The 72,089-nt window shown below is 42.6% G+C and overlaps 2 protein-coding genes across 3 annotated transcripts; both read left to right on the top strand.

Annotated features, from left to right (window-relative positions):
- The first annotated feature begins 28,044 nt into the window (after positions 1-28,044).
- Positions 28,045-58,267, top strand: Lipa (lipase A, lysosomal acid type). Of its 2 annotated transcripts, none has more exons than XM_013116857.3 (10): positions 28,045-28,190; positions 30,463-30,709; positions 31,936-32,053; positions 42,126-42,324; positions 43,539-43,648; positions 44,740-44,876; positions 50,004-50,150; positions 51,059-51,130; positions 55,512-55,583; positions 56,403-58,267. In XM_013116857.3, exons 2-10 carry the CDS (start codon positions 30,605-30,607, stop codon positions 56,634-56,636), a joined length of 1,194 nt encoding a protein of 397 aa, XP_012972311.1. In that variant the 5' UTR covers positions 28,045-28,190; positions 30,463-30,604; the 3' UTR covers positions 56,637-58,267. The 2 variants fall into 2 exon arrangements, with proteins under 2 accessions (XP_012972311.1, XP_005063732.1); XM_005063675.4 differs by having other exon boundaries at positions 28,049-28,190; positions 30,504-30,709.
- Positions 58,268-66,923: 8,656 nt separating this feature from the next.
- Positions 66,924-68,639, top strand: Ch25h (cholesterol 25-hydroxylase). The gene has a single exon (XM_005063206.4). The coding sequence runs from the start codon at positions 67,364-67,366 to the stop codon at positions 68,216-68,218; it is 855 nt and encodes a 284-aa protein (XP_005063263.1). The 5' UTR covers positions 66,924-67,363; the 3' UTR covers positions 68,219-68,639.
- Positions 68,640-72,089: the final 3,450 nt, after the last annotated feature.

Raw genomic sequence — 72,089 nt, forward strand, 5'->3', positions numbered from 1 at the left:
GTTCTTATTTATTTAAATTAGAAACAATTTTATTTCGCACATCAATCTCAGTTCAGGCTCCCTCCCAAGACCCTACCAGAACCCCCATCCCATCTCCTTTCTGCCCCCCACCCCAGGGAGGGTGAGGCCTTCCATGGGGGATCATCAAAGTCTGAAGCTAAATTCTTAAACTTATAAGGAGGGCGCAGTGAGAACATTAAACTAAATGGCTCTTGAGTGAAAAAGAAAAATGTATTCAAACTGCCCAAGCTATCTGGAATGGGGTGGGGTGGTGTGAGTTGGGGCATCAGGAGAATCAGTTGCAGGAAAACAAAACAAAAACAATGGTTATAAGGATAAACAGGTAACTGGGGGATGTGGGGGAAGGAAGCCTGGGAACTGGAATAGTCTGGAAATTTGGAGTAGTAAGGGAGGGGACTAGAAGATCCCCGTGGTCTTGGTGTCCAGCATAGGTATATCAGTGGGGAACCAGATGCCTCATCAGCCAGAGGCAAAGGTGACGCTGCAACGATAAACGGCACACTTGTTGAGGGCATAGGTAACTGTTTATTGTAGAAATTACTCACGAGAGAAAACAGGCAACCCAGATGAGTCCAGTAGTTTTTTGCCACTGAACTGGAAGCCGAAAAGGGGGTGAGTGCAGTTCTGCTGCAGTCTTTTATCCCCACCTCTGTACATGCCTCTAGTCATGCCCAAAAGTGGGCCTGGCTAGTGGCGTAGTTCCGTGGTCCTGTCTCTAGTCATGCCCAAAGTGGGTGTGGTTAGCGGCATGGTTCTGCCCTTTAATTACCACATCCGTATGCATCTTTAGAGCACCACGTGGCTAATGGCAGAGTCCTAAGTTTCCCCCTACAGTTCCCCTTTTAGTCTAAAAAAGATATTAAACTTAAAACAAAACTAACTTGTGTCAACGAACAAAATGTCTCAAACATCTATTCCATCTAAACCTAAACTTATCTGAAAGAAACACCCAAGTCTGAACACCTCCTTCCAATCCCAACTCTAAAATAATTGAAAACTAACACTAACAGATGTAAACTATCCTATAATATCAATAGTAGGGAGAGGGGGCATGGAATTCTCAAAACTACTTCTTGCTGAGATGGGACCATGACAATCTCATGGGGACCTATGAGAAGAAAATGTTAGTGTAATAAAATCTTAAGTAGATTAGACAGCCTCTGTTTGGCAGGAGATGCTTGATTGGAGTTCCTGACTGGAGTTCTAGTGTTGATTGAAGCTCTTGTCTGAAGCTCTGGCCAGATTGTAGAAGGTGCACTGTATCAGTTCCTTGGTCTGGAGTTGTGTCGAGTGATGTAGTTTCAAGCCGGTTTCAGGATGGTGCTTGTCAGGTGGAGTCGATGACATGGGGCAGTTCAGATGCCTCCAGTCAAATCAAGTGAAGTAGATGAAGTGGAGCCCCATTCTCTTTCCAAAGCAGTTGAAGATTGCTGTCAGAAAAATCCTTGTTCTCTGGAAAACTCAAACATTAATGTTAACAAAGAAATTTTTTAAACTTTTATATGTATGCATACTGGGAAAGGTGACAATAGGGAAGATGGTAAACATGAAGGAGATTATCTTTTCAGAAAAAGAAATCCACAGATGACAGTCCCTAATTTTATTTTCTTCTGTCTTATATCAATGACTCTTTGTTATAATACAGAAACTCTGAATTTTATTTAAACAATACTCTTGAATTTAGAGTAGGAGAGCCAATCCAACCCCAAAGCCAGCTTCAGTTAAATGAATAAACTCTAATCTAGCCATCAGCAGTTTTTGTTCCCCATCTCCCTGTCAGCCTCTAGCCCCCAGTGGTTCTCACCCTTCCTGATGTCTGGACCTCTTACTACAGTTCCTTATGTTGTGGTGATGCCCCAACCACAAAATTATTTCTTTGCTACTTCATAACTGTAATTTTGCTACTGTTATGAATCTTAGTGTAAATAACTGATACGCAGATTATCTGATGTGAACCCCCAACCCCGGCATGGGGGTCTCAACAGGTTGAGAACCACTGGTCTAGTCTGAACTGAGGCCAGCACGTCATCTTGGACATAGGCAGTGGGCCTTCCTGATGGGGCATGTTCTTCTGTATATATGTTTCTCTTATTGGTTGATGAATAAAACACTGGCCAATAGAGGCAGGAAGATAGGTGGGATTAAGAGACCAGGAAAATTCTGGGAAAGGTAGGCAGAGAGAGACCTTGAAGAGACAAGAAACACCATGTAGCTGAGGAAGGAGTAACAGGTCCAGGCAGTTACCAAGACCACATGAAAATACTTTATTTTAATAATTAAGACAGAGTTAGCCATAAGAAGCCCTAGCTATTGACCAACAGTTTAACAATTAACATAAGTCTTTGTGTCTTACTTGGGGCTGAAAAGAGGGCTGTGGGACATGGAGAGACATGCCCTTTTGGGGTCCTTTGGGTTTTTCTTCAAAATTAACAAAAAAGTCATTGGTTCATCAGGGCTCTTGACTAAGTAATAAATTAATCCATAGATGGACTTATAACTTGATAGAATTATTTCAAATGTGAGAAACTAAGGGCATTCTTAGAGGAAATGGGTCACTGGAGATGAATCCTTGTTCCTGGCCCCTTCTGTTCCTTTTCTCTCTTTTCCAAAGACTGCCAGGTGAGCAGTTTCCCCCTGCCATGCCCTTCCCCTGTGACATTTCTGTCTTGCCACAAGCTTAAATGCAATGGTACCAGGCAACAATGGATCAGAATATCTGCAACCATGAGTCAAATAAATCTTTTCTCCATTCAGTTGTTTTTCTCACCTGAATGAGAATAGGTTGGCAGTTCAGAATTTCTTCCCAGAGAGTAAATTCTCCTCAAAACAAATCCATGAATATGAGTGGTATGGATATAGATATATCCCTTCCATGAACTGGCCTTGTGAACACATCCTGGACTGTCTCATTCAGTGTTTCTGAGCTACAGTTCCTTTACCTCTTTTGAACTCTTTGACAACCTTTTAAAAGTTGCTCTCTAACCATGAGTTAAGAACTACTTTTCCTCTCACATCTATTATGTTTAATCTCTGATGTGTGTGGTTGACACCTCTTCTTTAGATGACCAGGAGTAGACTGTAAAGGAATAGGGAGCCTTGCCTAAGACTGTGCTGTAAGTAGAGAATCTTTGTTTCTCATAGTCTGTTTCTAGAACCAGGAGTAAGTGACTGAGTGAGGGTCTAGGGGTATGTCTAACATTTGACATGGCATTGTCATCTACAGAGCTCATGCTCCAGTGCTACACTATAAAGTTACAATAAAAGAAGCCAAAAAAACTTGATACATTTAAGGATACAGATTTGCAGAGTGATAACAAATGCTGAGCCCAAACTTACACTGTTTCAAGAAGAAGCACCTGCATAAATGTACCTGAAGTGCCCTGGGCAGCAGGGCACAACCAGGCTAGGTCCATGGGAACCTGGAATGGTAGAAAAAGAGATACAAAGAACTGGCAGCAAGACAGATTTTCTGATCAAGCTGCATTTATTGAGGGTCTTGTACAGGCTTATATAGAGGAATGTGTCATTGGCCATGGGGCAGAGGTTGTTATGCTGAGGAGTGTGGGGGGCTGTTAGGAGTGGGGAGTATTTGATATTCTAAAGAGCAGGAGATCTCACCAGGGAGTGTAGGTGTTAGGGAAGCATTGTTAAGTGATGGGTTATCTCTATGGTGCCAGGCCATCTGTGGGAAGGTCCCCGAGTTTTGGGAAGTGCCCAACGCTGAAGGGGGCTGGAGTGATGGCTTCACTATTAAGAGTACTGCCTGCTCTTCCAGAAGATACAGCTTCAATCCCTAACCCCTACATGGCAGCTCACAACTGTCTGTAACTCCAGTCGCTAGGGATCTGACATCCTTTTCTGGCCACTGAGGGAAGCAGGAATGTACATGACACAAAGAAATGTGCTGAGATAAAGCACTTATCACATAAAATTTTTAAAAATGTATTGAAAGTGCCTTTCCTACCTTCTAACTATGGAGTAATTTAAGGCTTTCCAGGACCTATAGGTTTAAAAAATCCTTTATAGCTTAATCTACTTGAGTGCAACATTCTGCATAAAATAAAATGATGGAATCAAAAGCTCATACTCTGATCTCAGTGCCTCACATATAAAATCATAATGTAATCTCTACACACTTCAGAGAACTATGTATGAAGCAACCGATAGACCTAACATAAAATCAAGGCAAGCCCTGGAGCTGAAATGGGAAGCAAGAGAAACATTTGGGGAAACTCTAGATGTCATGAGTTCCAGAAATAATTCCCACAGAGTGACAGCCAGAATCCACAGAAATGAAACTAGATTGATAACTTTCTAATTGCCAACTTTCTTCAGTACTTCTCGGTATGAGTCACACTTTGGAAAGAGAAACAGAACTGAAAGGGATTCTTTGTTTTCTGTGTTTTTAGGGTCTGCCTAAACAGTCTTTGTGAGGCTCTTGCTTCGTTCCCCATGTCAGCTGCATTTAAGTCTACCAAGTTAGGCAGTAAGGGTAAGGAAATGAGATGAGCAAGGACAGGCTGGTGTCTAGACCAGAACCTGGGGTGGCTCCTATTCCTGCAAAGCTGAAACTCTATTGTGAAGTTAAGCCCATTGCCTGGAGCAGAGTGTAGAAATGTTGAAGAACCCAGAAGACAGAGAGGCAGTCATAGGTCTGGTGCATCAGAGAATTGAGCCCAATGTGTTAGCAACTGCAAAAATATCTGTACTTTGCTACTAAGCATAAATATAAACATGGCTGCTTCTTTTTCACTCTCCAAATGGGATGCAAAAGTGTCTGCTAATTCAACATGACTGAGAAGGAAATTCTGGGGAACCATTCAGACTAGCCAGATAGACACTTTACAAACCTCTGCCTCGGTCCTCCCATGGGAGCCTTTGGCAGTGCCTTCCGAAGTAGTATGTCTTCATTGTAAAACAAACATTGAGGAACACAATACATTCTTTATGTCTGGAATGGGAGAAGAAATAATGCCAGCATTACCTGTCGCACCTGCTGTGCGGCCTGCATCCGAGAATGTAGCGAGGTGGTCGGGATAGATGACACAGAGACCGGTCGGTTGCTTTAAGAAAACTTTATGCTTCCCAAGTCAGCTTAGGAGGAGACCCCAGTCCGCTTAGGAGACAGAAGTCTCAGGAGAAGTCCCTCTAAGAAAAAGGAGCTTCCCTTTTTTTAAGGACTTCTGCCATTCATCTACATACCATTCTTTCCCCCTGGCTGGTGGTCTAATCTCCGGCCCCAGAATTGGGGAGACACCACAGGGAAACAGGAAGAGGCATCTAGCCGTAGGGGGTGTGAAAGGCATGGTATTTCAGTGAGCAAGCCCTATCTGAGCCCTAAAGCACTGAATTGTTTTCAGTAAACATTACATAGATGCCTGCTCCCAGGCCGAAGGGGAAGTGGGTTTCTGCTCAAGGTCTGGTGTCCCCACAATTCACCCCTTTTTATTTTTAAATGAGGCACTCCTGTCTTAGGTCAAGTAGGGTCACCCTCCCTGGCCCGTCTTTGGGGGACCTTGAACCCCTGTTAGGTGGGAGTGGGTCTTCCCCACAGGTTGCCCGTCTTTGAAGTAGCCCCACCCTTAAAATCATTTGTAATAAGGCTTTATGGCTATCGGGATTGCCATGGGCTAAGGCACTTTGAACTCAGCATGAAGCCAGAATGCCTACTGCCACTGTTACCATTCCTAGGACCCCCCCACTGACATAGCGCCTCTCTGTCACCTGCCCATCCCCCGATCTGGGCCTTAGCATTCTACCACCAGCCTTTCTTTGCTACAAGGGTGATTTATAGTTACAATTTGACGGTCAAAACAGTGATAAAGTTTACAATCATTTTAAGATCTACTTAGGAAAGCATTAGAGAGTGCACTTGCACAGATACATTAGGTACAATCATTGATGTTACACATGTAGCATTATAAAAAATATGAACAAGAGGCTTGTTGCACTATTTACAGAGTACCAATTTGTTCCTGTGGTGATGTAGTCTGTCGATTTAATGTCAGCAGTATCAGCCGAACATGCAACCCGAGTCAAAGTCTTTTTGTCGCACCAGGACAAACCACATTTCTCCAGAAAAACACACTGATTCCAAAAACAGGAACTACCAAGTCTGATATTTCAAGTGACCATGTCCTGTTCAAATACTGAAAAGAGGCTTTTGCCACTCATCACAGTCCATACCAATGTCCAAATGTTTTAAATGGGTCTTTTTTCCCCCAAAGGGAAAAGCTGGCAAAATGAATTTTGTTATTTTAAGGTGTATCAAAGGCTAGCTGCTAATCTTCCAGTTTTGTTGGCTTTGGGATGAAAACTCATGGGTCCAGGAGGTTGATGTAGCAAGCCTGATGAGACACTGGAAATCTCGAACTGACTGTTTTATTTCTTTTTCGGACTGTGGATTTGATGACATCAAGGGTCAGGAACACTGATTTAGGAGATCTCGAACTGGCTTGAGCAGGCTCCCACGGTCTCAGGTCCAGTTTTCTCTGCTCCATGCATCTCACCAGATGTTGTGACCGCTACTGAAGCTTTATTCTTTTCCTGTAAGAAAACACAAACATGCCCTCGACCCCATATTAGGGTCTTCTCTACTGTCTAGTGTATGGATGTTTCCATTAGGCCTGAGTAATAGTTATTTAACTTTCATTATGTCAGAATCTGTCTGAAGCAGATTCCTCACTGGCATTTATATTTTATAAATATTTAAATGAGGAGTGGATTATTTAATGAATCATGTGGAGACTGGGGACATTACTCCCTTTTATTTTTAAATTTTGTTTGAACTGTTGAAGTTGGACCATAACAGTAGAAGGATTTGTCTACCCTCCTTAGTCAACTATCTAGGTGAATTGGGATCACTATTTAAAGTATTAGTAGATGTCCTTTAAAAGGGACATAACCATTAAGTACCTTTGAGAATCATTTAAGGATTGTAAACTATACTATGTCCCAAATAGTCCTTTTTTTTTTTTTCTAACCTGTAGCTCTCACTAGCTGACAAGGCCTCATTTGCATCTGAGCTGACAAGGCCTAATTTCCATCTACACAGACGCCTTTGGGGGTGGGGGCCTGCCAAAGGGGCAGGACAGTTCCCTGAAAAAACCTCTCTTTCTCTCTCTCTCTCTCTCTCTCTCTCTCTCTCTCTCTCTCTCTCTATCTCTATCTCTCTCTGACTGGCTCTGAGGGCTTAACTTGAATTTTTTGTTAAAATATTAACTGACTGACTGGATGTTTCTTTTGGCTATATCTAAATCGATTTAGGTAGTTTTTAACTGGTTGAAGGGATTTAAGTATCCCTTTAATCATATCCAAGGCAATTAGAACAGTTGCTTTTGTCAACATTCACGCATTTACATTTCACACTTCATACATACTGACGTGGCCACGTCCATACACACAGACCATGCATACATATCTCTCCTTGCCTAGGTTATGATTAGTTTGTTGAACTGAAACGTCTTTAACAGAACAACTCCAGTCAATCTTTTAATTAAAACTAAAGGTTGAAAAAGTCCTGTATGTCCTTCGTCATTTCTTCATTAGAGAAGTTTTGAGCTACACTCAGGGGCTACAGCCATACCCACCCCTTGTAATTCTGTAGATGCAAAGTGGAAAGGCCAGGCTTTTGCCAAAAGTTTTTAGAGATGACTCACAAAATTGACCTTAAATTTGTATCAATAACCTACCCAATATATGTAACCAAACATTTTTATTTTATATACCTTTGTCTTTTTCTTTACTGAATACTAACATCTCACTTATTAACTTTACCAATTTTTTTTTACCCATCTTTAATCTATCCTCCCATTGAGGATGATCCTCCAATCCACCCTCCAACTGAGGGCAACTTCTTATCTTAGGTTCCCTTTTTTTCCTGACCTTTGTTAGGTGAGGGCGTAGACATTTAATCCAATCCACCCTTTAACTGAGGGTGATCTCTTAGGTTCCCTTTTTTTTTCCTGACCTTTGTCAGGCAAGGGCCTAAACATTTAATCCAATCCACCCTTCAACTGAGGGTGATCTCTTAGGTTCCCTTTCTTTCCTGACCTTTGTCAGGCAAGGTCCTAAACAGTTAATTTGGTACCCCTAGCTTGGTACCCCCTTTTTAATACATCCTTACTTATAGCCTTACTTGTTGGCCAGTCTTTTAAATCTGTCAGTTTTTCTTTACTTTCCTGACCTCAGTGGATCAGGTGAAAGACTGGAGATTTTTTATTTTATTTCTTATTTTACCCTCCTTTTTTTTTTAAACTGAGTTTCTCTCTATCCTTTTGGAGGCTGTCCTGGAACTCGCTCTATATACAAGGATGGCCTCCATCCTACCTACCTTTGTCTCTCGAGTGTTGGGATTAAAGGCATATGCCACCAACACCCGACTCTAAAGATCATAGCGAACATCCTTCCAATCTGGGACATTTAAGTCTCCCCCAGTAATGAACCATGGACTCGCACGTTCAATCCATTTTAAAAAGCCTTCCAAGGTTTTAGGCTTTACTGTAGTCCCATGTCCTTCAAGTAACTTTTTAACTTGATACTGTAATTCAAGCTTCCCAGAACTATTCCCCATGGTTTCTTTTCTTTTCTTTTTTTTTTTTTCCAATCTTTCCCTGGCCAGAAAAAGAGAAGAACCCGCTCACTTACCTCGCTTTCATGATCTCGGTGGGACCTCCAATTGTCGCACCTGCTGTGCGGCCTGCATCCGAGAATGTAGCGAGGTGGTCGGGATAGATGACACAGAGACCAGTCGGTTGCTTTAAGAAAACTTTATGCTTCCCAAGTCAGCTTAGGAGGAGACCCCAGTCCGCTTAGGAGAGAGAAGTCTCAGGAGAAGTCCCTCTAAGAAAAAGGAGCTTCCCTTTTTTAAGGACTTTTGCCATCCATTTACATACCATTCTTTCCCCCTGGCTGGTGGTCTAATCTCCGGCCCCAGAATCGGGGAGACACCACAGGGAAACAGGAAGAGGCATCTAGCCGTAGGGGGTGTGAAAGGCATGGTATTTCAGTGAGCAAGCCCTATCTGAGCCCTAAAGCACTGAATTGTTTTCAGTAAACATTACATAGATGCCTGCTCCCAGGCCGAAGGGGAAGTGGGTTTCTGCTCAAGGTCTGGTGTCCCCACAATTACCCTCTAATAATAGCAGCAGCTGTCAACTAATTAAATCCTTTTGTATCTATTTGTATTCTAACAGGAAGAAAACTCCATGAAAGTCCATCCCAACAACGGCCATCTCCTTCTCCTCCAAGCCTGCTGCTCATCCTTTTGTTTCTTATCAAGGCTCAAAAAACAAACTCTACCAGATTTCAGTAGCAATAAACAGGATCATTTGTTGGATCCAAGGGTCAAGATCTAGAATGCTAAGGGACATACTTCAGTCAAAACATTTTTCAAAACAAATAAATGAATACCCTTTATATAGAATCAAGATACTACTGTTGGGTAAAGCCTTCCCACCAGCCTGGTTCCAGAGCTGCATCAGTCCCAAATGAACACACAGGCGGCTATATTAATTATGAAGCTGTTGGCCATTTGCCTGGTTTCTTACTGGCTATCTCTGACTTAAATATTTACTCCATAATTGTTAATCTAAGTATTTCTCTTACCAGAGAAAGTGTTCCGGACTTCTTACCCCTATGGCAGCTACATCGTGGCTCCCCGTGTTTCTCCTTCTGAGAGTCCTCCTCGACTCTTAGTCCCATCTATCTTGCTTCCCTATTGGCCAACATTGCTTTATTCAACAACCAATAGGAGAAAGATTTCAGAATGACATCTCCCATCAACACTACAAAAATGTATTTTGGGTTTTTCAGGCATTTATTGCAGAGGTCTCTCTTTTTAATTGGTGTATTACTTTTTAAAGTCTGAAAAGGCCAGAGATGTGAGCATCTCCATTCTTAGGAGTGCCTAAGCAAAGGTTCCCTGGACTTGGGTACCACTGACAAAGCCAGCAGCTGGGTCTCTCCATCTAGGTCATCCAAACCCTGTAGCTACCTCAAATGATTGACAATGATGATATCCACATATGTTTCCCATTTTCTTCTAATCATTAAAAACTAAGTTTCTGCAAGCTATTTAAAATTAAAATAATTTAAAAAGTTTAAAAAAATTAAAGTAATAAAAAAGAAAAAACTAAGTTTCTTATGTTCTTTAGCACAAGCAATTGAGAGCAACAAGCATGCAGACATTTTTAAAGAAAAATGTAAGACCAAAGACAACCCTTTATTCTAGAACCTCTTATTTTTAAATTAAATTATATCTCACAGAAAAAATACTGAACTATTTCAAACAATAGCAATGCAAACAAACACAACAGATCCTTATGTGGGTGTCTGTGCTTTTCCTAAGGGTCCCTATCACACAGTCTCCAACAGTTACAGTCCTCATGTCTCAAGAATCACAGGAATGTGAACCATGCCTATTATGATGTTCTGGACCCTGTTAAATGCCAAATAATAAATGTTTTCTCTGGCTTTGTAAGCAATTAGTGAAGTGACCAGTCCCCTGTTTTAGCAGCCATGACAGGCTAACATGTGCTTGTATGACTTTGCCTCTCCTTTCGTGGTCACTAGGAGGTCAGATGCCCTCCTTGTGGCAAGGAACCAATGAAAGTTAGCTGTCGGGGCTGTGCTTTACAGCTCTGGGTGTGCTTTACGGACAAGAGCACAACAGTGACGTGCAGAGCATAGCAACTGCCCTGGGAAGGCCTATGGGCCATAACAACCAGTTGACCAATCAACACAGGGCAGGTTGTCCAAGCCTGGAAGCGCACCAATCCTGAGACTCTTTCATCCCCTAGACACTCCCCTTACGATGCCCTTTAAGATCCTTACCTCATGGTTTCTCAGGGTCTTTCTCCAGCCATCTGCCATGGTGAATGGATGAAGGGCCCGAGTAATGGGTCAGCTCGTTAAACAACTACAATAAAAGGCTCTTTTATTGGGCACAATACTAGTCCACTCTGCTATTGTAGCATAAGAGAGTACTTGATTCAATAAATCTTTATTTATGGAAGCAAAGGACAAGCTACATCTAGCCTCTGGGTGGTAGTTTGTCAGCCCTTGTTCTACGACTATGCATCCTTCAGGCTCAGAGTATCTTAAAGGAGCCAGGTTCTATCTTCTTTCTGTTCATCTTTTCAGCTACTTCTTTACCCTCTTGGAAACGTTTGTTTTGTCAGAGTCTTCGTTGATATTTCAGGGAAGCATCAGTTGATTCAGACTCATGGCCTCCCGAGCTGTTGCTGTCCTGACTCCTTTATTTACACTGCTTGCTTTGATCTACACAGGGAGTTAAAACCTTAAGTCACTCCCAAGTATCCTCCTCACACAAGATTATACAAGGCCACAAATGCCTTATGGTGCCTTCCTCATCTCTGAACCCCTCCACCAGCAATCCCAGATCCCCAGTCCCTTTATCTTCCCCCTTCCTTTACCAACGTTTTGAATCCAGAAAATATTTTCTTAAAAAAAAAAGGAAAAAACATTCCCTGTTCCTTCCCAACCTCCACAAAGAGAAGCATTCCTTTATCAGTTGTCACTTTAAAACACCAACCCAGAAACATACTCTCTCTCTCTCTCTCTCTCTCTCTCTCTCTCTCTCTCTCTCTCTCTCTCTCTCTCTCTCTCTCTCTCTCTCTGCATTACACACTAATGTGTTAATAGAATTACGGAGTTGAGAGATTGTGGGAGGTATAAAAAATAAAGTTTCTTCAGTTTCTGGCTCATTCCTTCAGAAATAAACAACCTGGGGCGGAAAGAAACACATTTGTTTGTGAAAATCTGCTGCTTGAGCCGAGTTCTGGGTAGGAAGGCCACACATGTGTGGCTCAGGACCTGGAGTCCATACCGCGCCCCCTCGTGGGAGGCCCAGGGAAACAAAGGCCGGGTTCACCCAAATCTCCTAAGAGCAATGACCATCTCTAGGTTTCTGCACTGTGAGCCTTGCTGATGGGTAAAAGAGCAGTAGCCGCAGATGGTCTGGACTCGCTTTTCGGCAGTCGGTGGGTGTGTGGTCAGTGGGTACTGCTCAGGGTCACTGGGTACTGCTGCCTGCAGACAGTATGCTCTGCGCCCCCTCTAGTGGCTTTGCGGGAACAGCAGCCAGCATAGTAAGAGCTACACATTCAAAATGCCTTGTTTTACTTTGTGTTTCCTAAAATATTTGAGGCACTAGTTAGGTGCCTGACATATCTGAATCCTCTAGGGGACACTCCACTGCTTCCTAGAGCGAGCCCCATCTTCTGGGGCCCCTACATCACTAAGGTAAGGGTGGGAGCTTGCATTCATTTAAGCAACCTAGCTGTGAAAGGTTCAGGCATTACGCTGGCCTGCCCTGTTACCTGGCAGGATGCACTTAGGCAGCACTCTGGCCAGCCCAGAGTTCTGTGAGAACCATGCATGTGCAAAGGACCCCTTTAAAGGACAGACCCCTCCCCGCTTACTCTCTCGTTTACTCTCGTCTTCCTCTCCATCTCATCTTCTCTCTTACTCTCATATCTCTCTCTCTCCTTCTCTTCCTCTCTCCCTCTCTCTCTCATATCTTATCTCTCTCTCAGCTCTGCATGGCCTGGTTTTCTCACCCCTTCCTCTTCATCTCATCCTATCTATCTATCTATCTATCTATCTATCTATCTATCTATCTATTTATCTGTCTTATCCCTCTCTCAGCTCTGCACGGGTTGGTTACCTCTCACCCCCCCCCCTTTCCTTCCCTGTCCACCAATAAAACTCTACATGGGATCATTGAGTCACAGTTTGTGTCTCATTACTGGGTAAACCTAGACATTTTAACAACATTGGTTCCCTGACCGGGAATCGAACCCCGGGCCAAGGCGGTGAGAGCACCGAATCCTAACCATTAGACTAAAAAAGCTTTTTATAACAGAGAGACAGGCCAGCTGCCGACACCAGCCCGTTTCCTCCAGGAAGTCTGGTGAACATTGAAGAAACTCCGTCCACAAAAGTGGCAACATTGGCCACTAAGCAACCCTGCCCTTCACCTCAACTGCTTCAAAGGACTCTTCAGGCCATGAACAAGAGGACACTGGGATCGACTTTCTCCACGTTGCTTGGGTCAAAGGTAGGAAAGTCTTCCTAAAAAGTCCCCAATCCACAGTTCTCACTGTCAGCAAAAGGTAAGTGTCTTTGGAACCTCTGACTTCAACAACTGTGGAGGATCTTGGGGTGGCTGTCCATGCAGTCAGCTACTAACTCTCTCATTATCCAATCTCAGGTAAAATCTTATCCTTCTCAAGAATTCTGATGCTTTTGATGGCTGGTAGTTTGCAACCTTAAAATAACCGACAAGGCAAAGCTCTGTCATAAAACAGATTTCAGGAACAGACATTCTAAGGTTATCTATATAAGATGATAATATAATAAAGTAAGTTGAGACATTAAAAAAAATAAAGTATGTTCCAGGTTTCTCTCTCATTATACTACTTTTCATAGTCTTAACATTAATCAATAAAGTTCTGATAAGCTACTAATCTAACTCCAGCAAAGTGATAAACAACTATACGACTATATAATCATAACTATAAGCTCGAAATTAAGGTGCTTTTCATTGTGCTAAAAATATCTGTCAGTTTCAAAAATGTTAATGCTTTCAGCCAAATCTTTTCTAATACAAATATGCTGCTGATATGTCTAATACTTACCTTTTCACAAGCTCAAAGGATTCTTGTAAGTTCCAGGAAGTCAAATTGGACCCATCCAAACAGGTCAGATTCACTCCAGATATTATTTGACCTCTTCCTGGTCCCCTCCCTTATCTTGGGACCCCTCGGGAACCTCTCCCTTATCTTACAATCTTCCCCTCAAATACCAGGACCTAAGAAAAAATTTTAAACCTAACTTTGTCCTCTACTCTGCTAACATCTTGCCAGATCTACAGAGATGCCAGCGTTCCAGACAGCCAGGACTACAACGGAACAACCTGTTACTCCAGATGTGGCAACACCCCAGCTTTCTCAGGTTCTCCCAAAGATGGCTGATGCCCCCAGGTCAGCAGGAAGCAGTCTTAAGATCTCAACGTCCTTAATCCCTAACCTGCCACGTCTAACACCCCCATCTCTTTTTAATCATAAATAAAGGTGGGAATGAAAGGTTCAGGCATTACGCTGGCCTGCCCTGTTACCTGGCAGGATGCACTCAGGCAACACTCTGGCCAGCCTAGAGTTCTGTGAGAACCATGCAAGTGCAAAGAACCCCTTTAAAGGACATACCCCTGCCCGCTTAGGCTCTCTTTTACTCTCGTCTTCCTCTCCATCTCATCTTCTCTCTTACTCTCATCTCTCTCTCTCTCTCTCTCTCTCTCTCTCTCACACACACACACACACACACTCTCATATCTTATCTCTCATATCTTATCTCTCTCTCAGCTCTGCATGGGTTGGTTACCTCTCAACCCCATTTCCTTCCCTGTCCACCAATAAAACTCCACGTGGGATCGTTGAGTCATGGTTTGTGTCTCATTACTGGGTAAACCTAGACATTTTAACAACAAGCTGTAAGAAATACTGCTCTCTGGGCTAACACTGTATTCTAGTACAGCTTCCCATTGTTTCCTTGTACTGTCACCAGGGGGTGCCCTTCTCCACCGCTCTTAGCTTTAGTGTCCCTAAGATAACCTCTGCACTTCCAGAGTTTTCAGCCAAAATACTTCCGTAACTGGCTGAGGGTTGATTTTATCCATTCTTCTTCGATGCCCCTCTAAAATGGGTTGATTTTATCAGCTCTTCTTCGAAGCCCCTCTGAACTTTTCAGCCTCTGGGTCGCAGTGCCCCAGCCCAGCTCCAGCATAGAATTCTTGAACAAGGCAAGACCAGACAGGATCCTTTACTGTCCTTTCTCACTTTTAATGTTTACTGAAATTGCTCCCTGAAGCGGATTCATTCGGATTCATTCGCAAAGTGTAACATTCCGAAGAGCAGAGTTAACACCTAATTGATTCTTACAGGATAGCCTAGTGTTTCCAGCTCTGTAGTGGGGGTAGCATTTTAACAAAGCAGGAAGCACCCTCATGAATTTAAATCCCTGGGATTTAAATTGAAAGTGAGACTCAACAGGCACAGAAAATGGCTCAGCAGGTTAAATCTCTTGGCTTTAAACTAGGTGAATTGAGTTGGGACCCAGGGAAGGTAAGAACCGACTCCTTCCAAGTTGTCCTCTGACCTCCTAATAAATGAATAGATAGATGGATGAATGAAAACTGAGAGTTTCAAGGCTAGGCCATAGCTCAATGACTCTTGCTCAAGTCCCTGGCTTCTGTCCCTAGAACTGAAAAGGAGAAGGGTCCAGGGCTGACTCCCCTGCTTTAGTTCTAGCAGTGATGTGTCTCAAATGTCGTTTTAACAATCCATCATATCATTCTCTGTTGCCCAGTAGTTAAACCGAGTCACCACATTACACATTTGATCTTGCCAGTTTCATCTCCCTCCTAAATTAAGTCACTTCTTTGTAGTATATTTCTATGGAATCTCTCTCTCTCTCCCTCCCTCCCTCTCCCTCCCTCCCTCCCTCCCTCCCTCCCTCTCTCCCTCCCTCCCTCCCTCCCTCCCTCTCTCTCTCTCTCTCTCTCTCTCTCTCTCTCTCTCTCTCTCTCTCTCTCTGGTAGACAAAGCTATTGTTTCGATATTTTTTTTCAGTCTTTCTTCATGTTTTTCAGAGGGGTTTTTCTGAAAGGAATGTAATCTGAGCTTCGTGTCAAGGGTTTGCTTTAAAAAAAATTCTCCTGTGTTAGCATGGACAAGTCAGATACTTTATGGTGAGTGATCAAAGTAGAGTATCACAGAATCAAGGGAGTCAAGAGCTAGTAGGCATACTGAGAAAATGAGAACAGAAGCAGCCATATAAGAAGATAGGTCAGGGGTAAGTAGAGGTGAAACTGTCGGAGGGGAGATATGGGAGAGAATGTGTTCAAAGCCTAGTGTATACTTTCATGAAAATCACCTTATGTAACACTGTATAATTCTTTTTTTTTTTAATTGAAAGAAGTTGTCAGATGGATAAATGTGGTCAAGAAGTGAAAGACAGCCAGGCGGTGGTAGGGCATCCCTTTAATGCTAGCACTCGGGAGGCAGAGGCAGTAGATCTCTGTGAGTTCAATGCCAGCCCAGTCTACAAGAGCTAGTTCCAGGACAGGCTCCAAAGCCACAGAGAAACTCTGTCTCGGAAAAAAAAAGGGAAGGAAAGGCCAGGAAATGTAGCTCAGTGGTTAAAAGCACTGGCTGCTCTTCCAGAGGACCTGGATTCCATTCTCATAACCTACAGGGTAGCTCACAAATGCCTATAACTTCAGATCCAGGGACTCCCCTATCCTCCTCAGGCTTCCATGGGCACCAAGCTCTCAGGCAAAGCACAGGCATACATGCAGGCGAAACTCATACATATAGTATTTAAAGAGAGAGATTAAAAGCAATATTTGAGGAGATCATGAGTTGCTCCAAAACTGTTAAAATACATCAAATTGCAGTTTCAGTAAGCCCTACAAGCCATACAAAGAGAAAGTTAAAAAAAATGCTTACCAGGGTTATCATAAAGAAAGCACCTCACCTCCCATGTCCAACCCACACCATTTAATCTGTCTTTTTTGTTTTTGTTTGCCAGAGTCACTGCTCTTCAGTAGTAGCGTCTAGGCAGACACCAAACACTGAGGAATTATAGCCAGGTAAGGTGTTCCTATTTTCCACTTACAGGAGTTCACTGAGGACATTGCGAAGCTTAGTTCATAAACAACAGTTCCAGGAATGTCAGGAAACATTACGGAAGTCCTTGTTGCTGTTCCTAACTTTCTACCTCAGCTGTCAACAGTAATATCTTAGTGTGTCTCTCAAGTCGGCTCAATGACTATAATTGTGCTTCCTTATAGTAAGTAGCTTAGCAATTTTGTGTTGTTCCCTTCCTAAAAAATGAATTATCAAACAGAAGAAAATTCTAGATCCCAGTTCATTAGGGTATCTGATGAAATATGAGCAAAGGGTTTATAGTTGTTTTAATGGGCTTACTAGGACATTTATGTGAATATGTTTAATATATGAAATGAAGCTGCTGGATTTCCGAATTGGATTCTTAGAGAGAATATTTCTTAGGCAATTCTCACCTAAGGACCTTGCTATTGTGTAGGTCTGCCTGAGTGAGGCTTGACTCTTACATAAGCCCCAAAGATGTCAGCCTTCTGACCTGAGCCTGAGGACCACTTTGCCCAAGAACTGTACCCATGGCCTAGAACAGTCATGAGTGAGGTTTAACCCAAATGATGACTTACTTAAAACAAGAGGGGTGTGTGTGTGTGTGAGAGAGAGAGAGACAGAGACAGAGACAGAGACAGAGAGAAAGAGAGACAGACAGAGAGACAGAGAGAGAGATTGACTTTGCTTTTTGTAACTTTGATTATGTGGTTCTTGAATGAGAACTTCGTAAATGATGTCATGTCTCAATATTAGACATTTGTACTCCCCAGTTAGACTCAGGACACCCAAAGAATGGAGAAATGAAAAAAATCAAGGTATACTTGGAAAAATTGAGATTCAAACAGGAAAAAAAATCTATTGAAATTACATGGCCTCCATAGGATGGATGGGATTATTAGTATGGGAGCCTATTATTTGTGTGTCTTAGGAGAGAGACCTTAGCAAGTGCTGAAAGGAGAGGTCATGAGAACAGCTTGATCACAGAGTCCAAGGCTATACTGGGGCCCATGGGGAAAGGACGTCCAGTCCCACTTAGCTCCTACCTTACTGCTCTGAGTTTTGTTTCAGAAAAGTGGGTGTGGTGGTGTGTGTACTAAATGAGAGAGCTATTAATAATGTTTGCCCACAGAGACAACAAGAGCATCATCAGATGTAAAAATTGGCCTCTAAACTCTCAATTCTATTATCCTGTCTTCTGCTGCTTCCCAGTAGGCAAGCAGGGATTGGGTAAGGGAACTTCAGGAAATGGAAAGGCCTGGGAAGAGGGCATGAAAAGGCCACACACCCTTTTCCCAGTTGGTGACTTTAATGTTCCTGGGATAGAGAAGGGGGAGACAAACTGTGAAATGGTGGTTGAGAGTGGAGTAACGTGACTGGGTAAGGGATAATCCTAAGATTCGATGAAGGCTGGGGTGTGGAGTGCTGAAACATCGCACCAGACGGCAGGAATGGTCAGGAAAGAGGGCTGTTTCCGGGCGGATACATCCCAAGTTCAATCTGTTCAGTGTAAATGAGTATCAGACGCACAAGTTAGAAAAAGGAAGAAAGGAATAAGCTGGGGAGCTTGCTTAATTGTGTGCTTTTGGGAATTCTGTAACTTCTCCAATTCCTGGAAACATGGACTTACTAAGTGCAATCCTGGAACTGGCCTAGCAGACTACAGTTAGAGGAAGTTACAATTAATTCATCTTCCCCAATCCTAGGGTTCATGGGCATAGCAGGGACCCTGTGGGAGAAGCAGATCAGCCATAATCTGTTGCATTTCACTCATTTTCTTGCATCTATAATGCACTATTTCCTCATCAATAATGAAATGAACACTACAGACAAAAGAGTGGTCCATTCTCTCTTTTCTGTCTTCTCTGCATTTTGTTTGCTTTTAAACCATGGGTTGCTCTTCAGATGGTAGTGTGCCAACAGAAAACTGTCAGAAATGTGAATTATAGTGTGACTGAGCTTGGGCGGATCATGTCAAGGAAGCCGCCATTCCACTCAGTTTTAAAATATCATAAAACGTATAATATAAACATAAATTCCTCAGTAACAATCTATTAAGATAAAAGAACACAGTCTGAGAGATGGCTCAGTAGGTAAAGTGCTTGCTGTGCCGACAACAGGACTTGAGCTGGATCTCCAGTACTCCATGAAAGCCTGCACACATATCTGGAAGACATGGGAGAGTTGGAGACAGCAGATCTCTAAAATTCATGGATAGTGGGGCTAGTCAACTCAGTGGGAGAGCTGTCTCAAAAAACTAAAGTGGAGAGTGACTGAGGAAGACACTTGACAAGGACAGCTAGCCTCCACACATGGACACATGACACACACATGCACACACACAGAGGAATGAATGGATGAATGAATGAATGAATGAATGAACGAATGAAGACAAACATTTGTACAACCATGAAGGTCAAAGTTGTCACAGGGATCTCTGAGGCTGTACATGATGACACCCCAGCCATCTTCCTCCCCATTGACCCCTCCCCACACCTCTGGCAGTGATTTTATAAGCCAACAGCAACAGGACCATAAAGTGCCCCAGTAAACCCCAAATTATTACAGGGATAGACAGCCAAACCACAGCAGGATGTGAATCAGTTAGTATTTGGGCATCTGCACTGGCCTGTCCTTGGAGTTCTGACAGGATATGCCCTCAGCTGCAGACACTAAGAGCACCACCTGTGTACATTCACTGTGTTTTCTTAAAATGGCCCTCCCCATCTCCCACCCCTCTTCCTTTCTCTCCCTTCTCTGTCTGTCTGTCCCCCTTTCTCTCTCCCCCCCCCCTTTCCTCTCTCCTGCCGCTCCTGTGCCTGGAGGCTGGCCTCCTCCCTCCCCCTTTTAGGAACCCTTTCCCTAGTAAAAAGCCCCTCTGCTGAACCCTGTCTCATGGCATCTTTGTGTCTACATGCTGCTTTTCTTAAATTACAACACCCTACACCTCTGGCAGTGATTTCACAAACCAAGAGTAGCAGGAATGTAAAGTGTACCAGCAAACCCTGAATTATTACAACAGGGATAGGCAGCCAAACCACACCAGGGTGTGAATCACAGCTTAATGCATTTTGCACCAGTTTGCTCAAGCCCATATCTTTTTAAGTGGCTTTATTGTGATAGAAACCACATGCCATAAAACACATTCAGTTGCTCAGATCAGTGGGTTTTAGTTTTATAAGAAGTGTGGCTTAACCATCCCATTAGTTAATTAATTTAATTCCAAGGTATTTTCATTACTCTCCGGACAAATCTGATCCCACTAGTGGCTCATCCCCATTTCTTTCTTAGCCTAGTCTGTGTAACCAATAATGTTTTCTGTTTCCATGAACTCACAGAGATGTAAGCAAAGTAACATGTGTTCTTCTCAAGGGTTATCTTGGGTGAAACATGGGCCAGCACTTTATTCTTTTTTTACTGCCAAATATCTACCACATAAATACATCATCTTCAATGTCCTGTTCATCCTTGATGGACATTTGGGTAGTTTCCAAGCTTTGTTACTACAAACAATGTGACCATGGATGTGAACAAACAGGTCTTCATACGGTATAGGAGTACTGGGTTGTATGGTAACCCTAAATGCATCCTTCTGAGGACTTGTCAGGTTATTATCATGTAGAATTTCTTAAACTAGGATTGTCTTCTTGTAATGAGAACCAAGTGATAACGGTTCCTGGGTGTTTGTGCCAGGCACCACTGCACTGCTTTGTGTAAGCACCTGTTCAATCCTCTTAATAGCAATATGATGGAGAAGTATGGTCAGGTCTCCATATCTGTGTGCTTTGCAACCATATTTTTTTAACCAAATACAGATTTAAAATATTCAAAAATTGCATTTGTACTGAGCATGTACAGATATTTTCCCTTGCCACTCATTATTTCCTAAATAATAAAGAATGACAGCTATCTATATAGGTGTTTACATTGTACTAGGTGTCTATAAATACTTTTGGCACCATTCAAAGTGCATGGACATACACAGTTGGCTAGGTTATATGCAAACACTATGCATGTTATAAGGATTGGAACATTTATAAATTTTGATGTTCATCAGGGATGTACCTCCCATGGAATCTTGGGACAAATGTATTTATAATTGCCTCAACTGGTAGATGACCTCTGTTCAAGTCACAATCAGCAATGTTCCCTTTAGAGGTAGTACCTAAAATCTGAAATTTTGACAAACTAAAGGTCTCCAAATAACCTGAGTGAGGTATTTACATCACTTGCAAAGAGAAAACAGAGCAGGCAATGCAGCTGGAACCAGTATGCTCTGCAGACAGTTATTAATGATTAAGAGGATTCTAATTTTCACAAACATGTCTATTTTAATTCAGCATCCTGAAAACAATCTTCCTAGATTGCAAAAATTATAAATTTTAAACTTTAAAGTATTTAATAACTTTGAAATGGACAGAGTTGCTTTACAATAAAAAGGTGATAAAAAGTTTTTGCAAGGTAAATCCTATACATAATCAATGGATATAAACATAATTCCCTTTTTTTCAGATAATATTCTTAGATCTGGACATAAGCTGTTTTTATCCTCAGAAATGTATACAAACCAAGTGACTCAATTAGTCAGAATAAACCATAAGAAACTTACATTCATACAGTTGCAATCCTAAGAGGCAGGACTGAACTTTTTATATAAAAAATGTTTTGTCATTGTAAATATCAAGTAATTACATGACAAAATTGATTTGGGCTTATATGTAGTGGTTTCAAGAGCTTTTTTCTTGTTGGTGAACTTCTTGTATACTTTGTATTAGTGCTTTACTATTTTTGTCCAATTAATTCAGCTAAATTGTGGGATAACACATATTGCATATGTAATTAAATGACAAATACTAACACATAACAAATGAGCAATTATAGTAGTTGTTTAAACACTTTTCATTATTTTTACTTATTATTATCAAACATTTCATCTTGTGTGTTTTGTGTGTGTGTGTGTGTGTGTGTGTGTGTGTGTGTGTAGAGGTCAGAGACCAGACAACTTTTCAGAATCTGTTCTCTCATTTTACTGTGTGGGTTCATGGTGGTTGAACTAAAGTCATCAGGCTTGTTAGCAAGAGTCTTTACTCACTTAACTATCTCATCAGCTCCATAAAACTAGGTATCATAAGATCTCACTCTGTAACCCTTACTTTGAGGCTGATGTTAAACTCAGTATCCCTTTGGGTAAATATTAAAGAGTATAGTACTTGGGTCAAAAAATAGGTGCCTTATGTTTGTGACTTATGTTTTCTATAGTGGTCACACCATTTTACATTCCTGCCAACAATGTATGAGAATTCCAGTTATTTGCTCTTCCATCTTTTATGAGACACGGTTTCTCTGTGTAGCACTGTCTGCTTTGGAACTTGCTCTAAACTGCTATCCAAAGCAACTGCCCCACTTTACCTTCTTACCAGCAAGTGTGAGAGAGTTCAAAGTCATTCTATCCTTTATCAACATTTGTTATTATCACCCTCACAAAAGTAGTGGCCATCGCCCTCCTTGTAGATATAGGTGGCCTTTTGAAGAGCAAAAGTTTTCTTAAGATCTTAATTTTTTTTTTGCTTTTTCCTCTTTTATAGGTTACATTTTTCTGTGTTATCTTTAAGCAGTCTGACTGTGCAGGCTGCAAAGCTGGAGGGCAGAGTCACCTAAGCCTGCTGATACTGCAGGACTTGCTGTTTCCACCCCTGGGTTTTGGTCTTGCTTTGGTCCAGTATTGACTGACTATGCACCCATTCTTTCCCTTTGGCATGATAATGTATATTCTGTGCCATTATATGTCAGAAATTTATAATTTGCTTGCTTTTTAAAATTTTTACAGGGATTTGGAATTAAGAGATTGCCTTGAGTCTCAGAAGAGACTTTGGACCATTTCTGTTGCTGAGACAAAACATCACAAGTAAGGCGACTCATAGAAGAAGGAGGCTTTGTGTTTTTGTTTTTCTTGTTGCTCAGCTTACAGCTTCAGAAGATTAAAGTGTAAAATGGTGGAGACATCATGGCAACAGACACCAGGCATGGCGTCAGAAACAGGAAGCTGAGCCCTCGTTTCTTGAATCACATGCACAGAGAGAGAAAACTGGGAATGATCTGAGTCTCTCCTCAGAGCCTGTCCCCAGTGAAAGCTTACACCAGCAAGGTCACATCTAAACCTCCTCAGCAGTCAACTGGGGACCAAGAATTCAAATATAGAAGCCCCGTCCCCACCCCAGGGAATAGTCCCATTCAAGCCACCACACTGCCCAAATTCCCTGACTTCTTTTACTTTATTCCCTCTCACACTGACTCCCAGAAGGTCTATGGTGTTGGTCCTAAGATTTATATGTCATGATCCATTTTGAATAGACTTCTCTGTAAAGAGAAGCCTTCCCACCAGCCTGGTTCCAGAGCCGCATCAGTCCCAAATGAACACACAGGAGGCTATATTAATTATGAAGCTGTTGGCCTTGCTTGTTTCTTACTGGCTAGCTCTGACTTAAGTATTTACCCCATAATTGTTAATCTAAGTATGTCTCTTACCAGAGAAGTTTCCAGGCTTCTTATCCCTATGGCAGCTACATCTTGACTCCCTGTCCTACCCAGAGTCCTCCTCGATTCCTAGTCCCACGTATCTTGTTTCCCTATTGGCCAACAGTGCTTTATTGACATATACACAAGACTTCCCCAACACTTCTCCATGACTAGACTCAATGTTACCCATCCACTTACCCAAAGTTTCCAATGTCATTTACTGCAAAGACTCTTCTTTACTCGTTGGATTGTTGAGGCACCTAAGTAAAGGATCATCTGGAGTCTAGTCCAGCCATCGTATTTTAAATGGCATTAACCTAAAACTAATTTTTCTCCAGTTTGGTGTAGTGTCACTTCTTCACTTGGAAGAGCTGATTAATACCTAATCAAAGACTTCAGGGCAACTATTCCCATGCTGGCCTTTACACTCCAGTCTGCTGCTTCGGCCCTCCTGAGGTCTCCTGAATCCTACACTGAGAAAAACTGCTGGATGGTGTCTGGATTTCTGCACGGGGCTGCAGCCGTGAATTCTCTGCAGGCTGTCTTCTGGACACTGCAGGGATCATTTTACTTGTGCCCTGTGGGAACTTGCTTTCCTGCCTTATGTGTTCTCTAGTAGGAAACCACTGTTTCATAATTTGCTTTTTTTCCTGCTCATGTAAGGTAGGAGAGCAAGTCTGCTCATTGTTCCCCCATCAAGGCTGGAAAGAGAATTTCTAATAGGACTATTGTTTTAGTATTTGCCAATCTGGTTTATAATGTGAAGTGCCTATCCTGGGACTGGAGTTGTAGCTCGATTGCTTGGATGTCACATTGTGGAATGACAAAAGAAGATTTCCCTTTGAGTGGCCTAGATCAAGAGCCTCTCTGTTATTATGTATGATCTGTTGCGGTTGTCTGTCTATCTTGCCTGTTTCTAACAAAGGGCTTTGCTCTGTGCCTATTGAACAACTCAAAAAACATGGTATGGGAAGGGAATGAGGTTTTTAAAAAATTTTTTACAGAACTCTTTAACAGAATTTTATAAGGGAAGGGGGTAATTTACTGGTCCCCAACTGATGGGGAAGAGCACTACACACAGATGTTATTAAACATATCCACATGCTGCTTCCAATATCGATGGTGCATATTTGTTATTTGTTGTGTAATCTTGCTGTCAACCTCTTGGCAGCAATCATTACCATAACACACACACACACACACACACACACACACACACACACACACACACACACACCGCACACCGCACACCGCACACCACACAAAACATAACACAATACACACTATTCTTTTTTTGTTGTTGTTGTTTTTGGTTTTACGAGACAGGGTTTCTCTGTATTGTTTTGGAGGCTGTCGGTCCAGCCCGGCCTCAAACTCACAGAGATCCTCCTGCCTCTGCCTCCCAAGTGCTGGGATTAAAGGCATGCGCCACCACCGCCCGGCTAATACACACTATTCTAAGTTAGGTGAGGGCCATGAAATATAGCATAGTTTAAATTATGCATTTATCTTTGGTTATAAATGATGACTACATGGAACATGAAAGGTATAGCCAGGTTATTTATATTGTGTTCTTCAAGTCAGGTTAAACTTAAGCAGGCCGAATATACAGTATACAACAGATGACTACATAGTTCTAAATGATCTCAAGGCAGATTATCAACTTTGTTTCAAGGTCAGGCAACAGTTCAGTCTCTCTGAAGACAAGAGATAACTTTCAGAAAGAGACATCACCACGGTATAGTGTAGTACTTGCTTTGATTTCTTTTCCATTGCTATTACAGGACACTGACCAACAACAACTTGGGAATGAAAGCGTTTATTTCAGCTTACAGATTCCAGTCTGTCATCAAAGGAATTCAGGGCAGGAACACAAAGAAGGAACCCAAAGGTAGGAATGGAAGCAGAGGCTAAGAAGGATGCTGGTTGTTACTTCCTTGCTTTCTCTGACTTGTTCAGTCTGCATTTTCATACACCCACATGCCTAGTGATAGAGCTGCCCATGGTGGACTGGTCTCTCCACTAGTTAGCAATCGAGAAAATGTTCCTACAGACATTCCCAGAAGCCAGTATGATGGAGGCATTTCCTCAGTTGAGGTTCCCTTTTCATAGATATGTCAAACCAAAGCTAACCGTGACACTTAGCATATGTGATGCCTTGACTTCTATCTCCAGGTTCACAGGGGGAAAAAAAGGCTGCCTTGAGCACATTCACACATACCATCATCACCACCACCACCACCACAGCTTCCTCTCATAGTACTCATCTGGGTTATCTACAAGTCATTGTGGGTTATAATGGCCTAAAGCCAGAAGTGGGTAAGCTCTCCTCCATCTGGATGGAGAAACTTCTTGGTAGTTTGGGTTGTTTGCTCATTCATTCTCAGACTATGATACACATTTAGTTTTCCTGGATTGCGTTTTGGGTGATGCCAATTTCTGTCTCGGTGACTTGAGGCAAAATAACCATTCTGAACTCACAGGCATTTCAGAAATCAACACATCTATCATACAAGCTTAATTAGCTTCTTAGCTGCTTTTCCTGGTGCTACCTCCATTTTAGCTCCGGGTACTGCTGTTTTGCTCACTGTGGACGTCCCATCCTTGGCCCTTTTCTCCTCCCCTACTTCCCTGTTGTCTCTCTCTTTCTCTTTTTTAAAAAATTTATTTATTTATTATGTGCACAGTGTTCTGTCTGTGCACATGTATCCCTGCAGGCCAAAAGAGGGCACTAGATCTCATTACAGATGGTTGTGAATCACCATGTGGTTGCTGGGAATTGAACTCAGGACCTCTGGAAAAGCAGTCAGTGCTCTTAACCTCTGAGTCATCTCTCCAGCCCTCAGGCGCCACAGTCTCCCAACCCCCCCCCCCCATGTTGTCTCTTAATGAGCATCCCTACAGCTGACTGCTCTCTGACTCTACTACTATCATACCATTGACTCTTATGTTGTTGTTTGGTTTAGACAGGGTTTCTTTGTGTAACAGCTCTGGTTGTCCTGGAACTAGCTCTGTAGAACAGACTGGCCTCGAACTCACAGAGATCTGCCAAGTGCTGGGATTAAAGGTGTGGGCCACCACCCCGCCCAGCACCATTGACTCTTAATTGGACTATTTTTGGAACCTAATAAGTCTCCACAGGGAACTTCACTTACCAGAGTAACCATTTTGTTAAGTACTGCCTATTGCCTTCTTTTGAAAAACCTTCAGTAATTGGTTTCCTTGGTTAGAAGAATGGAGAATACCCTAGCCACTGAGCCCCAAGCTAACCAGCACCCTCTATGTCATTTATTCTTAGTGGTCTCTTCCCATTAGTACATGATTAGAATGGGGATTTATGCAGCACACCCCATACAGAGAGAGTATTTCACATCAGAATCCACACTAAGCATGTTTATGAAGCTTGTAATTTGTTCTTATTTATAAAGTTCATGTGTCTTGTGTTCCAGCTTCTTAAACTATAGGTCACAACCCCACACTTTGTGTCACAAAAAAATTGGCCACAGAAAAAGGCCCCTGAGTCCATTCCCTATGGTGGGAAACCTTGATGGGGTTGGGGGGGTTGGTCCTACCTCAACTTGGTATGCCTGACTTTGTTGACTCTCCAAGGAAGGCCTTACCCCCTGGGAGGAGTGGATTGCAGTTGGAAAGTGGGGAGGTAGGAGAAGGTGGGGGAGGAGGAATTGGGGTTGGTATGTAAGATGAAAAATTAAACTTTTTTAAATAAAAAAAAACGGTTCCTGAATGTGCAGTGATCAAAAGTCAATCCAAATCAACTGTGTAACAATGTGGGTGTGTTTCTGGCAGTGATCGCCTGTGTTATTTTGCACAATATCACTGTAGTCTTGGCTCTGAACAAGTGACATGCACACTTTCTTCTGTGTGTGTCAACAGGCACCACAGGCAGACTGCCTGGAACACCCTTGTTCACATCAGCGACTATGCTATGAGTTGCAGTGCCGGTGCTGCACCAAGTTCTCTGTCCTTTACATACTGATAGCAGTTAGATTGTGGAAAGCCAAGGTTTTTAGTATTTCCCAGCCATCACTACTCAGCATGTTAAGTATGAGATCGGCATATCTTTAGATTCTATTGTGTTACAATGTTTGGCTTAAAAAGTTATTGTTTGGGGCCCTGACTGCATCCTATAAAACGTCACAGACTGAAGTTGGGCTTGAGGTTAGGACAGAGCTTCGGCAATGTTTGAAATGGCTCTAAACATACCTCTGCCATTCTGTACTGCGTATTTATGTGCGTGCTGAAGGGGTCTCACCATCGACAATTGTGTGATCGAAGTATGAGCCCATTCGGAAAACTGTGGATGCTGCTGAGCGGATCCTACAGTATCCATTACTCAGTCAAGACTTCTTTATGCAAAAACAAGCAAATCTGTCTCTAATACACACATTTGTTTCCAAAATATGGTAAAATTATATATGTATATAATTATATCTACCCATACGAACATCTATGTAGGTATAGTAACCAAATAACTTTAAAAATTTCTTTATGATTTATTATTGAAAAAATGCTTGATTTGTGTGCCTATTTTGTGTCCCTAGCTAGTGGAGGTTGAAAGACAATTTCTGAAATGAAAAGGGGCCATGGGAAGAAAAAGTTTAGGATGCCATGCTAAGTGCTGTGTACTCTCCAGCTCTGGGGCAGGAGGCAGCTCTGACATGCATCGCTTGGAGTAGGGCAAGCCTGGGCTGGGCTCCTGGGGCAGACAGAAAGCGCATGCTCCTTTGAGTCGGCTTCCCGTTGCTTAAGCAGATGGTCGGGAGGGGTGGAGTCAGGGAGACACGTCCCGCTGTGGACTGCTCTGATTGGCTGTGAGAAAGGCCTGTGCAGAGTCAGTCCTCTTATTAGGTCCATGTAGGCTGCAGGCTGGCCACACTCGCCTGGGCTGTGGTGGGCACTGCTCCCCGCGAGACAGAGGTTGGAGGACTGCTCCCGCTCCCGGTGAGTGACGGCCTCGGGCTTGTCCTGCAGGTCCGAGGGGCAGGTAGGGGAGGTCCCACCGCGGTCCCTAGCTGCTCTGTTCCCGGGTTACTTTCTACCACGGGTACCTGCATGTGCGTTGAGAATGGCGATACCCTGGGTCTTTCCAACAAGTGGTCTGTCCTTCCCTGAGAGCCCTCCGGCTTCCTGAACAGGCGCGATCGCCGATCAGGGAACCTGCTCAGAATTCCTTGGAGTGGTGGGGAGAGAGAATGCCCGCCTCTCAGTCTTCTTCCTGCATTCCTCCCGTTATCCCTCCTAGGCAGTGTTAGCCGAACACAGGGTCAACAGCAAACCTGGGTATGGGTCCTGGTCAAAACTCCAGTGACACTGCTGTATAATTAGCTAGCTCTTTGCTTTCACTATTTGACTGGTCTGACTCACATTATCCTGAAAAAAAAAGGGGGGGGGGCTTACTAGTACTGTCGGGTCGCTGGAGGAGCAGACTGTAGGAGGCACTGTTTGCAGGCTGGGTATTGCCAATAGCTTAGTTATTGAAAAGCCACATTGGACCCATATTTTCGTTTGTCGTTGAACTGCAGAGCTGACCTATTCCATTTCTCAAAAGCAGCACCTGCACATTTCGTTTGTGCAGGACTTGGCAGGGTCCTGGAGGTTCAGAGTTGAATTAGACTCAGCTCTGCCCTTCCCTCTTTCTGGGGTGAAATGAAGGCAGACAGACAATGAATTACATGTGAAGCCATAAATACTGTGTTAAAGGTGTTCTGAGAGCCCAGAACAGCACACTAAACCCAGCTTATCACAGTCTCCTGTAAGAACTCCCTGTCAAGTTTTTGAGCAACAGGGTCTTGATGGAAGGGAAGTCTAGTGGGTGATATTCCACCGGAGTAGTGAGTAGTGAGTGCCCTTGGAGACCACATCCCGGTTCTGTAAAACCAGATTCCACCACCTGCTTATTTTAAGCTATGCTGAGAGCATTTATTTTATCATATCTTCCCCCCCTTTCAGTCTATTTTTTTTTTTCCAGTACTGAAGGACCTCTGGGACAGTGACCTTATGATTAAAAGTAGCCTTGAACCGTGCTGTAGAAAGTTATGCTGGCGACTAAAAGCAATAGGCTTGCTTAGCCACCACAAACTCAGAATGATAGCTTCTTCTGTCTGAAATGCTGAGATACACTGTTGCTTGAAGAAGTAATTTAAGTCAGTTCTCCTCTGCAGTCTCCTGAGAGCCAATTTCCTAAGAATTGGGAAATACTTCCTTTAAGAGAGCCTTTGTTTAGTTATTTGTTATTTTCAAGCAACAGTCCTGAGGTATTAACATAGACTGGTAGGGCACATTTAGAAATTTCTAAGTCTTGCCATGGGCAACCTGAGAAATGAGTATATTCAGTAGTATAGAGGTGGACATGGCCCCTCAGAGCCCCTGTGCATGATCCTTGGAGATTGTTCCCTCTTGTCCTTTCTTCTCCCCAGACACTAATCTGTTTCCTGTCACTGTAGACTGCATTACATTTTCTTCAAGTGTTATGTACATTGGAACAATTTCTTCCCTCTCATCACCCCCACTCTCTCCCTGACTCTTTTGATGTAGCTTAATTATCTTGAGTTTTGTTTAGATTCTGTGTTTAAGATGAATTATGTATATATAAACATAATTTTTTAATCCATTCATTCATTTGGTTTGGCTCCCTCCCACCCCCCCACCCCCCCCCCAGCTTTTGGCTGTTCTATACAAAGCTGGTATAATTTGTGTGTAAGTCTTTGGGACTATGTGTGTCCACCTTTCAAAGTGATTATGTGCATTTTTAAAGTCCTGGATCACAGTTCCAACATTTCTTCTAACCTTACTCTGGGCATTGTTAGAGACTTGTGTCACGCCTCTCTTAGCGTCTCCAGTGCCTTGCTACACTGTCATTTTGAGCCATCACTGCGGTGATCATTTTTATTCGCGTGAGTGACAGTTCTGAATTCTGACATATAGTTTTGGGAAGGAGCAAACTGTAGAGACAGTGGCAGGGAAGAGATAATGTTGACTGAACTTGAAGATATATTTAAATCCCAATCAAAGGGGGGAAAGCGGGAGTTCTATGGCTCTATGGCTCTTCCTTTTTCTTATCCTGTCTAAGTTTCTCTCCACGTTGCTTCTCTAGGAATGGTTTGTTTAACTTTGTGAGGAGATGGTAAGTGGGTGTACAAGGCAGCATGTGACTACTGAGGGTGCTGGTTCTGGAGACTTCTTAGTGAAACCAAATCCATGTTTTCCCTTCCAGAGACGGCTCGAGTCACTTGCTTCATATTTGTCTTCCCGTAGGATTTTATCCTATACTTGGTTCACGGCTTTGAAAGAGGGCATTGAACTGTCAATGCATGCTCGTGTGGTAAAATTCAGCTGGCTACTTTAAACAGAGGAAGATGCAGATCATGGGCCTGGTGGCCTGTCTTGTCCTTGGGATCCTGCTTTCTGGGGGGCCCACGGGGTCCATATCACCTGTGGACCCTGAAGCAAACATGAATGTGGTGAGTTTCTAAAAGTCAAGTGCTTTTAAAATGCAGCAATGACAAGTACTGTTTTCTTAAATAGAGTTATATGAGCTGTAGGAAGTCATAACTCTAATCTCTTTATGGCTCCTTGTGGTTTTCACTTTTTCTGAATTGCAATTGTCACTTGCTAGACTTTTCCCACTAGATACTGCTGAACAGGAGACACGGCTTCCACCAAAAAATGTGCTTTAGTAATTTCATTCTTAAGTCATTTTAAACACGCTTCAAAATTGATAACACTGTGTAAGCCCTTTACAAGAATGCCTTTGTTTTTGCTGAACATGGACTGTGATTGACAGCGCCCAGGCACCATAACTCAATACAGTTGTGAAAACATCAGAAGGAATTGCTAGAAGATATAAGCAAAATATTAACCACTGAATTAGTTAAAACAAGTCAAAATCAATAGTCTCCAGTAAACAGGGGAATCTGGAAAAACTGCACATAAGAATACAATAGCAAGACAATATAGATTAATAAGAAACAGCAACTTTATAACAAACGCTGGATTGATCCAGCTGAAGAATCGGGTGACTGCAGTGACAGAAAAATTCCCAGGAGACAAGATAGTATGGCATGATACAGGCTTTCTTTTGACATCCTGTCTTTTAACAGTTCCCTTCCTAACAGAATAGTGAAATTAAAGTCTTGCCGGTATTTATGGCAGAGTGGATAGTGAACACTTCAGACTTCTAAGTAACTGATTTATGCTTTTCCACTGCGCTCCCAGTGATGCGTTCCTTGTGAAGAAGTGAATTTGATGACAGTTTCCCATTTCTTTAGCTTTTCTTCAAACTCACCTTGATGTCCTAGTGACTTGTTTTTGGGTCCGTGGCTGAAAACGATTTTTTTTTCAAAGCCTTATTGCCTAGGCTAGACATTTTGTGAAACATGAAAAAGGTTAGATGCCATATTCAGAAAAGAAGTGTTTATTTGTAACTGGTAGACGTGATGGAGACAACAAGGCACCAAATTTGACACACTTAGTGTACAACGTGTGAGGATGATGAAATACCTGTGCATATAAAAGATTGGAGCGTGAGTTGGGATCTTGGTTACCAGATTGAGCAGACTCAAGTAGCAACGATTCCCTTTCAAAAGCTAAAAAAGTCACTGCGCTTATTTTCTCCTGTGCCTGTTCTTTTTGGAGATTGAAGAATCGGAGTCCAGCATAGATTGCCCGTTGTCCTTTCTCTCTCCAGACTGAAATAATCGGGTACTGGGGATACCCGAGTGAGGAGCACACGGTCCAGACAGAGGACGGGTATATTTTGAGTCTTCACCGGATTCCTCATGGCCGGAAGAACCATTCTGACAAAGGTATGGTGTTTTCTGTGGCAAGACATAACAGCTTTGGGAAATCACTGCATTGTCTGAGTTGGTGAACATTTGACAGTGTTGCCACAGGACTGGCTGGAGGCCAAAGTACCAGCCAAGCTGAGATAATTGTTTTAAAGCCAGGTAGGTGCAAAGGTCAGATTCCATGTAGAGTGTCAAAATACCTACTCCTGTCGTTTTTCAAGGAAGCATTTATCTAATGAACTGTTTGGAGCATTAAGGAGTTGCCTTTTGCAATTTAAAAATTACTCAGTTTGTTGAAAAGGTAATATATTCAAATACTGTAATATATTCAAGTAATATATATATATATATATAATATACAAATAATATGTACAAAAAATCTAGAAGTATACAGTAAATACTTCCTTTTCTATCTTTCTAGTTTTTAAAAAGTGTTCTTGTATAATATCTTCATTTAAAATCTTTGCGCTTTCCAGACATTCATCAGAAACAAATATGGAGTATTTTTCTGTTGCAACCTTTTAAGTTTAAAATGTGCTATAAGGGACATAATGTTTTATTATTTATTATTTATTTACTTGTTCATAGAGCACTTATCTAGAGATAAGTGTATTCCATTGTATGTTTGTATCATGATTTGCTTAACAAGTGTTCTGTTAGTAAATATTTGTGCCCATTTGAATGTTCGGCTAACAAATATTGCTGCTCAAAACAACAAAACAAAACACACACATATATATTGTACAAGTTTATTTAGAAGATACATTTCCTGCCAAAGAATTTTGACGTCAGAAGACATATGAATTGTGCTTTTGACAGACTTTTGGAAAATTGCTCTCTATGTATGCATGCCCTGACAGTGAATTTTACTAGGAGTATATGGAAGTTCTTAGAGATTTGCCTTAAAAACATGAAACTTGGTATGTATTTATATCCTTACTTGTATAACTCATGACTCAAGGAAAACTGTAGCCCTGATGTGGATAATGGCATTTCTAGACAAACTACCTGAAAGTGGTAACAGCCATCAGGGTAATAGATTTTCCTTTAATCATCTCTCCAGATGTAGCCAGTTGCTCTTTGGAAATATAGGGTCTGGGCTAAGGTAACTGGCTAGCTCTGTCTTCTGTTAGGGTTTTACTAGACAGAGCGTGTTCTTGCCTTATGTGCTTCTTAAAGGGTTATTCAGAGCAGGCAACAAATCTGGGCAAAGATGAGCTTTGCACCAACACCTGCCTTATGCTTCTCCTGTGTCAGCTGACATGCCTATTTTCCCTTTCCTCTAGGTTCTGCCTGTCACAAGACACTAAATAATGCTTTTGTGGCTATGGGAGTGTTCTTTCTGAAATTCATTTGCAATTTTGTTTCAGAGGTTATAGTGCTATAGTATCGTATTTCCCTGGTGAATCTTTTACAAAACACAGGATGAATTGCATTGATCTGTCTTCCCTGATTGCCAACACATAAAGTATATATTTTCTGCAAGAGCGAGCCTATGATCTTAGTTTCCTTCCTTTTTTTCCCCCAAAAGTACCCGTGTACAGGTTTTAGACTCTATCTAAAGACAAGTACATATGGATATTATTTCCTATTAAGTACTTAGTCAATTAGTAATTACTAATATGAGCCATTGTTCAAAGGTCTCAGGTCAAACCATGCTGAGAGAATTTACAACCTCCATTTCTTCGTCCACCCAACACTGCAGTTAAAGCATACAGGGCACAGGACAGTGGTGGAACACGCCTTTAATCCCAGCACTTGGGAGGCAGAGACAGGTGGATCTCTGTGAGTTCAAGACCAGCCTGGTCTACAAGAGCTAGTTCAGGACAGCCTCCAAAGCCACAGAGAAACCCTGTCTCGAAAAACCAAAAAAAAAAAAAAAAAAAAGGCTCCGTCTTATGCACATACATCACACTGTGGCAGAGGGAGGGGCTTCCTGTGAAGGAAGGTGCCCTCGGACAAAGAGACAGAACTCTTCAGAGCTGTTAGATGGTCCCTTGCAGGCTGGGGAAGTAGGTACTCTGTCTTCAGAATCTGGATCACAGACAGAGTATTGTCAGCCAAATCTGGCTTTAGCTTTAGCTCCCCATTTTCCTTCATGGTTCTGAGGAGCCCCACCCTCTCCCTGGGTAGGGCAGTGATCCGATCCATGTGTTTACCAGCCAGCCTCAGAGGGGGCTTTTCTAGGATTTCTGTGACTCAGTTCTCTAAAGAAGTTGTGATTTTCCTCAGAACTGCATAGGTGCTTTTCCTATGGTTCATTCTCTGTGGCACTGGACAGAGGCTCCCTGTTATGTCTGTTGAGGAGCAGTGTGGTCAGTGCTGTTAATCTGCCATCCTGGAAGCCAAAAAAGCTGAAGAGAACACACAGTCCCCCAAATGGCATCAATCTTGTGAATGCTTTCACTTCCCTTCTGACTTCCTATTAATAGCACCATTGTCCTCCCAATGACCTAGACTAGACATTGCAAAGTCATTTCCCTTTTGTTTGGCAGTGCTGGGGATTGAACCCAGGCCCTCATGCATACTAGGAAAGTGCTGCCACCAAGTTATATACACAACCTGTGTGCGGAATCATTCTTGATTCCTAGTCTCTAGGTTACCCACAAATAATCCCTTGTTAATCCCTTTCTCCCTTGTTCTGACCACACCTCACGTTAAGCTCTTGCTACATTCAGATGGGCACCTGAGACAGCTCAGAAGCTGAGAAAATCTTGAATAACTCGTTTTTTGGGGGGCAGGATCCCCATGTACCAGAGAAAAAGAATCTCAAAGCAGGAATATGGGAATTTAGTAATCAATGCTCTTAACATATAGGAAGTAATTTTATGTAGCTTTATTCTATACAGGTAATTATGAAATCCATTAAAATGTCATTGACATTCTTGGGGAACACTGGTTTACAGATAAATGATGAGTGGGCTCTTCAGACAGTGTTTCTATGTGAGCACAGGGCTGAGCCAGGTGTCTACTCTGCCCGTGCCCTACTGTAAGCTCTGCTGCCTGCTGCCTCTTGTGCCAGCCTCTCTGTCTTCCTCTGTCCTGTGTAGTGTTGCTGATGAAGTTGCCCAAGGCTCAGCTATTATGTGGTTTTGTGAGCCAATGATCTTCATGGAGCCAATGGATGAAGATGCCTTAATATTCTTCTCCTGGCTGCTTGTCTGCACTTCTCACTCCATCCAGAGCAAAAGACTTTTGCACTTGTGGCTATTGGAGATTATTCTTGCAATTTTCCACATAAAGTGCGTTTATTTGATGTACATGTGTGCGTGTGTGTGTGTGTGTGTGTGTGTGTGTGTGTGTGTGTGTGCATTCTAGTGAACACCAGAGGAGACATTATATGTCCTTCTGTCATTCTGCACTCCAGTGTTTGAGACAGGGTCTCTCACTGAGCCTGAAGCTAGCCTGATAAGCAGCAAGCTCTAGTGATCCTCTTGTCTCCATCTCTCATACCATATTAGGTTTTGTATTTGTATGTGGATGGTGGGGGCTTTTCCAACGGAACCATCGCCCCACTTCTAAGCAACCATTCACATCAGATGTTGAGCCATCGCTGTATTTGCTAAGTGAATAAGGGAACTGAAATACAGAAATGAATCATTTATAGAGCAGTGGTTTTGTTTTTATCTGCTCAACCTTCATGCTGAGTGGCAATGCTCTAAGGCTCTCATTTCCTCGTTGGACCAAGGATTTGCAAAGCTTATACCTTCATAACATACTCCTGGCAGACTTCTAGGTATCTAGATCTTTATGTTCTTGATCTGTGTGCTCATTTCCTGCTCAAGACAGCCAAGGCAAAGATTGTTACATGGGCATTTTGACTGCAGAGGCAATATCCCTTGAAGTGACAACATGCCCTTGTATAAGTATTGAGCAAGCTGATCCCATGATGACCATAACTTAGACTTTATTTAGCTGAAACAAGGAAATACTACTTGTGCCAGCATTAAAAATAGAACACAAGACAGATTTACTTGCTAATTGCCTAACTGAGAAATCAGCAGGTTTTTAAAGAGACCCTATTCTGTATCTGAATTCTGCATCCAGTGGCCTGTTTGGTGAGGGAGCCCCCTAGGTGGTGGAGACCTGGACGGACTACAGGCAGCATTTAGAAACAGGCTTCTCTACTGAGGCCTGGGCACAGCCTCCCAGGGGTTGCCCACTAAGCCATTGGAGTCATAGGTGAAAGGTCACCACATGGCTTGTGAGTTAGTTGTCTTCCACAGAAAGGCCTCCAGGCCTTTGTTTTGATTTGATTATTTACTTGAGCATCCTGACCAACTCTAGGTTTTTCTTCCCTTAGAGAAACCCTCCCTTTGAAAGAAACCTGTTGTGGGTTTCTGGCTTTAATGAACTAACTGATTAATTAATTCAGTTTTAATAAATGCAGCTTCAGTAGGCCTGCGTAATCTGGCCCATGAGTCCCTGTGCCAGAGGCACTGAGCACACGCAGGTTTGCTGAGCTCCTACTGCCGCATTAGGTAGGGGATTGCATTTGGACCTTTGAAACTCAGCAACACAATTGTGGTAGCTGTGCAGTTTGTCTCCCAAACCCTGGTTGAGGTTGGAGCAAAAAGGGGGTGTAGCACGGAGGAGCCTACGCTGCTGCTCTGCCGGCCCCCTCCTTTCCTTACACTCCTCCCCTTGTCTTGGCTAGCCACTGCTAAATGTCATGTAGCTGGGAGATTTCCTCAGACACTCAGAACAGTTCCAGCCCCTGGGGCTGTATCTTCTGAGTTTGTTTTGCAGCAATTAGGTCAGCAATAACTTAGATGGATGATAACGTGTAATTACTACCTTCCCCATGTGGCTAAGTGCAGCTGGAGCTCTGTTGAGACCAAAGTCTTCTCTGACTTCTTGAGACTAGGGTGAGCACAACATTGGACTCCAAATGTTCCTTGTTCTAAGTTATAGTGGGATCAAGGTTTCCCTATTTTCCAGGCTCAGTGACAGCCATGAACGAAATCTCTGGGCTTACTGTGAAGTGTATAGCTAGCAACTGTGTCACCTAGTGTGAGCCTACTAAAAGTACTAGCCTTAGGCATAAGTGTGATGGTAGCAGTTTATTTAACCTCTCTGGGTTTGAGTTTCTTCATGTGTTATATGAGAAAAATAATACTTACCCCATCATTGCTGTAAGGCCTTTGAGGTATCTTGCCCTTACAGTGAGGCACCTTACACTGCACAGTGAGATACCTCCTACTGAACAACAAGGCATATAACTGCACAGATTGAAACTGAACCTTCTCTTTTATCTTTCTAATGATGTCCATCATGATTTCCAATACCTGCTTTCTCAGTATCCAGTCTTCTGTGACAGGGAGTGTATCTTAAACTTCAAGGAGAGAAGGAAGTTTCCAGAAACATGTCTAAATTTATTTTTACCCTGGGCAGAGGATGCTTAAGATGTGTAGAACCATCTGGAAGTCAGGTGCAAGTGTTACCTGTGTATGTTCCCCTGACTGAAACTTCCTCTGTGGGCCTCTCTACTTCCCTTCTGAGTTAAATCATTTCTCAACATTTCTCTTCTGTGAATTCATGTTGCGGCTGTGTGTAGCTTCTCTGATGTCCGGAAAGGTAAAGGAAGACAAAAAGGCAGTTCAACACAGGGACGATAGGTGCATTGATGTTGTAAGATATGGATTTTGTTTACAATTGGGTGACCTGGGGGCATGGCCTTCTCTTCAAACTTTAGTTTGCAAAAGTAAGAAGAATGATAGAAAGGGTGTCTCACCATTCTGACTATGCAGTGAGCTCTGAATACAGTGTTCTATAGTGTGCATTTGCAATGCCTATATCACTGTCTGTGCCTGTACCTAGAGAGCTCCTGGTCTCCATTTATCTGGGAGTGATGTGTTTCAGTGTCCCTAGTGGATACTCCCGAATTCCATAGATACTATGTTTCCTCTATACTACCATACCCATGACAAAACTTGGTCAATAAGCTAGAGATGGTAGAAAATTAGCAAGATAATTAAAAAACAATGATAACAGTGTGTTATAATAACATTGCCAGCATTGTTAGTTTATGCTATGGGCTATTATTAAGGAAGTCTTAAACATAACTACTGCTAGACCATAACAGTATATCTGCAATTGGGACAGCTATGTACTAAGTGGTTACTGGGGGAGCAGTGTGTACAGTGTGGACAGGGTGGTTCGTGTTGTGTATGGGTGGGTAGGAGTCAGCACCTTGGAATACCAGGAAAGTTTCATGCCTTTGCTGCATTATACTGTGTGTACCCTGTGCCAGATTCAGCTTCAGCTGCTGCTAGCACTGCCGTGAATCATATGTGACACATTGCTGCCTTCTTGTTGCTTAACAATCACAGTGACTGTCACCAGGGGTGTGGAGAACAGCACTGTGTTAGAGACGGGACCTGGTGATGCAGGATCTTGTGCTCACTCAGGCAGTGTAGGTCACCCCCTTTCCTTCAGAGAGACTTTGAAATGCGAGTACAATGTCCTGGACACTGACGCAGGCCACATAACGTTCTGATTGCTTCCTGTGGACAAGCCAAGTGCCCCATGTCACAGATGAATTATCAGTTAGGACTCTGGTTAGCCTGTTTCACAAATGAGGGAAACAAGGTTTTGGGGGCTAGATAAGTTTCCCATGGTGACAGCGGGGACAACATAGAGACAAGCTTCCTATACCTGTGTCTGAGTTCCCACCCCATACAGCCCTCTTTGTTAGTGCTTGGGGTTACAGTGATAACGTCGGAAAAGTCTCTGGTGGTTTGAACACTGGATTCTGTTGTTTAGTCTCCTGGGCTCTGTAAGTAGGACCTAAGTCCCACTCCCTGTTTCTTCCTCCAGATGGGCCAGACCTCACTCCTTCCTTTGGCATGTGCCTTTGTACTCTGCCACTTTCTACCATGGGACACCGAAGAAAAACGACAGACTCAGACTTATGAACCTTTAATTGGAATTGTGAATCTCTGTTTTTTACAAACTAGCCATTCTTAGGTGTTTTGTCACTACAACAGAAAGGGACAGAAATCTATATAGTATTTGGATTATTTTACTTTTTTGGAGCCAAATGCTCAAACTAGAGTTAGACTATGAATATTCACCCAGGAGCCCTTATTGTGAATAACTGAAAACCAAATTGTTGTTTTTAATTTGCTGGAACTGAAGAGCAAGTCTGGAGCTTCACAAATGCTAGTCTTTCCTGTACCAGAAAGCTATCAACCCCCAGTCCATTCTTACCAATTACTGAGAAGGAGGCCCTAGGGATTCCCCTTGGAAGCTTGTTGGGGGTGTCTATGTTTTATGGCTTCTCCTGTGCATTCTAGGCAACTCATTCACCCCTGGCTCAGCTTGCTGAATCAAGTGGCTGGCCATAAATCCCTTTGAGCAGGTTTGAATACAACGCTGGTGGCCTGATGAAAAATAGCCATGGGAGCTTCACAAGGAAGGCCTTCTAGGCCAGGCTCTGTGCATGGAGTTCCTCATTCTCTAGATCAGGGCCAGAGCAGTGAAGTGTCTGTCTCATAGTCACTCTGGGTTGTTTCATCACATAGTGTGCTTTGGCATAGGCTGCTTGGCTTGTCATGAACTGGCTGGAGACAGAACTAACATTTGTGTGCATGCCTCTTTGAGGTGAAATAGACCCGGACCTCGGTCAGTGTTGGCACACAGCTGGCTGAATGTTCTAGGGCCAGTTGCTTTCTCCTCATGTAGGTCACCTCATCTTTCACACGGATATGAAAAGGCAGGCCATATGTGACATGATTCCTCTAACATAATTGGTAGCTGTTTTGAAGAATATAACATTGATAAGCCATCCAGACTATAGAAGTTTGTTTGGGTTATTATGTGGGTAGAACTTGTTCAGAAAGCTCCTAGGCTGAAGTCTATCTCAGTGATGGTTGTGCAACCCTCACACATTGAGTTTGTCTGGAGTAGAGGTCCCGTTTGTTTGGGTGCTGAGCTCCGGTGAACTGGGTGGGTTATGTAGCCAATTCCAGATGATACAAGCCGAGGGGCAAGCTCCAGCTTTGTACCCCCTTGTATAGAAACATGGAAATGGGTACATACCACATTCATGATCCCTCTTACTGTTTTGCTTAGAATCTGCTGTGCAGAAGGATACACAATCCTTTTGTGGGCTATGCACACTCTTCCCAAACTAGCAAGGAACTTAAAGATGTCAGGCTGCAGAGGAGCCTGACAAATCCTGGGCCGGGTAAAGAATTCTGTCATTTAAGCTAATTCCTGTGCTAGGATCTTAACCTTCCCTAGGAACTGCAAGGACCCCCTCAACCTGGCAGTCTAACATCACTTACTGGCTCTGGATGCCAGCTATGAAGTGGAATCAATCCAGTGAGTCTTTATGTCTGGTGAAAACTGAGTTCTTTGTCCTGCTGACACACTCAACTTTGGCCTCCTTCCTCCTTGCCCTTAGTTTTATTTCTTCATTTGATCTCAGCTGGTTCCCCAAGACTTTCTGGAGCGAAGTAGCTTTCCATGCACACTTGTGTCTTAGGAGGCAGGACTTCCCCACACACCAAGTCTTCCTCTTATAAACCACAGTCCATGTCAAACCTGGCTTCACCCGAGATTCACCTCATCAAGCAGGCAGCAGTACAGTATACAGCCGTGAGGCTTCTGTTCCCAGCGTGCTTGGTGGTAGCTGTTTAGGTGACTAAACAGGATGAAGTCATTTTGCCTATCCTTGGCTAGAAAAATGAAACTTTAGGCTTTTTGTTGTTGTTGTTGTTGTTTAGTAGCTCCCAGAGGCAGGAATTTCAGTAATTTTTGTCACACCATTTTGTAATTTCAAACTTTTACTGATTATTTTTCATATCTGCCAAGGTGAGCTGAAATCTTCTGTGAAGGCGGGGACGGCTCGCCTAGCACAGTGGAAGCAGAGACTTTGCAGTAAGTGCAGTCTTGCTGACGAGCCTTAGAATGCCACTAAAAAGCAGAGAAGCTAAGGGACCCGGGGTTGGCCCATTTTCTCTTTCATCTTTCTCCAAGGCGGTGTTTTCTTTTGCTTTTATTCCTTGCTGTGTCACCAGTGCTGAGAAGGTCCTGTCACAGACTTGATGCTGAATAAAGGTTTGCTTGATAGTGCCTGCATAATCTTGGCCCTGTACATCTCTCGAGGTCTGGGCTGGAGGCGATGAGTTTGTACTTCCAAGTCTTTGTTCATCTTGTAGTTTGCCTCAAGAAGAGGTGAATAGAAGATAAATTCACAGACACTTTTTGAATCCATGTGTGCATTTTTTCTGTTTAACTTTTTTTTTGAGGATTTAATACATGAGCACATACATGTTTATCATATCAACCCTTCCCCTACCCCACAGTTCCTCTGCGTTCCCCTTCAGGTTCCCATCTCAAATTCATGTCTTCTTCTTCTGTAAGATTTTATTCTACATTGTCTTTGTTTTCATTAGACTTTGCTTTTTTAAATAACAGATTTAGGGTCACTTCAAAATCAAGCAGATGCAGGGTTGAGCAACCAACACTTCCAAATTTTGGCAATGAATAAATCTACTATAAACATCAGTAGGTACAGATTTCCCACACTCCTGGTCCTGTACAAGCATAGCCTCATCTTTTATGAACACCCTCCGCTGTTTACATTGGCATGTCACTGTCACTCAACATCTCTAGTTCTGTTCAAATGTTAGAAATGATGCACAAAGCTCCCCTAAGCACTCATGTGTGTTTCTGCCGTCCTCTTGCTCTTCATCTTGGCCAACAGTTGCCATTATCTCTGTTTAGCGTTCAGCCTTTGTTGCGGGAGTATAGAACCATCTTGTGTGTGACATTTTTCCTCCCAGTTTATTTTGCTTGGGATCATTGTGAGCACATTATAGAAACATTTTGCAAGATCACCCATATCTATTAAATTTTGTTTTGATGCTTAAGTCAATGGTTTGTTACCAGAAATGCAAAAAAGTGTAGTTTTGCTGCATCTTTGTCAACACTGTTTAAAGGAAACATGTCCCCCCAGCTTGTTAATCTGTTTCTGTTGCTCTATTTGCTTTGGTTTCTCTTAACTGTTGACTGTCTAGCAAGGCAACAAGTTTGCCCAGGAGATTGGATATATCACCTTCTAAACATCAATGTTTTTCAGGTCCCAGACCAGTTGTCTATCTTCAGCATGGCTTTCTGGCAGATTCTAGTAACTGGGTCACGAACCTTGACAACAGCAGCCTGGGCTTCATTCTGGCCAATGCTGGTTTTGATGTATGGCTGGGGAACAGCAGAGGAAACACCTGGTCTCGGAGACATACGACTCTCTCTGTTTCTCAGGATGAATTCTGGGCCTTCAGGTACATCACAGTCGGTTATGACTGGGCTTTGTGTCTTTAGCATCCTTCAGATAGACACATGGGAATCTAGCTGGGAGGTAGTGTATAAGGAAGCCAATGTCCTTTGAACAGTTGTGAAACTTGTCAGAAATTTAATAACCAATGTGAATAAATAAATTTGAATAAATAATTGCATAAGTGATTAGATTCAGCTAGGGATTCTTAAGTTATTCTGAATATTCCTGGCAATAGGGAGAAGTTGCTAGGTTAAATATCAGGCACCTTCACCCCTCACCCCCAGCATAACACATGTACTCACATGTTCATTTTCCTGCTCTCTCTCTCTCTCTCTCTCTCTCTCTCTCTCTCTCTCTCTCTCTCTCTCTTTCTTACTCTTGACTCTACCAATCAATTGTTGTATGACACTTGGCACAGCTATAAATGCCTGTGTCTGTTTCCTTATCTATAAAATGGGGTTGTTAAAGTCCCACCCCAAACTCACTGGGCCTAAAGTAAAGGATTCAGGGAAGGAGCGTCCACAGAGCCTGGCATAGTCCCAGTGCTTTCTAACAACTGGATTGTCATTTTCCTCTTCCTCCTTGTCCTCTTCCTCCCCTTTTTCCTCCTCCCCCTCCCCTCTCCTCCTCCCCCCCACACTCACACACACATACACACACACCTTCCTGGTTAAAGACTGCAGCTTAGTGTACCAGGTATTATAGAAGGCTGGCCCTGTAGATGCTTCCTTTTATAAAACTGGAGCCACCCTGGCCATGAATCACTAGAGTGAGAACTTTTACCAAAAGGCATGTATTAGAAAATGTTTATTGTAACACTGTTTATAATAACGGGTGCTCAAATACACGCCAGCAGTAAATTCAATGAACCAAGTGTGGTGTAGTAACATAATAACATGAGCTGTAGTCATGTACCAACATGGAGGGAGCCAGTTATGGAAGATGATATGTTATATGATCCCATTTACAGGAGACATGCAAACTGAATCAGGCTAATTTATAAATGTGAAAAATTAGAGGTGGTACCTTCAGGAGGTCCAACTAGAAGGGCACGCAGGGGAACTTCCTTGGTCCTAGACATAGTCAGTGTTCTGAACTTGTGCATACTTTTCCAGCCGTGTTCAGTGTGTGCTAACACACCGCATGCCAAGTATCTGTGTGCAGTTCTACTTTTGTGTGCTGTTTCAGTTGAAGAGTCCTTTGTCTTTTGGATTATAGTTTTGATGAAATGGCAAAATATGACCTACCTGCTTCCATTAACTACATTGTGAATAAAACTGGTCAAGAACAAGTGTATTATCTGGGTCATTCTCAAGGCACCACTATAGGTATGTATATAATAAAGAAGGAAAAGGCAACATGTCTTTGAAGTGAAGTAATGCTACACAAAAATGATGTTACTTCAAATACAGTTTTTTTAATGCCAAGCAGAAATCATGAACATAGCAAGAAATTCTCAGTAGAAATCTACAGAAATTCAGAATTTAGTATAAGTCGTTAAGTATCTTAAAATCGAAAGAACTGATATAAGCTACATTTGTTGTGTTTTCTAATGTAACCAACATAGGGAGGTGAGAGGGTGACATTTTCTGTCAGAAACCTAAAAGGGTCAGTAAGAAAATATACTTTAAATCTTCAGTGCCGGGCTAGGGTGCAGCTCAGTGTGGAGTGCTTGCCTAAGAGGTTTGAACCCCAGGATCTAACCCTAGTACCACCTAAAATAAATAAATCAGTAATTAAAGAAATAAAGTTAAAGGAGACATAACTAGCTACAAGACGACAGATTTTTAAAGCTATTCTGCCATTTGGTGTTCACTAACACCTTTGGGTTCATGGCGCATGATCAACGTGGAGTACACTCTGCAAAGAGATTAGCAAAGTGATTTTCAGGGTATTAGCATGTTACATTGCCTCGCCCTCCAGAAAATGGAGCTGCATGTTCTTCATTTCCATTACTTCTTTTATGACTAGGTGACTTGTCTAAAGTCCGTTGTTTCTAAAGTGTCCTAGAGACAAGTAGCATGGGGAGATCTGAGAGAAATGTAAGTGCTATTTTACAGTGAGGGACGTCTGAGTGTGGCTTTCCAGTTACTGGTGTTCATTCTGTGTGGATGGTCTGCAAATTAGGGATGGGAAGGGAGGTAGAAGTGTGGAGCTGTAGAGATTCACAGTGCTTTGGGAACAGGGAAGACTTCTTGGCTCTCCGACCCTGGACCTCTTTCCATGCATATTGTAGGCTGAAATCTGGACCTAAATTCCGTGTTTCTGAGCCAGAATGTCTTAAGAGCCTTGTTCAGCTCTTCAACTTGTGTGGCTCTGGGCTTCCTCTGTAGGGCATAATGCATGACCCCTCTGCTTTTGATTTTTTGGTTTTTTTGAAGAAGTACTAGAAGATCTAATTCTTTCTTTTGCCCCACAGGTTTTATAGCATTTTCACAGATACCTGAGCTGGCAAAGAAGATTAAAATGTTTTTTGCCTTGGCCCCTGTGGTGTTTCTCAATTTTGCCTCGAGCCCTTTGGTGAAGATTTCTAAGTTGCCAGACGTTATTATTGAGGTACTTGGGTCACAGCCATCTCCCTTCTCCTCACATTCTCTTCTGAGCTAAAAAACTGGTCACTTGAGACTCAGCAGTGTCCTCTGTAGATGGTTATTACTGAGCAGTGGGTGTTCTTGCCTTCACACCTCCTCCTGCAGAGGCACCCAGGGAACCATATTATTATCTAGACACGTAACTGCACGTATTCATAGTTAACATGTTAGTTCAGGTCCCTACCTACCATACAAAGAAGGTACAAGGAAGGTTTTGAAAAAGTAGCTTAAGCCTTCATAGAGTTGCGTTTCATCTACAGGGCAATTAGGTAGACAGGAGTAGACAGGAGATAGGAAACAAGAGGTATGCCATTTCTATGTGCCTGTCCCTAGCCATGCTCAAAATGATCTAAGGAATTATTTGGCCCCCAAGCTCTAGGGCTAAACACTCGTTCCAGGGGGCAATAGCACTCATGAGGTGGAGTTTAAGCTCATTAAGAATAGACGTCCTTTATTCCTGTATTATATGTTTTATAAACACACACTCACATTCAATATAGCATTATATATAGTCATATGCCGTGTATGGGTTTTTGATGATTTGGTTGTGAGTTTAACTTTATGGCTAAGCCATATTTCCAGCCCTGAAATGTTTCTTTTTTTGTTTTTGTTTTTTTGAGACAGGGTTTTACTATGTAGCTTTAGAGTCTGTCCTGGAACTCGCTTTGTAGACCAGGCTGGCCTCAAACTTACAGAGGTCTGCCTGCCTCTGCCTCTTGAGTGCTGGGATTAAAGGTACACTACCACTGCCTGACTGTAATGGGGTTTTGACAATGAGGAATAACACATTGAATTTTGGTCCCAACAGATTACAGTGAAACTGAAAACTTCCTATCAACTAGTGGTAGCCAACATATAATTCACATATCTGTGGTCGTGTTAGCATATAAAAATCTATGGTCACAAGAGTTATATAAAACTGTAGGACAAATAGTTATGCATAGTATTTATGTCAGAGTTGGCTTTAACTGCCAACTTGACACAACCTAGAGTCATCTGAGAAAAAAAAGTCCTAAATCACATTGGCCTGTGGCATGTCTGTGGGTGATTGTCTTGACTATTAATACAGGAAGTCTCAGCCCACTGTGGGCAACATCATCCCTGTGCAAGTGGTCCTAAGTGTTAGTCTGTGAACCAGCAAGAATCTCTGTGGTTCCTACCCTGATTTCCCTCTGTGATGAAATCTAGATCTAGATTTGTGTAAGGATACAATGTGATGGATGCACAAGGCTAATGTTACTTGAGAACTTGAGTCTTAGAACTAACCTCTGCTATTAAGTGACTCATTACTTAGAGGTAGGTGTAACATAACTCTCTGTCTCTCTTTTGAGGCATAAATCTAATTAATCTTAACAATAAAAACCAGGAGTTAGATATCAGGGGAGAAACTTGAAAGATCAGCGAGGAAGCAGAGAAGCCACAGTTGCTATTTACCTCTTCTGTTTCTCCATCCGAAAGAGATCCTGGCCTCTATGATTAACTACTGGCTAGCTCCACCCTCTGACTCCAAGCAAGCTTTATTTGTTAGAACATGAACAAAATACCACAGAACACTCCCTCTTTTCTCTCAGGTTATTTACAATCTTTTACAGGAAAACGTACCGTGCCCTTAATGAAACCCTGAATGAGGTAGAAGGATTGTAATGTTACACTTCATTGTCTTTGTAACTGCTGTACAGTAAGTTTTGGGTTACAAAGAGCTACAGTTAGTCAGACTCTTGTGGTAGGAATTCATTGTATATCAGCAAACATGCTGATAACATTTTGTTTTGTCTTCGTTAATAGAAGTATTGATTTGCATTACTAATACTTCAGAAATTACCAGTACTTCTTGAACACTAGGCCTCCTCCCTAATATCTTCTTTAGAATTACTCAGTTTGGTGGTCTTTTCCTACAGCCCCCAGATATGAATTTATGCACATAGAGATGCACCAAGAGAAATACAGATGGTATCGAACTCTTAGATTGTTCTGCAGATTGTGTATTTCTCCCATGGAGAGCTAACCTGTTAATCGATTTCCTTATTAACTGCTGCATAGGAAGTTTTTGATTATGAAAACCTGCTATTAGTTAGTTGACTACTGTGGTAGACATCCAGGCTGGTGGAGGAGCTCTAGACTGGATGCAGGAGAGTGTGCTTGCTGCTGTAGGAATGCATGTTATAAATCTAGCTTGTTCCTTAGAGTTTATGAGTTAGTTTTGTAAATCTAAAAATGCCACACCTTCCTCCATCCCCCTGTAGAAGTGTTGTTTTGTAAAATCGGAGTGGAGATCAGGGCTCTGTGTTTTCATAGAACATTCTCTATGATTTCTGATGAAGACTATGGGCATGGCATCTGGGAATAACGGTTTAGACTTGAGTACTTTCTGGCACACACTGGGAAAGGCAGAAACAAAATCAAATGAACAATAGCCAAATGAACAAATATTCCTAAACTGTTGAATTAAGCTGCTGTGAAAAATACATGTTGCTTTTGTGGAAGTAAAGTGTTCCCCTCTAATCCTTTGAAATAATAGAAAAATGCAATTTACAAACCTATCAAAGTCAATATGATCATGCCTACAAATATTTAAGACAAATTTCCCTTTATCTGTATATGTCACATGCATGGATGTGGTTTTCTGTAGAGTTTGCCACAGCAGTAGTTGGGTCAGTGGTTCTGAGACACTATTGGTTGGGGACAAGGTATCCTTCATCAGCCCAAAGGAATGGTGGACTGTGATGTGGGCCTGTGGGTACATCATCTGCTAAATAGAGAGCTTCAAAAATATGTGCAGTTGTCACAACGAGTATTATGTAGACACTAAGGCAAGAGCTGCGAGTGGACTAGCTTTCCATATCACACAACCTTTTCTCCATGAGGAATTTACTTCCTGGTCCTTTTTAGCTACTTCTTGTGTGGCTGTTCTGGCAAAGATCATTCAGACCTGATGTCTGTTTTCAGAAGATTGACTTCACAATGTGCTGCCTAGTTTTTATGTACAGGCTGCAGTCATTTGGGAAGAGTAAACTCCAACTGAGAGATTTCCCTTGCCCCACTGGCATGTAGGCAAGCTATGGGGGGCATTTTCTTAATTAGTGATTGATGCAGGAGAGAACAGCCCATTGTAGGTTGTATCATCCCCAGACAGGAGGTCCTGGACGCTAGAAGAAAGCAGACTGAGCAAGCCATGAGGGAACAAGCCAGTAAATGACGCTCTGTCATGACTTCTGCATCAGTTCCTGCCTCCAGGCTCCTGGCCAGTGCCAATTCCTACCCTGACTTCCTTATATAATGGACTGTGATTATGGACTGTAAGCTGAAATGAACCATGTCTTCCCCTAGTTGCTTTGTGATGGATTTTATCACAATAGAAATCCTAACTAAGATAGACAGAGGTCACAGGTATATCTATGGATGGACCAGTTTCCTGGAAGAAACCTGAACACAAAAGTATGCACTTAAATTAGTGGGATAGTTATACTGCAGATCAAATAACTGACATTTCTTAATGGGAGGAAATAAAGAAGCTATGTTTCACCATTCTGTGGATTAGTGGTAAGCCAGAACAAGAACAAATAGTTGTTGCATAGAGTGCTGAGCTCAGCATGAACATTCAGTTTTGTCAAGGTTGTTGATATTTCCCAGTCTTCTAGGTATAGTGGCAGAGAAGGCTGCATGCACGTGCAGCTTCATGCATGTGTGTTTACAGCTGCCCTCTGCTGCCCTCCTAGATTCCACAGGCAAATGCGTTGCATGTCTTGTCCCTCCTGCTGGTGTGCTGGTGGCCTTTGGCCAGTTTGCTGTAGAAGCATCTTCCTAGTTTCTGTCTTCATCATCAGTTGATGTTTTATCTGTGTCCATGTCTATCTCTGTGGCCAGATGCCTCTTCTTTAAAAGGACACTAATCATGTCACAAGAAGGCCTGACCCCTGTTTCATTTGAGTCATCTGAAAAGACCTAGTCTCTAACAAGGCCATTCTCAAATGCTGACACTTAAGACTTCAATGTTTGCCTTTTAAGGGGACATAACTCAACCCATAACATTTCCTTTGTGGATACTTGGGTTTTCCATTCTTGTTTGTCCTAGCGTGGGTGGGTTGAGCAAGAGTGCAAAGGGACAGATCTGAGTTCCGTGTAAGGAGGACCTGTCTCCTGCTGTACAGTACAAGAAGATATGCCTTGAGAATGTAGTGATGGTCCCGACTGTACTTGAACCCAGATCCAGTGACTATTGGTTGGGGACAAGGTAGACTAAGAATTGGTAAACTTCTTTTATAAAAGTGGGCCAAGTGGTTTCTGTTGAATATTCCTGTCTACCAAAGCCAGGGATAATTCATACTGTGGCTATATTCCACTAAAACTTACAAAACCTTTGTGGTGCTGGGGGCAGGGGAAGTGGGAAGTAATTAACTGGTTATTGGATTCAGAGTAATTATTTAATGGGTGTAGATTCAAGGGTTCTGGAAGTGGATCATAGGGATAACCACACAAGCGTGACCGTGCTTGCCACTGAACTGAACAGTTAAAAGTGCAAATGAGAAATTTCAAGTGTTTTACCACCATAAACATATTTCTTAATAAATTAACAATAGTTGTCATGGCGGCTCACACCTATAATCTAAGCCTTTGAGAGACCGAGGCAGCAGGATTCTCAGGAGTTTGAGGCTAGCCTGGGATAATTACGAGGCCAGCCAGGCCTATCCAACAAGACCCTGCTTTGAAACAAATAAATAGTGAACAGCATGCAAGGGGGCTGGCTGTAGCCAATAGTGGATTAAGGGAAACATGCTTAGTCAGATCCTCAACAGCTGTTTGGGAAAAGCCCTTCAACAAATGATCATCTCCCTTTATAATGGTCTGGTATAAAGGAACATAGATTTCTGTCTCTGCCTTTTTATTTAGGGAACTTAAGCACATGTCTCTAAGCACATCTTATTTAGCCCAGGAATAACTCACAGGTTTCCTGCTTGGAATGTCAGTTGATTGCCATTGTGTCCTGGAGGCCCCTTGTGGAGACCCTTGTATGTCCGTATTTCTGAAGGGATGTTGAAGATGGTCCATCAGGTTGAAATGCTGACCCATTCTTGGGCTTCCTTCTATTTTGCAGGATTTGTGTGGACACAAACAGTTTTTACCCCAGAGTGCCATCCTGAAATGGCTGGGCACTCATGTTTGCACTCACGTCGTCCTGAAGGAGCTTTGCACAAATCTCTTCTTTCTTTTATGTGGCTTCAATGAGAAGAATTTAAATACGGTATGTCCATTGACACTGAGACTTATCTCAGCTGTCAGTTATTAGCTCTGGATGTGCTTATTTGTATGAGGGATGTAGGCCTGGACCCATCAGACATTCGAGTCTTTCATTTCAGAACACAGTCATCAGCTTTAGCAAGTGGTACCTCTATTGCTGCCTTTGAGCTCACTCCTGCTAGCTTCCGACACCACCTATATAGGAACAAATAATGCACGGGCCAATCACAAGTCATAATATTTATATAACGTTCATTCTAGAAGTATGTTCTATTAAAAAAGCTGTATGTGTTTAAACCCAGATCATCATATACACAGAGATATATACTACATGCATTAGCATATATTTGTCTATGCATATGTATTTATGTTTGTTATGAAGTGTAAATCTCTGGCTTACAGTATGCCTATGTTTCTAAATGTATTTATCCTTCAGGGTGTTGAATTCTGAAGACAGGTTTTAAAACTCTGGAGTGCAGGCAGGCATGCAGGTGCATCCCTGTAACCCAAGAACTTGGGTGGGGAGCCTGGGGCAGGAGGATCTTAGTTCAAGTCTGAGTTATCTAGTCAGAGCCTGCCCTCCCCCATATTCTGCAAATGAAGGTGGTAGAGACACTTAAAAAGTGGGATTTTCATTTTTTCCTGTTGATTGAAGGAAGACTTTAGATTTCCAAAGTTTGGAAATTTAGGGAAGCGGAAGGAGAGAAAAATGACCTGGGATTGCAGCCTGCATGCACCTTGTTGCATTTACCTAACGCTTGCTTTTCCCTACTCTGCAGGTGTCTGAGAGATTAATATTCTGAAAAACTGTGTATAGATTTGCATTATTTTATCCTTTGGAGAGGAACACGTGTTAATGGGTATCACCTTAACACTGTTTTCATTTTGTAACTCATCATATTCATCTTTCAGTCTAGAGTGGATGTGTATACATCACACTGTCCTGCGGGAACCTCGGTGCAAAACGTCTTACACTGGAGCCAGGTAAGCATGCCAGGGGGTCGGGGTCAGCTGGGCACATGCAAAGTCAATATTGAGTAAAACTGGTACTGTGTTAGCCATGGATCCCCAGAGTAGTCTTCTGTATGCCTTTCCCAAACGAAAACAGCAGGTCAGATCTGTTTCCTTCCTGCAGTCCTGGGCGCTTGTCACTGAGTTGGGGCACGTTAGTCATCTTCCATGCTGAACTCTGTGTTGCACATGGGCTCACTCAGCAGTGATCAGGCCTGAGGTTTGCCTTCTTCTCTCCCCACTTCTTTCCCCTTTGCTTTCCTGGCAGATTTCCATGTCCCTTTCCTATGCACCCCCCTTTTCCTCCCTATGTTTTATTGTGCACCAGACTTACTTTATTTCTTATTTGATACAATATGATTTTCCGGGGGTAGAAGCTGTCATGTCAGCACTCATCCATGAATACAGTGTTTCTGGAACATGAGTGGATAAGCCAGAACCAAAGCAATCATGTATGGTAACGGGGGTCACTAAGGCAGAAGAAGAATTTTGATCATTTTATCACATAAGCAATGTGTGTCGGTTCTAGAGCATTTAGAGTTCACATGTAGGTCAAAAAGAATAGTATCTTAAAATGGAAATGAAATTATTCTAGTAATCCCAAACAGACAGTAAGTACACATTTAAGGCAGGAAATGTCTCTGCATTTGCTTTGTGCCTCTCACTGAAACATTTCAAAAAGAAGAAGTTACAGTAGAATATTTGACGTAGAAGGAGATTGGCTTTTTCCCTGCTAATGGCCTTACAACGTGGTTCCCCTTTTGCACTTGACATTAAGGGAGGATGTACTTCCAAGTCTTACAGCATAGTCTTGAGAATGGTCTTCTCCAGCTAATCTTATCCTGAATGTGAAATACTTTGCTGGTTATGGTTCAAACCAAGATGCTCTAAAGGTGTCTTAGCTTCTAAGCACAGCACAGACAGCACTTGCACCGGAAACACTGTGTCCTTAAGGGTAACATTTGATTTCTGACTCTTTAATTAATCCTACTTGTTCCTGCTGGGCAGTGATCAAGGTTATGGTATTTTTTCTATTTTTGAATGAAATTATTTATATTGAAATAATTTTATTTGTACTTTAAAAATAAAAACAACATGAGCAAACCAAGCACTTGTTCCTGTTGCATCTGATGGATGAAATCTAAAAAGGAAGACAGAGGTCTGGGATGCTCAGTGTTCTTTGAAGCATCGTCAGCCCTGTCATGGAAAGAGGAATCCGGTGGTAGGTGTGTGTGTGTGTGTGGGCAATTCAGGGAAGAAGGAAGGTGGTGTCTGGCTGCTTTGATTCAGAATGCTTTTTAGCCTTATATTCCTCTCTCCGCCCCATCTCCCTAGTGCTGGGATTAAAGGTGTGCCACCACCACCACCACCTGGCCTCTGTGCTTAACTAGCTCCACACTCTGATCTCCGGGCAAGCTTTGTTAGAGCACAAACAAAATATCCCCACACTGGAGAGTCTGTACCTAGGCTTTTTATTTTTGCATTTTTATTGAGATGTAAGTGACATAGTGCTACATTGTACAACTTGATGCATTTGGCATAACCTGTAATGCCATTGCCTCAATATCATAGGAAACATCCCTGCCACCTCCAAAAGTGCCCTCATGTTCCTAGGTAAATCCTTCCCCCACAACAACTGGTCTGCTTTCTGTTACTTTATTTTGCCTTTCCTAGAGTTCATGTGTATAATAGAATGTATTTGTTTGGTTTTGCCTGGTTGTTTTGCTCAAGGTAATTATTTTGAGATTATCCCTGTCATATGTATCAGTAGTTCAGTCCTTTTTAGTCACAAGGATCTGTATTTTTAGAAAATCTGTCCACCACCCTCTTCTTCTACTAGCCAAGTATGCAAGTCCATTCGGAATGGCATAGAACGCTCTCTGTCTTGCCACGGAGATCTAACTGAAGAAGTGTGGCCTGTGACACTGGCTGACATGACCTGAGCTGCTCTCTCACAGGCTTCTCTTTAAGGAGATGCCTCTTAGGTTATTGAAGTGTCAGGAAAGCTAAATGCAGGTGATGTGCCGTGGCTTAGAAGAGGAGTCCCCAGAATGCAAGTTGTCCATGCCATGACTGCAGCATACATTTGCCATTTAAACGATGCTTTAGACCTCGGGTAGCACTCGAATTCCTAATGCCTTTCTTTCAGCTCCTTGCTACTCTCAAGTATATTTCTGTTTATGATCATTTGTTTTCTTCATATGTTCTCATGCCCCTGACATGTGTGAATATTTTACTTCTCTATTTGGACATTTCTCAAAAGGCCCCATTTCTGTCACCTCAGAAATCCAATGCATTCCCAAAGATGTCTGCCAGCTGGCTGAGGCACACTGAAGGCAGTTAGTGAGCTACTTGGCAGCTTAGTGGCCACCAGCAGCTTGTGTGTGGTATGACACATGCTTCAGCAATTCACAAGTAACCATTCGGCCTGGCCTTTCAGGGTCCCTTGGTCGTGTTGAAACTGTGGCTGCCCCGAGTCCATGCTAGGTCATCGTCACAATAGAGCCTCCCTTCGTCCTCAGTGTCCTAGGCCCCCACCGGGCACTGGATTTGGGAGAGAGCAGTTGCACTGGCTGTATCCCTAACATCTGTTCTGATTCCAGGCCCTCTCGTCTGCCCCTTTAAGCAGCTGGCCAGGGTCAAAGACTGCAGGTTGAGGGCCATAGATAGAATTGCTTTCTGGCCAAGTTGACCTTGTGGTTTCGGCATTTTCCAAATCCATGACACAGCAGAGAGGGCATTGTGCCCTTTGCCCTCCTGCTCACTGTGATCTCTGTCAGTACGGGAGTTATTTTGTACAGCCATTTCCCAGTGTTTTCTTGTTACTTCTCTCCCGCTGTGCTCTGTGGTCAGGTGGCCTCAGCTGGTGCTCAGCTCTAGTTCCTCCCTTTTTCTTTTGATTTACTCCAGTCCATGGGATGTCACCCATGCAGGCTAGATCTTCCATCCTCCGCAGATGAGCCTTCCTGCAAGCATCCTCATAGACACAGACATGCCTAGAGGGGTTTCTTAGTTAATTCCAAATTTAGTCAAATTGACAATCAAGGTTATAACCATAGCAGCCTCCAAGCCGAATCTGACAAACTTACAACCGGGTCCCACTAACCAGACCTGTTCTTGTCTGTCCCCTCCAGACTGCTGCCCAGAGCTTGGGTACTTATCCCTCTTGGAAGAGGCCTGTCTCAACCTAGCTGTACAGCACTAGCCACACTACTGAAGAGACCAATGAAATAGATGTCTAGGCTTATCCCACATCTATCCAGAACCGGAATTCTGAATGTGTTCCTAGGATCTGCATATTAATAACTACTTCAGATCATTCTGATACCATCCACTGTTTGAAACTTCCTGCTTTTTGTTAAAAAAAGATGTACATTTGATTAACTTTGTAAAAACAGTGCAGGTTGCTTGCACTCCTAAGCGATGCTGAGCACACTAAATTCAGGCTGAGCTGCAAGCTGTTTCCTACCTCCCTGGTGCTTTATACACATGCATGAAGTAAACTAAAGTCTGCATACTGTGTCAGTCCAGGCTGCACTGGGGAATTTTCACTTGCAATTAGAGATAGAAGTAAATGCATTCATAGCAACTGTAAGTCTGTCTATATTTTTCTCAGTATGTCAAACATCAACCTCTAGTCTCCATATATATTCCAGTGTGTGTCACACACACACACACATACGTGTTCACATGTATACGCTCACAAAATCTAAACAAATAATGCACATAGATAAGTAGGATAGATAGGAAACAACCGTATTTTTGTACAGTCAGGCATTTCTTAAGGAGAGGTTTACATTTTGGTAGCATTTCACTAAGCAATTGCATTTTTGTTTGAATACCATAGGACATACTGAACACAAAGTATGATAGTTATAATGTCATTTCGTGGTACAGTCTTACTGGACCACTGTTGGACATACAGTAACTGATCACAGTCTGAAGCATCAGTATATATATACACCTCTAAGTAAAATCACTACCTCTTTGAAAAAGCCCAAGAAGCAAATTTTAGTGGAAAAGTCCACACAGATAAAGTCCATCTCATGGTAACTCTTTTGGTCATAGCTGTTTTCTCAACCATTCCGTCAGAAAGAGGCCAGCCTGGTCTACAAAGTGAGCTCCAGGACAGGATTGTTGCACAGAGAAACCTTGTCTCAATCCCTCACCAAAATTGCGTGTGTGTGTGTGTGTGTGTGTGTGTGTGTGTGTGTGTGTGTGTATAGAAAATTTGGAAGTGAAGAATAAACCTGGATTTGTTTTTTGAGGACCTGATTGACTCTATCAATCTATGATCTTATCTCTAACTTCATTGTCTGCTAACTTTTTTTTCTTCAAAATTTCTTGTTTTTAGATTGCTAGACACAATAAGCTTCAAGCTTTTGACTGGGGAAGCAGTGCCAAGAATTATTTTCATTACAACCAGGTAAATTTTTAATTAAAATGAGCTTTTGGCTTCTAGAACTCCACTCGGTTGGGCTCAGCTGCGGAGTGGGTGGGTGATGGGGAAGTGTTGTCAGCAGAATTGGCTCAGCAAGGTGTTTTCCCTGAGTCCACTTGGAGATTTCTAGATCTGTCAGTGGAATGGTGCAGGTCTCCTCTCTCCACCCTTTCTGGCTGTAGATAAAGGGCCACTGGGGTTTGGTAGGATCATAAGCATACACTTTAGAACCAGGACGCCCTGGGCTGTTGCCAGCTTCCGGGAGATGAGACCTCAGACACATTACATGACTTAAGCCCTTTCTCTTTCTTCCCTGTGCAAATAAAATTTCCACTTTTGAGCACTGAGTTCCCTGAAATATGAAAATATTTCTGGTTTTCTTAATTCTTGAAGTAACCCTTGTTGTTTCTGACTTTAAGTTTAGAGAATTGAGCCATGGAGGACTTGTGTGGCTTTTCTTATATTCAGAGGGAGGATGTAGGAGGATCTGAGCGCAGAGCTCCTTCTTGCTCAGTTGGGTCTTGCATCCACATCCGAGGATAACCTTGGTACTCACTGAGGATTAAATAATCCCTACAATGTGGCAGAGGGGAACATCTCTGCAGCGACAGTTCTTTCCTTGTAAAGACTACCTGAAAAACATAATGAAAGGATTCTCAAAATGTGTAACTCTTTGTTTGTTTGTTTTAATTTCAGATCAGACTTACTAGACACTTATTATTCAAAGGAGATTGCATTTACTATATTCTTAAAAATTATGACAATTGCCAAGGTTTCTGTGAGTCTTTTTTTTTTTCCTTATAGAGCTACCCTCCCTTGTATGACTTAAAGGACATGCCTGTACCCACTGCTTTGTGGAGTGGAGACCATGACTCGCTGGCAGACCCCAGTGATGTCAACATCTTACTGACTCAGATCTCCAACTTGGTGTACCACAAGCGCCTCCCTGAGTGGGAACATCTGGATTTTCTCTGGGGTTTGGACGCCCCCTGGAGGATGTATAACGAAATAGTCACTCTACTGAGGAAATACCAGTGAAAGCCAGACTTGAGATATGTACCCTTTAGTAGGGCAAAAGGATGTTTGCTTCATTTCTTCAAAATACTTGTGTTTTCCTTGCCTAAATCTCTTGTTTTATATGCAAGAAGATGATGGCTTTGAGGATATCCGTGCTCTCTAGTTAGTTAGAAGCACTCTAGTTGTCTTATGCTTATGACTAACAATCTAGCGTCACAGCCAGTGATGCCTTTGGAAGTCTTTAAAAGATGTAGGTGATGTGTGAAAATGTCATTGTAATCATTATGTTACTTTTTAACAATTGTTTTTGGTGTAAGCGTGCCACTTATATGTGTGTGCTATGCGCTGGCCAGATCTGTCTTGTGTGGAGATCAGGGCTAGCATCAGGACGTCTTCTTCAGACACTCATCATCTTAATTTTGAGGCAGGGTCTTTCACGGAACATGGAGCTTGCCATTTCAGCTAGACTGACTGACCAATGAGCCTCCAGGATCTGTCTGTCTCCAGCTTCCCTCTCACCAATGCTGGGCTTATAGGTACATGATGCCCCACCCAGTATTTTTACTTTGGTTGTAGGGGTATAAACTCAGGTTCTCAGGCTTGTGGAACAAGCACTTTTCCCACCAAGCTATCTCCCCAACCCCTCCGTAATTTAAAAGCTATGCAGTTACCTTTCTATTACCACCAGACACAAGTAAGAGCATATAGGACACTTCAAGTTATCATTTTTGTTAGCACAGACAAATCTGTCTCTGATTTGAACTCAGTATGAAGAATACCTTGTTCTGAGCTTGACATGGGCCCTCAGGAAACTGAGGCAGGAAGACCGATGCTAGGTTTGAGGCTTATCTAGAGAGTGAGACTTTATCTCAAAAAACCAAAGACAGAGGAAAAAAGCAAAACCAAAGTGCTCAGTTACCATCTTCTTGTCTTAGATGCTCTCCAGTCCAGTGTTCCTGTGTTTACCTGCCTAAACAACATTTTTCCTGCACTAACTATCTAGTCAAATCAGTGTTACTCCAGCCTTGTCAGCAATATTCTTTCTTCAAGTTTTATCAAACCTCAATAACAAGTGTTTAGCAAATATTCATATTTTTTAGGCCAAGTCAAGAACAACAACAAAGCCAAGAATCATGAAAAGCCAGATTGCACTGAATAAAAAAAAATCTCTTGTAAACACCTTGAAGGTTGGTGTACTCAGCTGTGTGTGTTCCTAGGTGGCAGGCCATCAGGTCACTTTTCTGTGAAGAAACATCCTGTGGAGGGGCAAACCACTAATTTTCCAGAAGTGAGTGTGCAGCTCCTGTGATGGTGTCTGTGTGAAGCCAAAGGCGGCTGCTTGTCACAGGCATCCTGGTTCATTTTTCCTACAAATGAACTGGATGCTTTCAGATCAAAGTTCAGCTCAGGAATTCTATTCTGCAAACCAGTGTTGTATGCATTGTGTTGTGTGGAGGAGGCCCGTGTTTGTGTGTCTGCTCACTATTGTCAGCTGAATGGTAGTCGATGATAAGTTTTCTCACCTAGTTACCTTAGAGGCAGCAGTATTACTTGATGTTGGCTCATACATGCAAGCAGCATGATACAACTCTGTAACATTTTAAAGGTTCATATTTGAACTTTTCAATAAAGTCCAGCCTCACAGGCCTGAACTGTTGTGTGGTGGTGGTTGCTTTTTAATGGCTAGCCTATACTTTATCTATTTTTTTTTTTTTTGGTCAGGATTCAGGATTTTTTTTTTTCTTTGCTCTCATTCTCCCTCTTGGAAACCTCACTCACCTGGTCCATGAATAATTTGCCGGGAGAGAAGGGGATCCTGGGCCAAAAGGGGGCTGGGGCTGGTTGCACAGTCTGTGCTAGTGAGGCTCTGAATTCAGACCAGGCAATAATGAAGCCCTTCCCCAGCAGTGGCTAGTTAGTATCTGTCACTTCCTTCCTGAGGCAAATAAACAGCTGACAGAGACAGTCCATGCCTTAGTGCCATGCCTTAGTGCCCTCCCCCAAACAAGACAAAACAATAAAGCAGATCAGAGGGCTCAAACTACCATGCACTTAAGTACAGAGGCTACACCAGCCATTCATCTTTGGGTACTCACAACTGAGTCTTCGTTGTAGTGACCATATGGGGACTAACAAGATGGGCACATGCTTTGATTTAGACAAATGAAGTTAGAACAGGTGACACCCAGGTAGCTCCAAAGACCGTCATTGTGATTTTTTTCTTGCAGCCTCTGAAAGGACTAAATTGGTCAAGGCAGAGGGTGTGCCTCCTGTAGAGTCACCCTCTTCCCTGGCCACAGGTCCCCCAAGGAGCCCTTCCTTCTCCATTGACCAAGGCAAAAGAGCTTTGTCAATGAGATATAGAGCTGAAAGAAAGAGGCGGGGAGTTGGAATTGCTGGCTGTCATTTCCCCAAGAGTGGAGAGCATTCTAGGGAGGGCCATAAGTGACTCGGGGTTTCCAGCTGCAGCTGCTATTAAAGGGCTTCCCAGGGTCCTTGAGAGTGTGTGAGTTAGTCCAGTTCCTCCAGATGGCAGGATGAGCAGTGGTGCTCAGGCCGTACTTTCTACCTGTCTGGTCTCCGTCTTTTCAGACTTTGCCCTGAGAACTTTAGAGGGTGGTTGAGTCTAAAAGTGCAGGTACCACTCAGCTGCACGTGTCACGTTGGCGCCTTGCTCTGCCTGTTTGCTTCCATTTGTGGTCTCTTGGCCTGGATGCATACGCTTTTGTTGCCACCACTCCCTGCCTCCCTCGTCACCCCACTCAGGGCTAGAGATCAGCTTTGGGTGTTCCAGGCAAGGACTCCACTACTGAGCTGTGTTCCCACCCTCCCTTGTGGTCATGTGTTCTAGGCAAGCATTCCACTGCGAGCTGTATTTCCAGCCTCCTTTGTGGTCATGCTAACTTAGTTTGTCTTGGTATCTGTGAATTGAGACTGCTGCCTCCAGGAACACTGACAGTTTGGTGAGGACTCCCTGGGGTCTTTCTTTTCAACTGGCTTTACCAAGTCTTCTGTTGAACATAATATAAAGATCTGCACAAGCTTGCAGCCTGTGGAGGAGAAAAGGGCTTCTTGGGGTTACTATCCCATAGCCTCTTGGCTGAGATCATCTGGATTATTACTTTGTCTATTTGTGATCCTTCTTTAAGATGTAGTATTGTGGGGAAATGAATAAATAGAGAATGGAAGGGAATGAAAAAAATCATAATTTTCATCCCCACGGGAGGGCGCTCCTGACTTTATTTGTAAATCTTTCCAGCCTCCCTCCGTCCCACTTCCTGGTTTTGTTTTTTGTTTTGATACTCTCACTATACTCAGGCTGGCCTGGAACTTGCAGTCCTCCTGCCTCCCCTTCTGAATGCTGGAACTAAAATATTGCATCACCAAATCCAGCTCCCACACCAGCTTTTAGGAAAGCTGTCTGTGGATGTTAGGATCCTTGTGAAGTTTTTTAGTTGGCAATTTGATAATGGGTGGGGCTGTGGCTGTGACTGTCCTAAGTTCTAGCCAGGGTGACTAATTTTTGTATAATGAATAACATCTGAAATGTTCTCAAAGAAGAGCTATTTCCCCCAGATATAACTTGTAAATAAAAATAGGGCATGGGAATTGGGTGGATAGGTAGTAGAAAAGGCTTTAATTGAGGCCTCACACTATTAAGAAGTATCAACATTTATTGTTTTCATTGTCAAATAATGAAGATTATTTTGTGCTTGTGACCACTAAAGATGTTGATTAGGTAAATGAAGACATTTAAAATAGACAGTAATTGGATTTTCTTGTTATAAAAATATTTGTTTTTATTTTGTATCTGAGTGTCTTGCTTGCACATTTGTAAGTGCATCACATGTATTTAGTGCCCAAGGAGGCCAGAAGAGGGCATCAGATACCCTGAAACCAGAGTTGGAGGCAGTTGTAAGTGGTCATGTGAGTACAGACATCTTCAAGAGCACCCAGTGCCCTTAAACACTGAGCCATCTCTCCAGCCCCTATCATTTATTCTTGAATACATTTTATATAATTATAATTAATAGATTTTAAGACTAGAAGCCTGTGATGCATGAACAGCAGCTAAAGGGAGTAACTATTCTGATGAAAAATAGTCAGTCAGGCACAGTATTTGTTGTATTGTGTTAGGTTTAGATTTCAAGTCTAATTCCAAACTAGCCAAATGAAACCTTTTCTGTCTATTACACTACAAAAAATATACTCGGCATGGTTTAAGCTATGTGTTCTGCAGTTTTGAAGCCTTTTCCTAAAGCTTTGACCATGTTGGCAACTTATTTGATGGGGGAGGAGTGCAGGGCTGGTGATATTGTCTCTCTTTACAGGCATGGTATGCCTTTTGATTAGGAACAACTGTATATGTCTGACTGCTTCAGAGAGGCTGATGGCAGTTCCAACAGAATGGACAGCACTGACTTATACACCACATGATAAACTGAAACCATATGAATCAGCCTGGGCTGGCAGGGGCATCAAGGGAACTCTGGGGTGGGTACAGGAAGAGCTAACATTAGCATCTCTTACCATTGTCTATTGTTTATCAAGGTTAATTAATGGTCCCTGAGTCTTTTGAGAATTACTTCATAAAAGCAGTTTCAATGTTACTCTTGAGAGAAACCCTGGCTAAGGATTGGCTGACTCTGGATTCAGCTGTAACTACTCTTAGCTGTAATCTACCTGTTTCTGACACATCTGAGACTGAATTTTTAATTCTCCATCTTCGAAATGTGAGGACATGTTTTGATCGTTGAGGCCATTACACCTCTTTGGGTCTTGCCTTAGTCTTTGACTAGGCAGATAGCTGTACACATTATCTCACTTGGAATGAAAAGAAACCACCAAGCTCATTTTTAAAAAGAAGACATCATTAGACTTTGTTAGCTACATGCTCTCTTGGCTGGACTAGCCCAGGCTTTTGGTGAGTTAGTACCAAATAATAGTTGAGACTAAGTTTACAATGTTCAGGCTCTGAGAATAACTGGAGGAGGAAGGATTCTTGTCCTTGAAGGCTGTCAGAGGACTCTGGCCAGGATGAAAATGATAAAGAGGAAGTCTAAATCAAATGGAAAAGTACAAGACATAGTGTGGCCAAGTTGTGATATCACAAAACATCCACTCATGTGGGCAAATGTACCAGAATATCAGACCCAAACCACATCTACTGGTTGTTCCATAATAAATCTGTAAAAATCAATAAGCATAGATGTTGGGAGATGTCATTCTGTAAATATATGTCTGATTAGTTTGAATAAAGCACTGTTTGCCAGTAGGGAAGCAAAACAGATCGGACTAGGAGTCTAGGAGGATTCTGGGAAATGTAGTGAGGAGAATCTTCAGATGTGACCCCTGGAGGAGATAACACAAGTCTGGCGTTCTCCTTAAGATAAGTCCATATATATATATATATATATATATATATATATATATATATATGAGATTATGGGTAATGATTAAGTCAGAGCCGATTAGAAACTATAGCAAACGGCCAACAGCTTCATGATTAATATAGTGTCTTGTGTGTTATTTGGGGGTTGAAAGCAGCAACAGGACCTAGGCAGCAGGCAGGAAGACTAAACGTTACACACAGAAATACAGAAACCTATTGTAATCTTCAAATTTGAGTTGATATCTTCTAAAATGAACATGCAGCATCTTTTGAGCATTTTTTTTTATGTACGGGATACTCTGCTTAGGATGGGAGAGAGTTGGATGTCAGTGACAAAGCGAGTACTTGGTATGCCTTGGGCTCCAGGTTCCTCTCGAGTTCACATGGAGGTAAGGGGGATGGAAGGAGGAGGAGGAGGAGGAGGAGGAGGAGGAGGAGGAGGAGGAGGAGGAGGAGGAGGAGGAGGAGAGAGCAAGCTAGAAAGAGCAGGCAATGGGACTGGAGTACTTACTTATTGATTGTGAGAATAACTCCTAGGATCTTTACTCTAAAAGGGTCTACTCACTTAGAAACCATTGCATTTTTGAGACTGCAGAAAAGACACAAGGAATACTTTTGGCAAACTGAAGAAAACTCTCCACTTAGCAAATGCCACACAGGACTCAACTTTGTTCTTGTTCATTAAGTTCTGCTTAGTCATCTGTTATATTATGCCTACTTTAACCAAGAGACTCCTTGAGATGGTTGCATCTCTATGTTGGACACAAATATCTGTCTTGTGAGCTTTGTGTGCAGGGACTGAAGAAGGACAGCTGTTCTTCAGCATGACTTGAGGTGCAGGGCCAAGGGGACAGGGCATTCTGTAGGTCTGGCTCCCAGGTTTTGCTTTACAGGGTTTGATGCATGTGGAGAAAATAATGATAGACTACAGAACCACCAAAATGGAATGAACATGAGTTGGTTTGGAAGTACTAAGTCTTGACAGCACAGATAATAGTTAAATGCAAATCAAGCAATACCACCCACCTTTTATGGTGTACATGCAGACCCAACACATCCAAGCATGAAAGTGAGAGTAGAAGCAAAGAACAGTGTGTGTCTGAGGGAACCTGGATAAGTTTTCTGGACATAACGCATTTGTAACTCTGAGATAGCGAGTTCTGATGGTCCCTCTGGAACTATGAGTGGTCAAAAGTGAGGGAGGAGTTTTATGCTTTTTCCTTCCAAAACCTGCAAACCTTCCTCTCTTTCCTGGAAGGTGTTTCAAGGAAAAGATCACATTTCTCAGGGACAAGAAAGAAGAGCCTTCCTAAGGTACCCTAAAAGTGAAGATGGGAACAGCATGGGTACGTGAGAGTTAAGGAGTCTATTACTGTCTACCTGGAAGAAACCCACCAATAGGGAGGCTAGAGCCCTGCATCCTCCTGCCCCCTCCTTTTGCTACTGCTTTCCATTTTAAGGCTTGGGAAAACACACACACACACACACACACACACACACACACACACACACACACACACACACTGTCCTCTTTCTTTTTGTGCCTTGCCTGTCAAGAAGCTCAAAGCTACTTCTTACCCCCATCTCATCAATGGCAGATATACCAGTAGGGCGTAGTAACATTTGCTTTTTCCTTTTCCTTTCCTTCCTTCCTTCCTTCCTTCCTTCCTTCCTTCCTTCCTTCCTTCCTTCCCTCCTTCCTTCCTTCCTTCCTTCCTTCCTTCCTTCCTTCCTTCCTTCCTTCTTTCCTCTCTCTTTCTTTCTCTTTCTCTCTTATTTTTTGAGGACTTTGGTGAGTTTATAGATTTTTCTTTAAAACATTGGCATACGAGGCAGTAGCTATCACTGTGGTGTTTTCTAACAAAGTGTATTTTAGTAGATTCTTTCTCATCTCCCCATTTCTTTACCTCCCCAAATCTCCTTGTAGCTTCTCCTGGTCTTCTTTTCCTGTTTTCATATCACATATGTCCTTTTGCCTTCCACACACTCCTTAGCACCTCTTTTACCCTCTTTTGGTATCCTTCCTAGGTTTTTAGGCTTTACCTTCATTTACTCCCATACACATTACAAATTAGGACCCATAAATGAGGGAAAACATGTAGTTGCTATCTTCTGTATTTGTGTCACCTTGTTTAATATTATACTGTTTAGGTCCATCCATCCATACTCTTGCAAATTCCAGAACTTAATTTTTCTTTACAGCCAAATCCAATTCCATTGTGCATATGTACCACACTTTCATTATTCATTTATCTGTTGATGGACAGACCGGCTGGTTCCATGTCTTTGCTATTGTGACTAGAGCAGCAATGCACAGAGATAGACAGGTATTTCTGTGGTAGTGTTAAGGAAATAAAACACTTTACTAGTGAGAAATCACTCCATATATTTGGAAATGAAGGAAGAGCCAGACTCTAACAGAAGATTTTGCTAGTTTATATATGCTTAGGCATATGCATTTTATACACACTGTCATAAAACTCTCTTTCAAGTCTGGCCCCAGGTTATACTTCAAACAACTTAAACAAGGATAGGAGGAGCCTGCAGGTTCAGCTTCTTAGGCTGATAGGAGTTTTACACAGCAAAAAATATTACATATTGTCAGAATTATTTTAAGTACGACAGTATTGTACTTTTTCAAGCAGTTGTTACTGAGGGTTATCTCACCCACCAGGCAGAGTTATGTTTTCCCTGACGAAAGCACAGGGGATGTAATAGGAGACCAGAACTTACTGGTGGTTGTGTCCTTGCACTGGCCACTGTGAGCTGTCCTTTAGAGGTATGTCTTTGGTAAGGGAACCGGGGCTTGACGACTGGTCATAAGTCAGCCAGCTGTCTGCTTTGTCATGGGAACCAGAGCCTAATGGCTGGTCAGTCCTGGTGAGTGAATATTTATATTCTAGCATCCTAAACTTCCCTTATCTCTTGCAGGTCTGCTTAGCTTACTACTTATCTTTGGGGTTATTTTGAAGGCAGCACTCCTTTAGCTAAATTCTACTTGTGTGACTCAATGTTTTATAAGAAGACTATTAGTAAGTCCTTTAACATACCAATTCTACCAGTTTGTGTTTCTTTTACATCAACAGGAAATGGATGGTATATGGCCAGGAGTATATGGGTTGTATGGTAGTTTTGTTTTGTCTTGAGACAACTCCACACTGATTTCTGTTGCTTGAGTTTTCTGTCCCACCAGGTCCTGCTGCCTTTTAGCCCCAAATAAACACAGATGCTATACTAATTATAAGATTGTTGGCTGATGGTTAGGGCTTCTTATTGGCTAGGTCTCTCTTAATTATTAACCCATTTCTATTAATCTAAGTATTTCCACATTGTCTTGGTTTACTGGAGAATGCCTGGACCTGCTGTTCCTTTGGTGACTACATGGCATCCTCTGTGTGCCCTCTCTGTATACCTTTTCCAGAATTCTCCTTGTCTCCTAGTCTTGCCTATCTTCCTGCCTCTATTGGCCAAACAGTATTTTATTCATCAACCAATAGGAGAAATAAATATACAGAAGGACATCCCCCATGAAATTTCCATATTGGTTGTAATAGGTTTTATAAAATTATATTATGTTTACTTTTTTTGAGGCTTCTGTAAGGCTGAAAGCTTAAGTTTAATGACCCTAAAGAATGAATGAAAAATGGGCATATTCCTTCACCAATGATAACTCTGGGACATATAGCAAATGGGAAGTCTGAATTATGAACTTGCCTATTGTGTATGTACACATGCACACACATATATGTATGTATAAAATGAACCTGTTTATAATAACACACATTTTCTGGGTATATGTTAGGCCTATTTATTGTTTTGTATTTTTACACTACGTGTTTGTTCCTTATAATATATCCTTTTATCTTTTCTTTTTGAAAGGAATCTTACATGTCAAATGTTCTAGTTGTTACCTGTGAAGTACAAAGTTAAAATGATGTGTAGCTTATTTCCTCTTGTTGTGTATGTTAAGCCATTAGATCGAGGGCTGTGAAGCCACAGTAAAGGGAACATTGCATCCTTCCTGGTAGAGGTGGGAGCCAGCTCTGGAGGGATGTGAGATGACAAGTCTCTTAGCTGGTGCCTGGCAGGGAGTAGGCGGAGACTGAAATCCACTTGTCCTTCAGAGTTTACAGCAGGCTCCTAGGGCCTTTTATGGCTGTTTTCCCTTGGAAAATAACACAGGAAAAAGCAAGCTTGCGCAAGACTATGTCTGCTTCCAGAAGAGAAGGGCTGGCTTAAGGACACAAACATAAGAAGGAAAAATTAGTAAAATGGCCCCTGGTTTTCCTCTGGGGTCTCCTGTGCCACGTTTTAGCCACCTAGGGGAAATGCAGAGGCAGGTTTCTGTGCTGGACTCTCTGAGGGCTCTTCCAGGACACAGTACTGTCCTCCAGTGCTCTGTCTCTGGCCCCATAGCTCCAGCATCTGAGAGGGTGATAAGGAGTTGAGGAGTAGGGAAAAATTGAGGGCTGGGCAAAAGTCGGAGCCTAAGGGACCACCAAAGAAATGGCGGGGGAGATGAGACATTTCCTGAATTTATTTCCTGGGAGGCTGTAGGATTGCATAGATCACCGCTTCCACCCAGCTTGGAGGTGCATTGGCTCAAATGAGGGATCCTCGTTGGGTTTTAAAGACAGCATCCTTTATTCTCCATCCCAGAGCGAAGGCTAATGGCTGCCTCCTCTCAGGACTTCTTGCAGGTTCTGGTCCCTGTTCAAGGCACCCTGTTTTCAAGGGGAGGGGGGAAGGGAGGGTTGTCTGCGCTAACAGGAGCCTGGCTGTTCCTTTTTTGGAGCCTTAGAGCGCGCAGGGGCGGGGGCGGGGGCGGGGCGGGGCGAGGGCGGGGAGACACTGCGGGTTCCCTCTTTGTAAAGGAGTCTATTGCTGTTTGCCGTGCATCCACTAAGTGCACTGTAGGAGTGAGGTGCTCACACCCAAAGAGCTCCAAGAATATAGACATACGCCTTGACACAGTCACAAGGGAGAGTTTAAAACTCTGAATTCTGCTTTGGTTGCGAAACAGCACTTTCTGATGGTGATGGCTGGTGAATTATCCTAAACCCGAATTGCTCACTCCTCTGTCAATAGTAAGTCAGCTGAAAAGTGAACAAACAGTTCCGTGCTCCTGGGGACCGGCTCCAAGTGCAGCTGTATGCATGTATGTGGATGAGGCAATTTGATGCAGCCGAGAACAGGACAGAACCATCTAACCTAAGGAACAACTTTGGGTTTTTTAAGCACGATTCTGTAGCGAGGAAGGGAGGGAAGGACAGCTGACATCATTGGGGGCGGGGCCGCAGTCCTAAGAAAAGTCGGCAGGACTGGGGAGACTGCAACTGTGGGGCTCAGTCTCAGCATGGGCTACCACAACCGCTCGGAGCTCCAAGACCTGGGCTGCTCCAGCCAGCTGCTCCTTCAGCCACTCTGGGACACCCTAAGGAGCGGAGAGGGGTTCGCGCGCTCACCCTTTTTCCCGGTCGTCTTTTCCATCATCACTTACGTGGGTTTCTGCCTGCCATTCGTGGTACTGGATGTCCTGTGTCCCTGGGTGCCCATGCTACGACGCTACAAGATCCACCCCGACTTCTCGCCATCCGCGAGGCAGCTGCTGCCCTGCCTGGGGCAGACGCTCTACCAACACCTGGTGTTCGTGTTCCCCGTGACGCTGCTACACTGGGCTCGCAGCCCCGCGCTCCTGCCGCGGGAGGCCCCGGAGCTCTTGCATCTCCTGAGCCACGTCCTGATCTGCCTGCTGCTCTTCGACACCGAGATCTTCGCGTGGCATCTCGTGCACCATAAGGTGCCCTGGCTGTACCGCACCTTCCACAAGGTGCATCACCAGAACGCGTCCTCCTTCGCGCTGGCCACGCAGTACATGAGCGTCTGGGAGCTGTTTTCGCTGACCTTCTTCGACGTGCTGAATGTCGCGATGCTGCAGTGCCACCCACTCACCATCCTTACCTTTCACGTGGTTAACATCTGGCTGTCGGTGGAGGACCACTCAGGCTACGACTTCCCGTGGTCCACTCACAGACTTGTGCCCTTTGGCTGGTATGGGGGTGTGGCTCATCACGACCTGCATCACTCGCAGTTTAACTGCAACTTTGCTCCATACTTCACACACTGGGACAAAATGCTGGGCACCCTGCGTTCCTCGGGCTCCCCAGAGCCGTGCACTTTACATTTGACCCAGGAAAAGAAACAGACTTGAGTTATTTTTCTCAGAAGCAAGTAATTTATTAGCCGACGAACATTATACAACCTGATGTGTTTCTGCAATCTGACAAAGTAATTTATATGTTTGTGTATCAATTTAAGTGTAGTCTTGGTGTCAAAATTCAACTCACTCCAATGTCATTGACTTCGGGACATAAGTTAGACACTCGGCATGGTGTATTTGAATCATTATGATCTCTAGAATGATTTGTCTGTAGAACCAAGACTTCCCTACGTCTGAAATCACACTGAAACTGGGATAAGGCCTGATTTCTGACTCTTTAATTAATCCTACTTGTTCCTGCTGGGCAGTGACCAAGGTTATGGTATTTTTTCTATTTTTGAATGAAAGGATTTATTTATATTGAAATAATTTTATTTGTACTTTAAAAATAAAAAGAACATGAGCAAACCAAGCACTGGTTCCTGTTGCATCTGATGGATGAAATCTAAAAAGGAAGACAGGGGTCTGGGATGCTCAGTGTTCTTTGAAGCATCGTCAGCCCTGTCATGGAAAGAGGAATCCGGTGGTAGGTGTTTGTGTGTGTGTGGGCAATTCAGGGAAGAAGGAAGGTGGTGTCTGGCTGCTTTGATTCAGAATGCTTTTTAGCCGCTTTTGTTTTGTTTTTCATAAGAAGCACATGATAGATTTATTCTGTGTATTATATTTATATGTACAGACATTGTATTGTGAGCTGGTATGTGTGGGCAAGTTAGAATCAGAGCAGCAGAATAATCGATGCCTTGTTATCATCGAACCTGATAGGTCAAGTTTGTGCATTAGAGAAGCTGATCAATTAATCTCCATTTTTGGGCAGTGCCCATTCTTAGCTAGTACAGCTGACCCTTATAACACTGCTCCCTGGAAATTTTGTATATTTTCTTAATGAAGACATACACGGAAAGTATACAGTCCTTCCTTAACAAAGAGTAAGACCCCATGCTTCTTCATCCATAGAAGGAGATGGTATGCAGATTGCATGTGAAAGTCAATATCCTATCACTGGCCATACTGATGTCACCATCAGCCATCCCACCTATCTGCCACTTTTACTTTAATGTTAAATTGAGGACACAGTTTACATGAGCTCAAGTTAAAGTGGCAGATCTCAGAAGTCTGTAACTCTGCACCTAGTTGTGGGCTCATCATGTATGAGCCTAAATGTTTTCATTTAAGGGTTTAAAGAGTCATCTAAATATCTGGTCTCCATTGTCTGCCTCTGCCAAAGGAGATTCCTGGGAAATATCTTTAGGTCTTCTCAGTGTGCAGCTGAGGTACCTGGCTGATTTTCTCATATTCACTTAGATGTGTTTTCTTGGCTTCTGAACTCAAGTTACTGCCTCCTTTATCTTCAGGCTGGGGCATAAAGATCTCATACAAGGCTGGGACATAAAGATCTCACTTATTTATAAAAAGTGAACTTCCCAGAAAGAGGAAAAGAAATCCTGGGGAAGGGACTGTAATAGATATGCTTCATCAATGGGAAATGATAATCAGGCAGATGTAGAATACTTGACACAGCTGGTAGTTACTGTGAAGGCTCCAGCCATCCCAAAGCCACACATGTGGCATAATAACAATTGTCTCTGGTCACTGTCAGAGTCTGTAACAATGTATCGTGTCATCTTGCCCTGTAAGGGAAGTGTGATGAGGCAATTGTACACATGGAAAGTGTTGGGAAACACTTTCTCCAAGTCCTCTTCTTCAGCTAACGCCCATGGAGGGAGATGAAGGATTTTTTCAGTTAGATGAAAGGCCACATGACAAAGGCAATCAGATCGTATTTGTATGGGTTTTTTTTTACACTTTATTTCACTTGCTGTTTGAAGTCTTCTCATCACCAGGATCTCACATTGTAGATAAAGAATTGATCCCAAATAGGGTTAGTATCTTTTTCCATGTAGGGATGAAATCAGCATTGGGATATTCTTAATAAGGAAATCCAATGAGATGGTTTTCTATCTCCTTAGTTGGTTTTTGTTTATTATGCTGTGAGTATATGTGTGTGTGTGTTTTCTTAACCTTCATCCAGAAAAAGATTCTTGCTTGACATTAGTGAAGTTTCTCTAAAGCATTTACTTCCTAATTTTCTGGATGCTTCCTTTTAGCGGATCCTTTTCAATCACAGAAAGAAAGCAAGCTACAGGCACTTGTTGTTGTTTCTTAAGTCTGTATTGCATGCAACAAGTGTCTTCCTCCCACCTCCTGATGACCTTGAAATTCAACTAATGACATTATAACATATACACATGCATACATACATACTATTTATATGTGTATATATACAAATATATAGTACTGTATATCACTATGCATACATGCACTATACACACAAATTATACAGATGTCTACACATGATTACATATGTATAAATGCATGCATTTGTATATTATGTATGTATACATCTGCTATAAATGAACACATTGTATATATTATAAATCTATTATATGCCATATGAATATGTATGCATGCATGTATAAGTAAAGCTATATATAGATACTATATATACTTATATACACTATATATGTATATATATACACACACAAACCATATCTAAACATATGCTCTATCTACATATATACTCTACTCTTTCTTCCCTTTTTCTTTTCTCCCTCTCTTTTATACAAACATTTACATGCACAACCATTTTTTTTATGTTCACTAATATCTCCTCCCCCATAAAGACACTTGTTTCTTGTTACACATTGGTTAAATGTTACATGGATTGTGAAAGCACAGTAGACACAACTTGGCTATTAATCATGTCTTTCTTCTTCTATTTCTTTTTGTTCTTCGTCTTCCATCACTAGTTCAACTCAGCTTTGTTTCTCAGGGCATGTTCATACTTCACAGTCCTGACCCAGAGAAGGTAATGGGTTTCTGGAGAAGGGTCAGATAAGCATATTCAGCTAATTTAATGTGGTAAGCACTAACAGGCTGCTAAGAAAGGGAGGCATTGGACCCAAATTGTGAAGGCTTTCTATGGGTTCAAAAAGCCATTAATGAAGGCACAACTGATACCTAGTGAGAGATAGACAATTATCGTGGCGATATATTATTTATGATTTATTAAAGTTTGCCTGAGGGTACAGAAAGCAAAGCTAGGCACAAGCTATAGAGCCAGGACTCAAGAGACAAGCAGGTGGATCTCTGTTAGTTCAAGGTCACACTGAGCTACATGAAATTGATCCAGTTCTAAAGAGAAACAGCTTACACAAAGGTGATCTCAGTACTTGGGATCGCACACCTTTAGTCCAAATACTAGGGAGGTGTAAAAGGAAAAAAGCGAAGGGCCTCCAGTCACATTGAAGAGAGGCAGCAACCTAGGATTACAGTCTGAGGATTCATGGAGCTTTCAGTCTGAGGTAGAGAGAAGAACTAGTGATTGACTCTGCTTCTCTGATCTTCAGCTCGAACTTTGAACCCCAATATCTATCTCTTGGTCTTTTATTTTTCATGTTACAAGTTGTAAAATCAGAGAGAAATGAGGAAACTTGACATACTGAAAATGTAGTAAGAAGCTCAAAGCCCTGAATGAGTCATATAGGAACTTTAAGGCATATTTGTAGCAAGGCATCCAGGGGCTGGGGTTGGGACCCAGCAGACAGTGTTTATCATACCTTTTCATAAGCTATCAAACTGCTCAGGGCTACGTCTACTTGTTCATGTCACAGGGGTTGTGAGAGAACACATGTAAGACAAATCAGAGGCAAATGGTAGGTCTTGATAGGTATGCTGACACATTTCTCTATGTGTAAAATGATAACTGGCAGCAGAGAATAGTGGTACTGATCTGAATTAGGAGGCCCAGGCATCTGTCCAGATCTCAGGCCTGGCTCCACTGTATAGTCACTGTGTACCAGTG

This window comes from Mesocricetus auratus, unplaced genomic scaffold (assembly GCF_017639785.1).
Source record: "Mesocricetus auratus isolate SY011 unplaced genomic scaffold, BCM_Maur_2.0 Super-Scaffold_4256, whole genome shotgun sequence".
NCBI lineage: Eukaryota > Metazoa > Chordata > Mammalia > Rodentia > Cricetidae > Mesocricetus > Mesocricetus auratus.

What these genes read in the sequence shown, in the direction of transcription:
- Lipa (XM_013116857.3), top strand. Translation starts at nt 30,605, where the DNA reads ATGCAGATCATGGGCCTGGTGGCCTGTCTTGTCCTTGGGATCCTGCTT. An exon ending in GATGAATTCTGGGCCTTCAG is followed by an intron (nt 42,325 to 43,538) that starts GTACATCACAGT and finishes TTTGGATTATAG; the next exon opens with TTTTGATGAAATGGCAAAAT. An exon ending in ACGTCTTACACTGGAGCCAG is followed by an intron (nt 51,131 to 55,511) that starts GTAAGCATGCCA and finishes TCTTGTTTTTAG; the next exon opens with ATTGCTAGACACAATAAGCT.
- Ch25h (XM_005063206.4), top strand. Translation starts at nt 67,364, where the DNA reads ATGGGCTACCACAACCGCTCGGAGCTCCAAGACCTGGGCTGCTCCAGC.